Source organism: Biomphalaria glabrata, chromosome 6, assembly GCF_947242115.1.
Source record: "Biomphalaria glabrata chromosome 6, xgBioGlab47.1, whole genome shotgun sequence".
In the NCBI taxonomy this organism is placed as follows: domain Eukaryota; kingdom Metazoa; phylum Mollusca; class Gastropoda; family Planorbidae; genus Biomphalaria; species Biomphalaria glabrata.
The window spans coordinates 21,169,237-21,241,325 of record NC_074716.1 but is presented as its reverse complement, the minus strand read 5'-3'; the positions used below and the strand labels follow the sequence as shown (position 1 = coordinate 21,241,325).

Genomic DNA, 72,089 nt, shown 5'->3' with positions numbered 1-72,089 from the left:
GTAAGTACACACACACACATATACATACACATATATATATATATATATATATATATATATATATATATATATATGCGGCCCCCCATTCCAAAAATTTTGGTAATGCGGCCCTCGATACAAAAAGGTTGCCCACCCTTGATTTACACGATCGGAAATATTTACGGGCCCTAAATATGAGAGCGTGTATGTGTCGGTGGCGGCTCCCCGACAAAATAGCGGGAGCAAAATAGCGCCGCCAAAAAAATGGCGTGAAAAAAATCTCTTAAATTTAACATATGCACAAATTATGCAATAATTATAATAAGCTGCTGATTTTTTGTGATGGAAAATAAATGTTAAAGTACTCTCTTTCTCTGCAAATATGGCATACTTTTAGAACTACTAATGCTGAAGAAGATAGAGACCACAACAAAAATGCTATTCAGGACCTTCACTTAAATAAGTCCGGTACTTTTATACACATTATATATAGCCTAAGTATGCCCTACTTTGTCGGGAAATTATAATTAAAAAGTGCAAAGTAAATTATGCGACTTGCTCAATCGGACCTGGACGTAAGGGAAATTACCAAAGGCCTGGAAAGTGGCCACGATAGTCCACGATAGGAAAGGCGGCCGACCGACCTGACAGCTATAGACCAATATCCCTAACATCGTTTGTAGGGAAAATAGCTGCAAGAGTGATAAACAGAAGACTCATGTGGTACTTGGAAGAAAGCAAAATCATCGCACCTGAACAGGGCGGGTTCAGGCAACATAAAAGTGCAAATGATCAAGCGATGGTGTTTATGCAGTCAGTAGCTGACGGTTTCCCGAGAGGTACGGTAAGACGCAAGGGCGAATTGACACTGTCAGTATTTTTAGATCTTAAGCCTATGACAGAGTTTGGAGACAAGGATTATTACTAAAATGAATGAACCTCGGAGTATGCTCAAATTTGTATCGGTGACTAAAAAACTTCCTAACAGACAGGACAGTCCAGTCGCGCTACGTACGGATCTAGCGTGTCTCGCAAAAGAATACTTGAGCAAGGTTTACCGCAGGGCTCATCATTATCATGTACGCTTTTCTTAGTCTATATAAACGATTTGATAGAACGATTGAAATGTTGATCTCTGCTCTTCGCTGATGACCTGCTCATCTGGCAGACCTGGATATCCGCTGCAGCTCTCAAGGCGGAAATCCAACGTGACCTCGTCACGATTTCGTTCTTTACCCGTATGTGGAAAATGGAAATAAATTGTACTAAAAAAAACCAGTTCAGACCCTATTCACATTGGGAAAAGACATCCACCAAGCAGCCATAAATCTAAAAATTGATGGGACCACGCTTGAATCGGACCCACGGCCCTGGATCCTAAGCTGGTTATGTCTGATCATTTGTAAGAAGTACGACAAAAAGCCTTAGAAAGATTGAAGGTCATAAAGCTAATGGCGCGGTAAGGTCGCTAATCAAGTTAACGCCTCGCAAACGTCTCTAGTGGGCTAAGACTTTAAAAAAAAAGGATGTCTTCGCCCCACCCCACCCCACCGGCTAACAGGGGAACGACATAATATAAAGATCGGTGTTTTAATTTTAATTATATAGATATTTAATTGATTCTGTTACCAAGCTGTGATTTCTACAAATAAATTAGAACGCCCCCCCCCCAGATCGAAAGTTTATGCCATCGCCAACTCCCCATCCCACCAGATAGGCCAACATACTAAATGGGGGGGGGGGGGGGGGGGCGAAATAATCTAGAAGCAGGTTGAAAAATAATTAATTAGTATATATTATTAACATAACTAATAAATTCGTACACAGATTGTGAGATTTCTTTACTAAAATTCGTTCCCGAAGGGGTGGGGGAGCTGAGGGGGGGGGGGGGGGGGGGGCGATTGCTCCTACCTCCCCCCCTGGATCCGCCAATGAATTGGGGCCATTGTGTTTAGCCCCTTCAGGCCCCTTAAAGTTTGTCCCTTACTGGCCTCCACTAGGGCTTTATCTTTGCCCCCTGATTGTGCCCAGAATCGCTCTTTAAGGGCCCCCATTTGAGCGACGATCAACCCCCGAAATAGGGCCCATGTCTTTAGCCCTTTCAGGCCCCTCAATGTTTTCCCCTGTTAATGGCCCCATGTCTGTTTATCAGGAATTCATCTGGGCCAACTTACTGAGCCCAGGCTTACCTCTAAAGGCACCCTTTCGGGCCAACATTAATCCCTAAATGGGTCACATGTGTTTAGCCCTTTCAGACCCCTCAATGTTCGCCCCTCTTACTGTCCCCACGTCAGTTTTGTCAGGACTTCAATGTTTGCCCCTCTTACAGGCCCCTCATGGGTTTTAACCGGAATTTATCTGGGCCCCCTAACTGAGCTACTAAGCCCAGACTCACCATTTAGGACCCCTGTTGTTTGGGTCAATTTTCACCCCCCAAATGCAGCCCATGAGTTGTAGCCTTTTCAGGCTTCTCAATATTTGCCCCATTACTGGCCCTATGAGGGTTTCATCTGGGTCCCCCGACCCCAAGTTCACCCCTAATGGCACCCTTTTGGACCAATATTAATCCCTAAATGGGTCACATGTGTTTAGCCCTTTCAGACCCCTCAATGTTCGCCCCTCTTACTGTCCCCACCGGTTTTATCAGGCCTTCATTGGGCCCCCTAACTGAGCACAGACTCACCATTTAGGACCCCTGTTTTTTGGGCCAATTTTCATCCCCCAAATGGAGCCCATGAGTTATAGCACTTTTAGGCTTCTCAATGTTTGCCCCCTTACTGTCCCTAAAAGGGTTTCATCTGGGCCCCCTGAGCCCAAGCTCACTCCTAAGGGCCTGCTTGGGTCAACGTATGCCTTCGATTAGGGCCATTGTGTTTAGCCCTTTGAGGCCCCTTGAAGTTTGCTCCTTACTGGCCTCCACTAGGGCTCCATCTGGGCCCCATGATAGTGCCCACAATCGCCCTTTAAGGACCCCCATTTGAACAATGATGATCCAAAATGGGGGCCATGTTTTTAGCCCTCGCAGGCCCCTCAATGTTCGACGCTCTTACTTGGTTTTATCCGAAATTCATCCGACCCCCCTATCTGAGCCAAGGCTCACCTTTCAGGGCACCCTTTTAATCTAACATTAATCGCTAAATGGGTCCCATGTGTTTAACCCTCAATGTTCGCCCCTCTTACTGGCCCCGCATGACTTTTATCCTGAATTCATCTGGGACCCTATCTGAGCCCAAACTCACCCTTAAGGACCCCTATTGTTTGGGCCAATTTTCATCCCCCAAATAGAGCCCATGAGTTACAGCTCTTTCAGCTTTCTCAATCTGTGCCACTATCTGAGCCCAAGCTCAACCCTAAGGGCACCTGTTTTGGGTCAATGTTTGTTCCCCAGATGGTGCCCATAAATTAAGCACTTTCAGGCCCCTCAATGATCACCCCTCTTACTGGCCCCACATGGGTTTCATCAGTGCCCCTTTATTGAGCCCATGCTAACCCCTAACAGCAGAATGGGGCACATGTGTTTAGCCATGTCAGACATCTCCAAGTTTGCCCCTTACATACAGTAGTGGGCATAGATCAATAAAAAAAATGTATAGATCTATCATACTAGGTTTAGATTTGTGTGTGTGTGTGTGTTTGTGTGAAAGAAAAAAACCAATTTAAATACCATCTAGATCTATATATGGACTAATGATTACATTTTAAATAGATCTATTTAGTAATATTTTGATTACGATTTAAATTAAATAAAGTTGAAATCTAAATTGGCCTACTAGCCTATAAGTCTTATCTACATCTATCTGAAACTATTGAGTGTTGTCAGTAACTGTTGACGCAAGTCTTCTATACTGTACTCTTGTAAAGAAAAAAAAAAATAAATCCAATTTTAATAATAAACATACCAGTACCAGTGTACCATACACACGTTCACGTGCTAATGAAATAATGCATCAACATATAACAGAAATAAAAAAAAAAAAAAACAACACAAAGACAGATCCTTAACATTTTATTAAGACATATTAATTCTTAAGAGTAAAAAAAAAAAAATCATTACAAAAAAAAATTAGATCTAGAAATAATCTACATTTGCTCTATAATTTGCACTAGATCTAGTAAATGTATGGGTTGTTTAAATAAAATAGATCTACATTTTCAAACGCTATCGAACTTTTTCAGAACTATATTTTATAGTTGGCAACAAAAGAGAACTCATTTTATTTTATTTTTTGGTTTGAGTGGTATATATCTAATTTATCGGTAACCAACCAAGCCAATCTGGCAACAGTTGCAGTTTGTAAATATTGACGCTCATTGCGGAAATTGCCAAAAATGAAAGGTCTCCTAAATTCATTTTTTGGAGATTTTAGGAGTGCTGTGAATCTTGTTCTTTGTAGTAGTAGTGACAGAACGACTTTTATATTTTTAAATATAACACATACAAATACAAGTTTCAATGAAGACTTCACAAGGTACAAAATGGAGAGGCGGAAACTCCAATCCATTGTCATTTAGATACTAAATGAGTTTTAGTTTTAGACAAGTGGTCACAAGTTCAACAAAAAAGTAACAAGTAACAAGTTGAATTTGATAAAATCATGTTGTTTTTTTTTATTTATAAGTTAATCTAAATTATTTCACATTATTGATTTTTTAGATTTCTACTAGATCTAGACTTAATACTTAATTTTACTTTTACAAAAGTGTCAAAGAAAAGACTGCAATCAGTGATAAGCAAAAGTGACCTGTATTAACTGTATAGCTTACCGAAAATCTGCAAGAGTAAACAGAAATGCCTGAAGATGTGCCGACTGCCAACAATTGGCAAGACCATTCGAAAGGTGAGAATTCTATACACACAACGGTGTCTGGAATGGGTATTGTATAAGTGGCACCAGACTCATTTTTCATTTTCTTATGTAGATCTAATGCTAGTAAAAAAAATTGATCCTACACTAGATCTAATCTAGTCGTCTGTATTTAGACTAGACCTGGATAATCCTTTTAAAATTAGTGCGGTAAGTGTGATGTAAACATTGACTAGATATCGAGAGATGTTTAAGTAAAAGCACTTCCGGAATCTTATGTTATTTTTTTTATTTATTTATGATTTCAAGCTAGGCCTAGTCTAATTACCAAAAGCAATTGCTCTAAAAATCTTTTGCACACAAACACTCGACGCACACATTTTATAATAATAATAATTTACACACGTTCCTTCAAAAAATAATATCAGATCTATATCTAAAATTCTAGATCTATATCTAGAATTTAGATCTACGTACTTCATGACTCCGCGTTAAGGTCTAAAGATTATAGAACATATTCTAGACTAGATCATTGGGTTGGTTTTCCTGGCTGATTAGACAATCTGCCCAATGCTCCAATTAGATCTAGATCTATGTCCAATAGTCAATAGCACATTGTAAATAAAGAGCGCTTAAATTTTGAGTGATCAAGTTCACATCTAACAAAATGAAACATTTTATAACTCAATTTTTTGTGTGATTGACATGTGAAATGCGTAAGGCGCTATAAGATCTATTTCTCTTTTGATGTAACGTCTGCAATCTATAAGATAAGATTAGTTGAAATAGATTTATTTTTTTTATCATAGACTATAGGGTGGAAGCATAGCTTTTCATTTTGTTGTTGCTTTATTGACTCACGTTAATTACACCATTTCCTGTTTACGTTTCTATGGACCAAGCAAAATGGCTGTCAGAAAATATAACATTGCTCTTTATGGTCTTATCAATGAAGTTAATTTTATTAAAGCAAAGTCATGTGCAGAAGTAAGAAAAGTCGCATAAAGCAAAATTAAAGATTTAAAAGATATTCTTATTAGAGCCTGGTGTAGATTTCAATGAATATTGGTTCGATTATTATAGATCTAGAATCTAGATAATAATAAATTAATTAAATTAATATTTATATTATTATATTAAAATAATACTAATTAAAAGTAATTAAGTTAAACATGGCGGCCGCCAGCTAAAACATGATCATACCTAATATTATCTATATAAGTATATTAACTATATTTTATATATAATTATCTTCTTCCCTCAAGAGTTTGTTGAGTAGTAAGAAATATTTCTGTCCACGAGAAAACAAGAGTAGTATTCACACTACGGATGACTGGCTGCGCGCTTGATTGTCGTTTAAATGTATCAAACCCTGCCCGCTCCCATCCCCCTTTGTCCTGCGGGAGGTTTGGACTAGGAACTAATCTAAATAATCTACTATATGTAAATAGCAGGGCCGGACTTAACCATTGTGGGACCCTATGCGAAATGGATTTCACGGGGCCAAGTTTGGGTAGGGAAGCGGATAATAAGTAAAATTTAAGAGTTTGTATTAGAAAATAAATTGGTCTTTGCATTTTATTCATTTTTTACTACGTAAAGAATTACTTTACGAGCCTTGAAGTCATACAGTATATCATAATAATTCTGTTTCCTATATAGATCATGCTCAATTGCAAGAATTACCAAATGTTTCAATCTATCTTTGAGAATTGTTGACCTCAAGTAATTCTTCATTAGTTTGAGGCGCAAGAAGCTTCTTTCACCAGATTACAAAATTACGGCTGATGCATAATGTTGTGCATAAGATTGGCGTTTTCCATATTGAATGACACCCAAAATGACAATTTTCGTGTATATATTTCTGTTTATTTTAAGAAATTTTTAGTATATTTTGCGATTTCTGGAGATTTCGAGGAGCTCCTGGTAAATTGCCAGGAGGGCGCGAGAAATCTGTTTTGAGTTTTAAAATGGTTTAATTAATTAATTTATGCACCTTGAATTAGCACGGGTCCTATGAAAGCGCGGGTCCTATGAAAGTGCTCCTGGTAAATCAACAGGAGGGCATGGGAAATCTCTTTTAATTTATAAAATGGTTTAATTTAATAATTTCTACACCAGTCGCATAGGCTGCAGGCGCCTAAGGCGGCCCTGCAAAATAGCGGCGTATGCTACGCCGCCGGTCGACTAGTTCAATATATAATTAAATAGATCTAAAAAACTATTAACTTAATTTGACTTAATTTAACTAATTCTAGATCCAGTAAAACTAAAAGTAATGGATTGATTTTAAAAATAATAATTGATATTCAATAATCTGACTGAGTGACTGGATATAATTAAATTATTATTTATTTATTAGTATCTATAGTAATAAATAATAATACTGTATCAATACTATTACTAATACTACTAATACTAATATTTAGTAAATAGATCTAACTAATGTAAATCTGGTATTCTAGTAAGTAAAAGTTTGTAATAGGCCTACTTGCATTATTTAAATATATACTTTCACTGTCAGCATTAGTTAGTATTTTATTTACCAGTTCAGTCAGAACTTTCACTTTTGGCTTTAAATTGTCATAGTTTGTGTAATGTTTTCCTAAGCCTATAAGGAGAATTGTATACTATATAAGTTATAACTAAGGATACTACATTTTTATGTTGTCACCATATAAATTCTAACTTTATAACTAAGAAAAGAATTATTTTAGAAATGTATGTTTGACATATTCATATGCACATTATAATCATTACACTGAAAAGGAAATGGCCCTCCAGCTTAAACTTAAGCACTCACTGAAGTATGTTAAAGACTACCACCGATTCAGTTGTTGTTTTTTAATTTGTTTCTTAAAAATTGAAGATTATTAGATCTACATTCTAGCCCATTAAACCATCAACAAGACTTCAATGGGATGGCAGCGAGCATTGTTCCTGGGCCCATTGAGACAATAGTCCAGAGCACATATCACATGATCAGGCTTCCACCCAGTTTTCTTTTAATGGAATGTTAGAAAGCAACTGCAGTCCAAAAGAATGCTGCACATTTGTTTAAGGTCAAATGATCAAAAAGCTAACTTCTTAAAAAGGCAAGATGATGAAATATGCTCATACACAATGCATACAATAGCTACACCTATCAGATATGTAGGTCACAAATGGGTATTTAAAGATTTTTTTCCCATATTATTTTAGATCTAATTATTATAATTTACTAGATTTTTAATAAAATTGTATAACATACTAACAGAAAACATATTGTAATGATATTAAAACACTTTTTTATTACATTCAAACTACAAAGGATCTACACAGAAAACAACCAGACTTATTTCCTACTCCTGTCATACTTGGAATGCTACAATGTGACTGGGACATTTTCATTGAGAACAAACGAAAGGTATTGATAAAAAATTTTATTTACATCTATAACTTAGGTATAAGTAGCAGTTTTAACTAATTTAATGAGAATCAACTAAAGAATTATTCTAATAACACTGCGTTGGTAATTAAGCTTTTTGTACATTGTGTATTTGGGTGCCAATAATAAATTAAATCCCTTGATTAGTTAGTAATCAAAATTAAGACACCACTGGCATCATAAACTAAATTTGTCCCCGACATGTTTTAGTTTTTGACTTATTTAATAATAATTCAAGGTTTGAGTTCAAATTAAAAATGCAAATGGAAGAATTATAATTCAAATTCTGTTAAGGTACATTACTTAGAGTCTTTTAAGATTGAATAAAATACTATTGGTAGAACCTATAAATGACTGGGCTAGTGATTCCAGATCATTTAGCCTCTTTGGTGGAAACTTTTTTTAGTGGAAGCAGACAGGTGAAAATTAGAAGTGAAACTGGTACGTCCTCACCAGGTTATTCTGGGAGCCTGGAAATCAATGCATTCAATGGAATGGTATCCAAGTCATGGTATGGGAATTAAACAAAGATCTGGTAGCCTAGTAGTTTAAACAAACTGCCACAGCATTCCATGAGGAAAGCTGTCAGGGACTGCAGCTTACATGCATTGGCATTTCTCCCAACTGGTGGTAACATAATAGGAATAAAGTTCCCAGGGGTATCAGCCTCCACAATATTTTACACAAATTAAAGAAATTTAAAAAGTATTGTTCAGTTAGTGAATTTGAGTCAAAGAATTCATGCATATTCTTTGTAGTAATAGCATCATATCTATGTGTGACACTGAAAAAAAATGTGTTCCTGTGTATAGATTGTAATAATAATCTAAAACTATTTAAATAGTAAATAGTATTTACACTTACTAAAGATTTTTAAAGAGCAAACTTAGCAAGCACCTTAAATTGATTAGGATATGTGCTAAAATTTTATCATCATTTTATGTTAAACCTAAACTTGTATTCCAAATTAGGAACTGCGTGGTGAAGCCTGGGGATTCAGTGACAAAGCTATTGCTTTTGTTAATGATGCATTAATTGGTGGTCCAGATGACTTTATCACATGGGCAGAAGACAATCATAACTACGAAGAATTCCGCCCAGAGCCATTATACTTCACCTTGACAGAAGAAGCCTATAAAAAAAAGTTAAATTGTCAGGGTCATGATCATGTGTTTATGGATATTGCTATCAATGATGAATTCATTGGGGGTTTAGTGATTGAGGTAAATGAGATATAATTTCATTTTATAGTTTTTCATAAATTGGTAAAATTAAATTTTTTGTCAGAATTACTTACTTACATAATCTTAATCAAAGGGCCATAACACACCCCTCAACCAAACTTGGTTCTAAGTGGCTTTCTTGATATGCTCTCATGTCATTCCAGTATCCTCAGCTATGCTGATAACTGACCAACTCTAGATTTTATTAACCCTTCCTACTTTCTCTGTGGATTGCTCTAAAGTACTTGCTTTGCAATATTAGCTAGGTGTATTCTATCCAGCTCCATTTTCGCTTTCTAATGTCTTTGGGTATGGGTTTCTGCTTGGTTCTCTCCCAAAAGTTGACAGATTTTTTTTTTCAGCATTTTCTTTATGACAGATGTCATCAGTGAAATTCAAGTATTTCAGGTGTTGAGTTAGGGTCCACTGTAAACTGTTTTTTTAATCTTTCTCATGACCATCAAAATATTAAGGGTGACAGCAAGCATAATTTTCTTGTCCCTTCTTGTTTGTACTGGAAATGAATAAGTAAGCTTTCTGTTTTGTACCACTTGGAACAATGTTCTACCATTTGATGGTGTTGGTGAACTTCAGTGAATGCCCCTAATATTTCATCAACTTCCAAATTACAGCTCTGTCAATGCTGTACAAAGGGAACTGCTATTCAATGGATTGCTTTGTGATGATACATAATGTATCATTATGGTCAATAAATGATTTGTCTTGATGTAAACCAGCCTTTTTGGTCTTAATTTTCTATTACTCTAGTTAAAACCATATTGAGAGTGGGCAGCAAGGTATTATACTTGTTCACAAATATTTCCCAGTAGCAGATGTAACAGTTCAGCTGATGTTTTGGGATTCTGATTTAAGTGCCTTTGCCAGTATACCCTCTGGGCCTTTCCACTCTTTGCCATTTTGATGGCCTTGATAATTTCTACTTTCTGGGGTGGGGAATGGGACATTATATCAACTTTCATTAATTCTACTGCTAAGGTATGCCTGGGGGTTGTTGGTTGAACCCATCTTTCTGTCAGTCCAACATCATTGGTGATGACCTTTCCTTGTTTATCTTTTGCTGGATGGCTTGTCAGTGTTGGTATTTCTTCCTGATAAGGTTCTAGTTCTTTCATACAACCTCTTCATGTCATTTTGTTTTTATTGCATTTCATGAAAGAAGCATTTTTTGACTTTTCTTGCATTCTTTGTTAAAGACTTGTTTGCTTCCCCATACTTATTTCTTAGATTTGCTTTCTTCTCTTTCAGCTTGTCCTTGTTCCATATGTTAGGACAAATTTGTACAAATGCTCCTTCTTTCCTAATGCAATTAGAGCATGGAATGGGTCACCTGAGTCAGCCAGGAAAACCAATGACTTGGCAGAATTTAAGCCATTAATTACCATGCATGACTAGATTGATATGAGGACTCGTGTAGGACCTAATCATCTTCTTTTTTTTGAAGCAAAGTCTATATTTCATAAGATAAGATCTTTCCATTCTTTGGTCCATGTCTCTTGAAAATTATGATTAAATTAAAAAAAAAAAATTGAATTTAAAAAAAATTAAATTTAATATTTTTCAGTTATATTCTGACATAGCTCCAAAAACATGTGCCAATTTCTTACTGTTATGTTCTGGTGAAAAAGAAGAATCAATAGAGACTGGATATAAATTATGCTATGAAAATTCAATATTTCACAGAATAGTTAAGAATGGCTGGATTCAAGGAGGAGGTTTTGTATTCCTTTATTATTTCTAAGTTAATAACTTGTATTTAGCAAGATGTATTTTTTTGACTTGTAAGTTTTAGAGATTCTTTAGAAATGAAGATTATAACATCCAAGCCAATCAAGATAACAGTCCATAGAGCAGTCCACACAACCTGACAGCCATTTTGTTTTATGAAAAATAAGTTGTTATATATACAGTGGCATCACTAGGGGGGTGCGGTCCACACTGGGTGACACCGGTTAGGCGGGTGACACCCTCCTGAAAAAATGCAATTCGAAATAACTAACAATTTTTAAAAACATAAGTGTTAGTGGCTAAATATTTGAACATGTTATTCACAATTAATAATTATATCTATGTACATTTTGTTTTAAGTTTAGGCTAACATATTTTTAAAAAATTAAATAATATCAAAATGTCCAAAATATTATATCATAATTTTTATCACAAATAAAACATGAAAGCTTACTTTCAGCTCATAGTTACATAGTAATGGGGTTGCTTGTAAGAGTACCGATATTACATATAAAGGGGGATTGATTCTAAAAGAGCACCCCACTCAATATAATAAAAGTTTTATCAATTAATTTACCTATTAGCAGGTATAGCTAAAAATATTGAATTAGAATTATAGCTAGATTTAGGTATTTAGATCAAAAGGTCAGTGTTAAAAGTGTGCTTGCACATTCGTCCAGAGGTGTACTGGTCCCTTCTTGTACTGCCTAGGTTATTAGGTATAACCTTCAGGTATACAATTCAACTAATGTATGCAACAAAAGACTTTACAAAGTCGCAGGTAAACATATTGTTACGAATCTCTCTATGCAGGCTCTCTGCAAACTGCACCTTGCACCACCAACTGAAAGAACTTGATAACTCAGGGTTCTAAATAACGTAAAAGTTTAATGTCAATAAAATAACAGCCAATACTGTACAATTGGCAGCACGTAACACCAGACTGTACAAATATCTCTCAAGTTAATAGCCGTGCCGCCGTATCAACTCTGGCACTGGTCTCTGTCTCGTCTCGAACTTGTACTGAGCCGTAGTAACGAACTGTAGATCGGGAAGTTGTAACTGACTTGTCTCTGATACCTTCGCTCTTTATATAGGGTCCCTGCTGGCCTTCTAGAACCGGGCAGAACGTCGCTCTACCATTCTGGGTGGTCATATGACTACATCCCTCGTGACGCTCCTGAGCTCTGTTCACGACACCGATCCTACTCGAACCTTCACGTTGACACTCGTCTCGGTTGACCGTCGTAGCTCGTCACGGTTGACCGCTCATCAACCTTTGGCCTGGGGCGATTTGCGTCAGCTGACTACACACACACCACTACCCCCATCTGTGCCACCACCAGGTTTATAACAATATGTACAAAGTTTATTTACATGAGTAAAATAAATGTGTAAATACATGGCCATCAACTCACAGGCTGACACAACAAAAAGTAAACAAAAGATACTCAAAAATAGTATGGCACACAGCCCTAGTCATTCTGATTATCAAAAATAAAGGTCACAGGCCTCAGGTCAACACATGACCACTTTTGACCATTCTGGGGTTACAAGCTTCAGGCTGACACTAGCCACTTTTAGCAAAAAAAAAACAACAAAAGGGTCATGATGAACTATAGGCTTCAGGGAAACCTATGAGCCTACAAGCTTCATAGAATCCCACCTAAAGACATCCGTTTGGTAAAGCCCATCTGATGATTCAATACAGGTTGAATCCCTCAGAGACAAGGCTATAAAAATATGTAAAGTCCATCTGATGATTCATTTCAGGTTGAATCCCTCAGAGAAAGGTTACAAAAATATGTCACGTTTGGGAGTACCCCAGGATGCAGAACATCAGGGTAAACATTTACTGCCTGGAAATCATTTGAGGCTATATCTACAAATAAATACATTATATAAAATACAATAATACTAAAGATATACTTAGCCCAAAGATCTCCAGAGCAGGGCACACTTCTCCGAGTACCCCAGGACTGTAGTTCCACTGTTAAAATAGTATTTTAAAAAAAATAAACTAAAGTTAAGAAATACTTAAGATCGATTTTAACTTTAATTGATAATTGACTTATTGAAGTGTTCAAGTTTGAAATTGTGAAAAGAAAATCATTGTAATTTAATTAATGCCGCATTGTTTCACAATCGAACTATAATAAAAAACTGAATTATAAAGCAGAATGGACATTCCTTTTATAGTTATTTAACAATTAATTAATGTTGGTAATTATAAAGTATATGTAATATGGCTGAACCAAAACAAAAAAATGCTAATTGGCGGGAGGAGTAGTGACACCCTGAGCTGACCGCACCAGGTGACACCCACTCTAGTGACGCCACTATATATATATATATTTATATCATATATATTAATTAGCAAGTCTATACTTTTTTTTTTTTTTTTAAGCCCCCACTTTATGAGTATTGTGACTCTCGCCTCACCATGGAAAATATCCTCATTGACTGCCCCAGATACCAGGATGCCAGGGAGAAATATTTTAGAGCCACTAACTTAAAAACACTATTCGACAATGTCGACCCTGGGAAGGTACTGGGCTTTATCTGGGAAGTGGGGTTGTCTACGAAGATCTGATTTATGAATTTGTGAACATGTACTATTTACATTAGATTTTTACCAAATTTTAAAATTTTTACTACCTTTACTATTTTAACTGTGAATAGACCTTGATTTTAATGATTTAACTATATAGAATTTAGCCCTTGTTATGTAGAGAGATAGTAGTCCTTAAGGGACTGCAGGTACGACATGGCCTAAATTGTGCCGATGTACCTAAAATCAAAATCAAATCAAATCACTTTTTTTTAATCAGATCTAATGAGAGTTTGTACATCACAGCTGTGAGAAGTTAAGGTTGCCATTCATTATGCCAGCCATACGACAATCTCTTATGCTGTTGGTTACATATATAGATTTTAAAAATCTTAACCAGTAGATTACATATGCTTTCCTATCTTTTAATTTACAGACAAAAGGTAGCTTCAAAAAAAGATTATTACCTTTTGTGTAAATGATAATCAAGTTGCATGTTAATTGAATACATGCATTAATTTTTTTTGGCTAAATATTAATCATTTTATTGTTAAATAGCTCATGAAAAGAAAAAGTTTTTTAAAGACATTTTAAAAAGAAATCTATTATTTGGGACCAAATGTTCAAATATAAAAATTGTTATAGAAAGGTTGCCATCTTTTGTTTGTTATCTTCAAATCACTCTTCAGTTTCTCTCATACACATTTTATTTTTTATTTCAATAGTTTGTTTCATTTCAGTTCTATCTAGATTTTTTATTCTTTTTCAAATGCTCATTGTACATTTATTTCTCAATTAATATAGTTTATAAGCATTACTAGTTCTTTTTTTCATTTGAACACTGCATGTTAGAACATCCTGTTTGTAAAATGTTTGCATTATTCGCTATGCAAGTAACTAGGACCTAATAATCACATCCCAATGTGGTATTAATTAACATTAAAGAAAATTAAGTTTGCATTAATGACTATCTTATTTTCTTATCTTATAAATTACAGACATTCCTTCAAAATAGGAGATAATTACATCCTACATAATAAATACTTTACAATTGCATTCTACAGACACTTAAATGGTTTAAATTGTCAATTTATTCCAGACATTTATCATGGCAGAGGCAATGGTGGAGAATCTGTATTTGGACCAGTATTTGAAGGTATATGTTGATGTTTTATTGTAAAGAGTACTTGATAGACTGACTTGTTAAAAAAATGAAAGCTTAACTAAAAATGAAGTATGGTTTTGCAATTCATCAGCAATAATCAATGCACCTTACAATGTACATCTTAATGGTTTGAACAAGTCTGACCCTTATAAATTTCCATGATGTTGTATATTCTGAAATCTTGTAAAGTGCAATAGGGGAGATAAATTAGAACTTTTAGACTTAATTAGTGGCAAAAAGCTTACAATTTAATAATTGTTTGTTACCTATGTATTTTTTTTTTTGCATATGCTATATATTTGGATTGTAAAATGCTTTGAAATGTGTTGTGGGCTAATCTAATCTGACTTCGACTATGTATCAATAATTACTTAACATTAGCCACAGAACATTACAAAATAGATATACTTGATAACAACATTCAGTTCTATAAAATGAGACTCTATTAACCACTGGGAAATCCGTCCAGTCTTTCTAAAACGTCGCTATATCTAACTGCTATTCAACTACTATTCAAAACACAGCCTACTTCTAACATAACGCCATGTTGGTCTCTTGTTCGCCTAAGTCTACTACGTCATTAGTCTGTCTTTTTACTACGTCATTACTTTTACCGTCGCTAAAACTATACACAATATATCATGGGCGTAGCCAGGGGGGGGGGGTTGGGGTTCAAACCCCCCCCACCACCCGAAATGAAATCGAGTCGAAATTTAATGACTGATTTTTTGCTTTGATTTTGTTTATTTTAGGTGAGTTTTTAATACTAAACCATCACTTGCCCCAGCACAACCAAAGGGGTTCTGAGTTTAAAACCCCCTACCAGGGGGGTTCGAGTTTAAAAACCCCTACCAGGGGGTTCGAGTTTATAACCCCTACCAGAGGGGTTCGAGTTAAAAAACCCCTACCAGGGGTTTTGAGTTTAAAACCCCCTACCAGGGGTTTTGACTTTTAAAACCCTCTACCTGGGATTTTTACAGTTAACTCCCCCTCTTCTATAAAACAAAACAAAAAAAAATGCAAACGAAAATCCACTAATTCCAAGAGCACATTGCAGTTAAGGAAGATTTTGATTTTAAAACCCCCTCTAAAATTTACGATAAACCCCCTCTTCAATATAAAATAAAAGCTAATTACACACTCAAAATGTTATGAGCGTAGCTAAATGGTTTTTGACTCAGATTTGAGTTTAAACCCCACTTCAGCGGGGTTTGAAGGTAAAAAATACCTCTTTAATAATAAAAACAAAGCAAATTATGCGTTCAAAATGTTATGAGTGTAGTCAAAAGGGTTTTGAGTTTAAACTCCCCTCCAGTGGAGTTTGAAGCTAAAAAGTACCTCTTCAATATAAATAAAAGCAAATTACTCACTCTAAAATCTACGAGCGTAGCCAAAGGGGTTTTGAGTTTAAACCCCCCGCTAGGGGGGTTTGATGATAAAAAATACATCTTCAGTGTAAGAAAAAAAGCAAATTACGGACTCAAAATGCTATGAGCGTTGCCAAAAGGGGTTTTGAGTTTAAACCCCCATTCAGAGGGGTTTGATGCTAAAAATAACTCTTCAATATAAAAAAAAAAAAAATTACACACTAAAATTATTTGAGCGTAGCCAATCCAATCGGGGGTTTTGTGTTTAAACCCCTCTTCTACAGATGGCTTTTTTTTTTAAGTTTAAAACCCCTTCAGATGGTTTTGAGTTTAAGATCCCCCTACAGAGCATTTTGAGGTGGAAAACCCCTACAGATGATTTTGACGATAAAACTTCTCTTTTCGATATAAAATCTAAAGCAAACTACAGTCAATTAATTCCAAGAGCGTATTCAAGAGAGGTTACACATTTTTACCAGTGGCAGGGCTCCATTAATAAACTGCAGTGAATAGTCATCTGCCGAAATTGAAAAACACAAAATGTGGCTCAACAAAGATGGCTAAGACAGATTTTAGGAGTCAGTTATAGAGATCGGGTCTAAATCAAGGAAATCCTATGCCGAACTGGGAGTCGACCCCATAGTAAGATTGTGAGAGAGCGATGCATGAGGTTTGCTGGACATGTTCTCCGACAAAATAAATTATGCATAAGAAGAGTTGCAATGATATCCTAGTACAACTTGACGCCACTCATTCATGGAGGTCCTCATGGCAGGTGGGAAGAGGCTTCAGACATTACCAGTGACAGATTTTTATGGAAACAGCTTGACGTCAAATGCTCCGAGCGGCGCAGTAAGAATAGCACATTAGGTTTTTGAAATAAAACTTTTTAATAGCAGGAAAATGCAGTGTAGATACCTCAGAATATGCATTTTGTTGGCTTTCAATACCAGAAATAGAGCTTGGCGGCGGGGCTTCGCCCCGCGCTGGGGGAGCTCCTAGCGCTCCCCCCAGGCCCCTTGCTATTAATGGCGGGGAATCTACAATTTTATGTAAACAGCTTAACAGCAAATGCGCCGAACGGCGCGGGAGGATCTAAGTCAGTAAGAATATCACTTTAGGTTTTTGAAATAAAACTTTTTAATAGCAGGAAAATGCACTGTAGATACCTCAGAATATGCATTTTGTTAGTTTTCAATATCAGAAATAGTGCTTGGCGGCGGGGCTTCGCCCCGCGCTGGGGGAGTTCCTAGCGCTCCCCCAGACCCCATTGCTAGTAATGGCGGGGAATCTACAATTTTTCCACTAACTCATTGAAGAACCTATTCTAGGTCACAATAAACGTCTTTCGAAAGAATGAAGGGTCAGAATGTAATAAAAATAATGTACACACACACATAAATACATATAATTTTTTTTTTGGCGGGGGGGGGGGGGGGGGGGGGATTGGGAAAAAAAAATCCTGGCTACGCCCATGCAATATATTTAACTAACAAAACTAACCTACTCTCTAAACTAGTACATTACAATGTATTCATCTCTCGTAATTTATATTTGCAAAAGTACTTAATAAATAATTGCTCAGTAGCATATAAATATAGGCCTATCTTTGAAGTGTTTCAAAGGTTGTCATGGCCAGGGGTGTCAATGGGGTTAAGCTCCCATTGTCTATAAAATACTCCTAATGGCATGCGTCTCAAATAGCCTCTGACAACCAAGTCCAGCACCTGGCCTGCTCGTGTGGCTTAGATATTAAGCCCGGCGAAACTGCTCTTACTAACAGGTGAAGGGGTGAAGGCGGATACCTGGCGCCACAATGGAGATGGAGCTCGTCAGCCTAGTAAGGCAGTTCATCTAGGAGAGGGGTACTCTGACTTCAAACCCCCGCTGCCTTGCGGTACTGAGGCTTCAGGAGACAACCTCGAGGAGAAATCAGGAGTGAAGCCCCTTAGGCGTTGGGAGTATCAGCTGCGAAATTCCCTCCGGCAGCTTCTGCAACTGAGTTGGTGCCAAATGTAATGCGATGCGTTCCTTTGGATCACATCAGCAAGGTCGAGAGAGGGATCATGACGTATGGGCCACCCATGACCCCTTTATCCAAGGCCCAGGAATGCGCCCCGGAGAGGAAACTCTGGTGCTGCTGCAAAGCGGCTAAAACAACACGGGAGACAACAGTTACGGGTTATAAGTCCAACTTGATTGGCGTAATGTATGGACGCCACGGTTTGTCTCTGACGGTGGGAGAGGTCTTCGCGCCTCACTGATCAGCTACCGCCCGCCTCAACCTGGGCAGCCCCCAGTCAGTTAGGTGCTGATCCGCCACAGCCTGCCTGCTCTAATGGGTGCTTAGAGCTTAGTTTAAAACGACAAGTAGGCTGGAAACTTGCACCAAGCAACAAAAGAAAAATTAAACTGAAAAAGAAAATCCCTGTCATGCGACTGGCCACTTGGAATGTCAGGACAATGTGTCCTGGTCTCACTGATGATCTAAGGCAGATCGACGATGCAAGGAAGACGGCAGTGATAAACAACGAGCTAAAAAGGCTACATATTGACATTGCAGCCCTGCAAGAAACCCGACTGGCCGAAAACGGCATGCTCCGCGAGACTGACTACACTTTCTTTTGGAAAGGGAAAGCACAGGATGAGACTCGAATACATGGTGTGGGCTTTGCTGTCAAGAACAGTCTTCTTCCCATGATAGTCCCTCCAGTTGGTGGCTCGGAACGGCTACTAAGCATAAGTATGATGACAGCATCTGTAAAAGTCACTCTAATTAGTGCCTATGCCCCCACACTAAGCTCGCTTCAGGAGGACAAAGACAAGTTCTATGAAGACCTCAAAGAAGCCATTGCAAACATTCCTCAAAAAGAACATATGATCCTTCTAGGTGACTTCAATGCCAGAGTAGGATCAGATCACACTACCTGGCCAGACTGTCTTGGGCTTTTTGGAATGGGAAAGATGAATGAGAACGGACAAAGACTGCTTGAATTCTGCACATACCATAAGCTCTGCATTACCAACACATACTTCAGAACAAAACCACAGCACTGTGTCTCATGGAGGCACCCTAGGTCTGGGCACTGGCACCAGCTGAATATGATACTGACACGAAAAAAGGACATTGGAAATATACTGCTGACACGTAGCTACCAAAGCGCGGATTGTGATACTGATCATACTTTAGTGTCCTGCTGGACAAGACTGCTGCCAACTAAGATCCACACATCACAGGGAAAAAGAAAATCACGCCTGAATACTACTAGCACAAAAAATCCTGATCTTTGCACCGAATTTGAGAACAAATTAGAGGAAGCTTTTAAAAACTTCTCTGTGACTGAGGTAGAAAAAAGCTGGACGTTTATGCGTGATACAATCTACCAAACATCATCACTGGTCTTTGGAAACAAAACCAAGAATAAGCGAAGACTGGTTTGAAGCTAGTCTACCAGAAATGGAAACTGCCACTACGAACAAGAGTGCAGCCATGCTAATCTACAAGAAGGATCCCACCCCAAGCAACTTAAAAAGGCTCAGAGCTGCACGTAACAATGCCCAAAGAGTAGCGAGACAATGTGCTAACAAATACTGGCAGGAGCTATGCGAAGATATTCAATCTTGTGCCGACTGTGGTAACATAAGAGGACTATATGAGGGCATGAGAAAAGCCTTTGGACCTCACACCAGCAAGTGTGCTCCGCTCAAGTCAAAAGATGGCTCAATCATCAGCGATCGTGCGCTGCAAATGGAACGATGGGTTGAACACTATGCAGAACTCTACCAGATTGAAAACGCCATCTCACCAAATGCTGTTTCCAACTTCCCATCACTTCCAGTTTTGACGGAATTAGACGAAACGCCCTCAGTAAAGGAGCTGAGCATTGCCATTGACATGCTTGCACATGGGAAAACACCCGGAGGAGATGGCATTCCTGCTGAAGTAATTCAGGCTGGAAAAAATGCCCTAATCAAACCACTCCATGAACTGCTAAGCTTGTGCTGGGAACAAGGAATGGTCCCCCAGGAATTGAAAGACTCCAACATTGTTACAATTTATACAAATAAAGGCGACCGCTTTGATTGTAACAATTACAGAGGCATCTCACTGCTTAGCATAGTCGGAAAGGCTTTTGTTAGAGTATTACTAAAGCGATTACAGATCCTGGCAGATCGTGTTTATCCAGAGTCGCAGTGTGGCTTTAGGGCAGGTAGATCTACAACAGATATGATTTTCTCTCTTCGGCAGCTACAGGAGAAGAGCAGAGAACAAAAGCAGCCCCTCTTCATAGCATTTATTGATTTGACCAAGGCCTTTGACCTTGTTAGCAGAAGCGGTCTGTTTGCTGTACTAGAGAGAATCGGCTGCCCAAATAAGTTAAGAAAACTAGTGTCAGCTTTTCACGAAAATATGCAGGGCACCGTTCAGTTTGAAAGTTCTTCCTCCAGGCCATTCTCCATTAAGAGCGGTGTAAAACAAGGATGTGTACTGGCCCCTACACTATTTGGCATCTTCTTCTCAGTCGTACTATCCAGTGCTTTTAAATCCCTGGAAGACGGAATATACATCCATATCAGATCCGATGGAAGGCTCTTTAACCTGGCACGTCTTAAAGCCAAAACGAAAAGGCGTCGTATCTTGATAAGGGAGCTGCTGTTTGCCGATGACGCGGCACTCGTATCTCACTCACAAGGAGATCTACAGAAGCTAGTGAACGCCTTAGCAGCTGCTTGTCAAGAGTTTAGCCTTACTATAAGTCTCTCCAAGACCGAAATCCTGGCACAAGACGTCGCAGAAATACCTATAATACAAATTGGGAACCACACCCTTTCAGTGGTGCAGGAATTTACCTACTTGGGTTCAACAATTGTCAGTAACCTAGACTTAGACATCGAGCTGACAAAAAGGATAGGAAAAGCTACCACAGCATTGGCAAAACTCTCCAAGCGCGTCTGGGAAAATGGTAAATTGACCACAGCGACCAAAATCCTAGTCTAAAACGCCTGTGTTGTGAGCACTCTCCTTTATGGCAGTGAAAGCTGGTCAACATACATGTACCAAGAGCACAGATTGAATAGTTTCCACTTGCGCTGCCTGAGACGCATAATGGGCATCTCTTGGAGGGACCATGTCTCCAATCAGGAAGTTTTAAGATTGGCCAATATGAACAGCATGTATGCTCTCCTGACACAAAGAAGATTACGCTGGCTCGGACATGTCACCCGCATGCCAGATGGCAGAATCCCGAAAGATATCTTATATGCTGAGCTTGTGGAAGGAGTCAGACCCAAGGGCCGCCCAAGACTAACATATAGAGATGTCTGCAAGCGAGACATGAGAGCCTCAGGCATCAGCGAAAGTATGTGGGAAAACATAGCCAAAGACCGGAGTGCATGGAGACAGACTGTGCGTGCTGGGACAACCCTTGCTGAGAACAAAAGAATTGAAGCGGCTTTAATCAAGAGGGATAAAAAGAAAGCTGCCCTGTCTGCTAGCCCTAAATCAGAGGCATACACATGTACGAATTGTGGCAAAGTCTGCCGTTCTAGAATTGGCTTGATTAGCCACACCAGATTCTGCCCCGTCTCAAGATTAAGCCAAAACCAGTGACTCATTTGGGCGCATCCATTGCCTTTCGAGACAAAAGGAGCCATATACATATATATATCTTTGAAATAAATAATTTACTAATAGATTTTTCTTTTCATAGATGAAAATTTTATAATTAAGCACAATGAGCGTGGAATAGTAGGAATGGCCAACAAAGGAAGACATACAAATGGATCTCAGTTCTATATTACACTTCAACCATGTCCATGGATGGACACCAAATATGTAGCATTTGGGTTAGTATACTTTTAATATTTGTAAGGAGTTGTAAGTAAAAAAAATTAAAGGGGTTCACTCCAGGAGCATAAAAATTTTTCTAAAATTGCAAGTAGCCTTACTAGTTTGTTTTTCTTTTAGTTTGACTCTACATTTATTAGCAGTGGCTGAGTGGTAAAGCGCTTGGCTTCCGAACCAGGGACTGGGGTTTGAATCCTGGTGAAGACTGGGATTTTTAATTTCGGGATCTTTGGTCGCCTCTGAGTCCACCCAGTTCTAATGGGTACCTGACATTAGTTAGGGAAAAGTAAATGCGGTTGGTCGTTGTGCTGGCTACATGACACCCTCGTAAACCGTAGGCCACAGAAACAGATGACCTTTACATCATCTGCCCTATAGACCACAAGGTCTGAAAGGGGAACTTTACTTTACTTTACTACATATATATATTTTTTTTTTTTAGTAAGAAAACTGTACAAAAATAATCAACATTTTTGTTTGTTGTCAGGGTTTAATTAAATATGGATGTATGAAGAAAGAGAGCTGTAGAGGATGTTTCAGAGAAAAATGGGAGTGGCTTAGATGAGAAAAAATTATAGTAGCAGAGTGGTGAGAAATAGATGGACATAATTTAAGTACAGAGAGAAACAATCAGTTATGGGAAAGATTACTGAAAATCCCTTTTTTGAGCAATTTTTTGGTCATATTATATCTGCTGCACATATGCTGAGTCTAGTTGTATATGATTCAAAGAAAAATATCTGATGTGGAAAGGTAATTGTCGGACTGTCACTGGGTTTGTGCTATGAAATGTTCACAATGTCATATTAAGTATGAAGAATACTGCAAGGCTTCAAAGTTATGATTTTGTAATTGTAAAAAATAAAAGTATAAATTATTTGATTGTGCAAAATTTTTTTGCCTTTTTTAATTTCAGAAAAGTTATTGAAGGAACAGAAGTTCTCAAAAAAATGGAAGAGCAAGAGACTATGAATGAACGACCAAATGCAGAAATTAAAATAATAAAATGTGGAGTTATTCATTATGAATTTTAATGTATATATTTTAAAGACAGATATCATGTAAATACATCATCTTTTTAGATCAATCCTGTGATCATCCTAAAAAGATGCCAACTGAACTTTTCCAAAACACTTTGTACAAAGTAAATAAATTGAAATAATACTTTTCAGCTAACCATACTTTAAATTAATGAATACGATTTTAAAATATCTTTTTTTTTTTTTTTTTACTTCAATTAAAAAAGGGATTGGGGAGGAAGTAATTTAAGTTATTTGCAAATTAAAAATGGAAAATGTCATGATGCCAACAGAATTTTATGCTTAAAATATTTTTAAATTTAAGTAATGTTTGAAATTTCAAAAATCTGCAACTTACCACGTAATTTTTTTTGTTTTAAAAATAAAAACTGTGGTTAAAAATGTATTACCAGTTTTGTTTTTATATAGCATAATAATATATATTGCATAATAAAATCATTCTGTTCTCTTAAAACGTGTATAGTTATAATTTACAATTTTAACTTTATTGTGTGTGCAATTATTGAATTTGAAATATTCAAAAATAATAAATTCATTACTTTAAAGTCAAATACCGATAGCAAAGGTAATATTTCGTCTGAGCCCTCTGTCCAAAGGGTTAACAGTTAACTGATTTCAGCTTGGTGATATTATGACTATGATTTACTCTTGTTATTGTCAGTAGGCTGCATGTCACAACCCATCTATTTTGTGGATGGAGATGCTTACCATATTACCATTTTTTATTTTCTGTAAGGCAACTTGTCAGAATAAATCAATTTTGTAGGTTAATGAATTTTGGGAAGGCTGTGTTGCCTTCATTGTCAATTAAATCTGATAGACTTTTCAAATTTTTTTTTCTGTTCAATATTGTCAATTTATTTATATCTTATTTATTCATGTACCCGGTATGTACAAGGATGAATTATATTATATTTATAAAATACCACTGACTGACTGATTCATGTATGTATCAACAGATCTTGTCATCTGTCATACGGATTCACATAAAATTTCGTACATAGTTTCGTACACAGCTTTTACCTGTTAGAGACGGTTTTGACAGATTCACAACATTACCACTGCAATTCATGCAAAAACCACAAGCTTTCTAACCTTTGTATTTTATTATTGGTATTTCCCGCTGTTTATATATAAAGCATAAAAAAAGAAATAGCCCACTATTCTGTATTTTAAAGCAAATTCCTACTTTTTCCTTTAAGTCAACTTCTTTTTAATATGCCTTAAATCTTTGTAATAAAAAAGGGCTGAAAGTGTGAAAGCAGGGTGCGTGTATGCAGGGGGTGGGGTGTTCCGGTAGAAAAGCAGAGGGTATATTAAAAAGTAACTTTTTTTGTAAGCAGAAGGGAGGAGTGGAAAGTGAAAGTGATAGCCTAGTAGAATTCATGCGGGCCAAAATCATGTGTATGTGTCATGGGTGGGGCTTTACGAAGCAGCTTGTTCCAATTCAAGTAAAATTCTGTCAGAGAACATTATGATGCCCAGGATGAAAAAAAGAGGTTCCAGAGAAAGAGAGAGAGAAGGAAAGAAAAAAAGAGCAGGCTTTTTCATTTCATTATAACAGATACAATAATTGACTGGCTTAAAAGTAAGTTAAGGGGATTGTTATAAATGTGGCCAGTTAATTGAAACTTAAAGAAAAGGAGCACGGGATGTTCCAGCCAAATAAACCATATAAAGCCTGAGAACAAATTAACACAAGTGCGAGCTGGTGTGTAATACTGGTATAGTATAGCTGAAATGGTTGGAAATGTAAAAAAAACACTATATATACCGGTACATTGGTAGATCATCATAATTTCTTCTGAGTGTTTTTCCCTTTTTTAGTAGGCAAAATTAGCTTATTTATGATTTTATAAGTTACTTTAAAAGGAAAAGCACTGAGATTAAGACCCCTTCTTGTGTACTGCTTCATTTCATTTGTCTAAGTATTTGAACATGAACTTTTTTTTTCCTCTATATATTTTACTTAGTTCTGCTGTTCTGTTTCTGCTTTCTTTCAAAGTTTCTGACCCTTGTTTCTCTCTTTTAAAATTTGCCTTCATTTATTGTCATACCATTTCGTTATAATTTTTCTAATTTTTTTTTCTGCTGCTAGATGTTGTAGAGTTATGTTTTTTTCCGCCCCCCCCCCCCCCGGCGAACTATAAATATTTATATGTATGTATGTGTGTGTACATAATCTTTATTACATTCTGACCCTTCATTCTTTCGGAAGACATTTATTGTGCCCTAGAAAAGGTTCTTCCTGGAGTTGGTGGGAAAAATTGTAGACTCCCCGACATAGTCAGCAAGGGGGCAGCTCCCCCAGCGCAGGGCGGAGCTCTACTTCTGTATTCTGGTATTAAAAGCCAACAAAATGCATATTCTGAGGTATCTACAGTGCATTTTTTTGCTATAAAAAGTTTTATTTCAAAAACCTAATGTGCTATTCTTACTGACTTAGACCCTTCCGCGCCGTTCGGCGCATTTGCCGTCAAAAATCTGTCACTGGTAATGTCTGAAGCTCTGTCCAACTTTGCCTTCTCACGCTTCTTTATAAGTGTTTTTCTTAGAGGGGGAGGGCACTGGCAGATTTTTAAAAAGAAACAAGGTTACAAAAGACAGTTTGTGTGGAAACACAAACTCAAAATCGGCCCCCGAAGTGGTCCACCCAGGCAGGCTTCAATATTTTCAGAAAGAACATCCGAATGAAATTATATCAAAGACAAATGAGAGATAAGAATGGAGAAAGAAGGTTAACAGATCTTGTGTAGTGCCCCAACGGTCCCGCAGATCAAAGGATAGGTGAAAGTGAATGTAAAGTTAGATGTGAACCTGGCCTAACTAGTTCCCCTTTCAGACCTTGTGGTCTATAGGGCAGATGATGTAAAGTTCATCTGTTTTTGTGGCCTACGGTTATGGAGGGTGTCATGTAGCCAGCACAATGACCAACCGCCGTTACTCTTCCCCAACTAATGTCAGGTACCCTTTAGAGCTGAGTGGACTCAGAGGCGCCCAAAGATTCGAAAGTTGAAAATCCCAGTCTTCACCAGGATTCGAACCCGGGACCCCCTGTTTGGAAGCCAAGCGCTTTACCGCTCAGCCACCATGCCTCCCCTGGCCTAACTGATGTCTTATAATTGATCTAATTGTTTTGAAAAGGCTCAATCTCTTATTCGAATCCTCAAAAAAAAAAAAATCTGCAATAAAAAAAATGTTCACAAAGATGAAGTTTACAAGATTACTATTCTTTTTAAATTATGTCTAACTTGTAATGCATACTAATTAGCTTTTTCTTATAAAAAAACTGCTTGCATAACTGATTTTAAAAATTAGATTTTTTGCTTTCAGAAAAAAAAAAAGAAGCCGTTGCATCAGAACTTTTAATGGTCTAAAATATTGTGATGTCCGATTTTCAATATCTTTTCTAGTTTACGAGATCTAAATGGGACAGACGGACAGACATTTCGCACAAAACTAATAGGGTCTTTTCCCCTTTCGGGGGCCGCTAAAAATACGAAAAGGGGGCGGTAGGCCAAAAAGTTTGAAGCCCACTGGTCTATATAGAGTAGAGTCACTATTGCGGAACAGTTTGCAGCTACTTTTAGTTTTCAATTTTTTGCTCCGTAATGGTTAGACCTATGGGAAAAACTAAAAGTATCTAGGCATTGCCCATCCATTTTCCGATAAAAATAGACGCATTGTGTAGTTTTTCAACAGATATTTAAATTTTACATTCAAATCGACTGAGATATGGTCAGTCACAATTACGGAACAGGATTTTTTAAGAAGTCACAATTGCGGAACACTGTAAAAATGTCGGAACAACGCTTATATAAAGCATATATATTTATTAGTCTTATATAATACTTTAACTCCTTATCCTTTACATTAATTTTATTTTATTAAAGCTTAGGACAACACATTGCCACTTTTTGATTATTTACCTCTTTAATTTAATTGACGTCACACTACCCTGATTTTCCTTTTAAGATTTTATTCTCCACTGTTCTTTAATTCTTTTTTGTTATATTAATATTATATAGAGGCCTAGATCTATATGACATTATTTGATATTATGATTTGTCCTCTTTTTGCTGGACGTCTGGTAATGATAAATTATATATTATATGTCATTTTATTCTCTAAATGTTTTTAAATTATGTATACTAATACAAACTCATATTTAAATTCCGATAATCTAAATCACTATGTAACTATTAAGCTAAATGACAGTGAATGCGCAGGTCAAATAATATAACATCTAGAGGAGGCTCTTATAGTTTGAACACCCCATCGAATTCTCCTTTCTAAACGGGTCGCTTTTTTTTGTTTGTAATTCATTTGTTTTTATGTTTGGAGCTAAAATCGACGATTCGGGACTGCGCATGTCCAATTTGGTAATTTTGTTCCGTTTTTCCAAAGCAGATGGCAGTTATTTAGATTCTCGGTAACCATGTATGTTAAGCTGTTGTTTTAACCTCCCCCGGCAATTCATACCCATATAAGGGATGAAGGCTATATCATGAGCCTGTTTGATCGTAGGCTGATGGGCATATCAAAATAAGCTTCCAAACATCTTTAGAAAGACATTCCAATCACATTTATACCGTTAGCTGTTAAATAAAATTAAAAAAGGGGGTGTCCAAACAAATAATAATGAATTCAGCTCATTCTCCTTTTTGAACACAGCAAAATCGTATTAAGAAATATTATTGGGATTAATAAATCTATGATTTTTTCAATGAATAAACATGACCTAGATAGAGATATCTAGAATATATAACTTATGAATGAAAGAAAAAGTGTGGGCTGCTAATTTGAAGCCAGAGACCATGCCCACTGCATGTGATCACGCAAGATAAGCTGGCGGTAAGGAGAGGTATACACTCAGCGAGTAGTGTCACAAACTATTCAACAGGCCGTGGAGGGAAGGGGGAGAGAGTCATGAAAAGAATTATAAGCATCTATGGGAGGGAGGGGATGTTAAGGTGTCACAAAACGAACATCCTAATTATGAAAACAAGAAGAGGGTCCTTGGATGGGAATTAAAAGAAAGACAGAGAGAAAATACAAGTAGCCTATATAGTAGAAAATATCGCATGTTTATTAAATTAAAATAATTAATTTATAGCTCTATAATCTATATAAATTTATTTCTGTCTGTTTCTACACATAGATTATATAGGTATTTAAATAAATAAACTATACACGATATATATATATATATATAAAGAGAGAAAGAGAGAGTGTTGATATGGTGCGCAAAGGTGCACGCGTTCAATATAATAAAGTATCATTCTCCGCCATGACACTAATGGTTGTTGTTTGTTTATTGCTGACTGTGAACCTAGATCATAATTAACATGGTGGCAGCGGTGTATTAATGATCAGAGGTAATCATTAATCCGTATATAAAGGTTTATTGTTTGCAATAATAAATAGGCAACAATTCAAGGCTACGCCGTGCAATGGCAGCTAGAAATTTCCTTCCTGTACCCGAGCCGCTCGAGGTAGAAGGAAACATGGCCGCTAATTGGCAAAAGTTTCACCGGAGCTGGCGAAACTATGAGTTAGCCATTAAATTGTCGGAAGAATCAGAGGAGGTCAGAGTGGCCACCTTTCTAACAATTATAGGAACAAAAGCGATGGACATATATGAAGGTCTTGAAATTGAGAAGGGAAAAGAAAGAAAGATGGAAGAAATAGTGAACAAATTTGAAAGTTTTTGCATTGGAAAAACGAATGAAACTTATGAGCGCTATGTGTTCAATACGCGTGAACAGCAAGAAGGCGAGGACATTGAAAAGTACATAACAAATCTGAGAAGACTAGCAAAAACGTGTTGTTTTGAAGGCCTGGAAAATAGCTTGATTAGAGACAGAGTAGTTTTTGGTATTAGACATGAATGCCTCAAAATGAAATTGCTACAAGATAGTAGTCTCACATTGGAAAGGTGCAGAGATATTTGCAGAGCATACGAGACCGCCAACAAACAGTTGAGACAAATACAAGCCGACCCTCCAATCATTGAGAAAGTATCAACACCTTCAAGAACAAACATTCAGAAAGGTAAATGCAGGTATTGTGGAAGGATTCACGAATACATTAAAGAAAAGTGCCCTGCATGGGGTAAAATGTGCCTAGCATGCAAGGGGAGACATCATTTTGCTGTGATGTGCAAAAAGAAAATTCAGCAGGTGTCAGATGATATGTCTAACGATGAAAGACAGCTACAGTCGGACACAAGAGATGATGTCATGATGGTAAAAAATGAATGGGTGATGTCTTTGGAGAACCACAAAACGAAAAGGATGACAGCAGTTATGACAGTAAATGGTCACCGTGTAAGGTTTCAAATGGATAGTGGAGCTGATGTAAATACCATCCAGGAAAAATACGTAAATAAGAATCAGATAGAAAAGGCAACGCAAAGATTACTAATGTGGAATAAGACTGAAATGATACCCATAGGGAAAGCCACTCTAACGACGAGAAATGAGAGAACTAACGAAACATTTGAGGTGGAATATATAGTTGTACCAAATAATCTAGCATGCCTTCTAGGTCATGAAACTTAATTTAACAAGAATGAAGTTAATCAAAGTCAATAAAGATAGGTTCATAGCATCAGTAGTGAATAACCAAGAAGAAGACTGTAGTCCAAAGTTTACTGGTGATTTGGGTGACTTAGGAGAAGTGTCTTTAAAGATTGATAGCAGCATTAAGCCCAAGGTTCTGCCGTGTAGAAAGATCCCTATTGCTTTACAAGAAAGAGTTAAGGAGGAGTTAAAGACCCTAGTGCAGAGAGGAATCATAGAACCAGTGATAGAGCCTACAGAGTGGGTGAGTCAGATGGCAATTGTGGAAAAAGCTAATGGAAAAATTAGGATCTGCATAGATCCACAAGCCCTGAATAAAGTTTTACTAAGGGAATTCTATAATCTTGCTACTTTAGATGACATATTGGCAGATTTGAACGATGCCAAAATATTCAGCAAATTGGATGTGCAAGAAGCTTTCTGGCATGTCAGACTAGACACAGCGTCATCTAATTTGACAGCAATGATAACCCCTTTTGGTAGATACAAATGGAAACGATTACCATTTGGACTGAAAGTGAGTTCAGAAATTTTTCAGAGACGATTAAATCTAGCACTAGAAGGACTGAAAGGCTGTTTCAATTACGTTGATGATATTATAGTGGTAGGAAGAGGAAGAACGAAAGAAGAAGCACTCAGAAATCATGATATTAACCTAAGAGAGCTGATGAAGAGATGTCAAGAAAAGAAGATTAAACTGAACCACGAAAAGTCTGTTTTTAGAACAGATGAGATTAATTTTTTGGGTCATATTATTACAGAAGCAGGAATAAAACCAGACCCGAACAAAGTATCTGCGATTTTGAGTTTGAATGCTCCAAAAGATATTTCATCAGTCCGAAGATTCTGTGGCATGGTTCAATATCTTGCAAGATTTGTTCCAGACTTGTCGACAGATTTACAGCCCATAACAGAGTTGATCAGAAAGAACACACCATTTGTTTGGTCTGATCAATGCACACGAGCTTTCAACAAGATAAAACAGAAAATATCGACTCGTGGCACATTGATATATTTTGACCCTAACAAAGAGCTTACATTACAAGCAGATAGTAGCCAAAATGGGTTAGGAGCAGCGTTATTACAAGATGGCAGTCCAATAGCATATGCTTCTAGATCATTAACTGATACTCAGAAAAGATGGGCACAGATTGAAAAAGAATTGTTAGCAGTGGTTGTTGGTTTGGAACGTTTTGACCAGTATACGTATGGCAGGACAGTTATAGTACAGAATGACCATAAACCACTGGAAAACATCCTTCAAAAACCACTCAGTTCTGCTCCGAGAAGGCTATAAAGTCTAATGATGCGTCTTTATCGTTACGATATCCAGTTTCAATATGTCAAAGGCAAAAATTTGTTCATAGCTGATACTTTGAGTAGAGACCCATCAGAGGAAAAGAGTGATATCCCTGATGTTTGTGTCAATACAGTGGGACTGGCAATACCAGATGCAGTGCTGGAGAAAGTCAGAATCGAGACAGAGAAAGATAGAACAATGCAAACACTTATTAAGTATATCCTAAATGGATGGCCAGACAAACATAATAGTTTACCTGAACTCAAACAATATTTTTCACTAAGAGACATGTTAACATACGAAGACGGACTCCTGTTGAAAGGAGAACAAATAATCATACCGATATCACTTCGCAAGGAAATAGAAGAAAAACTCCATGCAGCACATCTGGGAGTAGACTCAATGAAAAGAAGAGCAAAAGAAACAGTTTTCTGGCCTGGATTATCAGCTCGAATACAGGAAATAGCCAACTCATGCTACATTTGTCAGAAAAATAAACCAGCAAATCAGAGAGAAGAATTAATACATCACGAAATAGGTTCTAATCCGTGGGACAAGATTGGAATTGATTTATTTCAAATGTGTGACCAACAATATCTAGCCATAGTGGACTATTATTCAAATTTCATAGAGGTAGAAAACATGCAGTTGACAACAACACACGCAATTATAAAGAAACTGAAAGTTTTATTTGCAAGATATGGGGTGCCCAAAGTTTGTATATCTGATAGCGGACCTCAGTTCACATCGGAATATTTTTCCAAATTTATGATGGAATGGGGAGTGACTCATTTGAAATCTTCTCCAGGACACCATCAATCCAATGGAAAGGCTGAGTCAGCAGTTAAAATTTTGAAGAACATAATGAAGAAATCTAGAGAATCAAAGTCAGATGCTTATGAAGCTCATCTGGAATTTAGAAATACTCCAAGGCAAGACACAAATCTAATCCCAGTTCAGATGTTTTTTGGTCGGATGACTCGAACACTGATACCAAACAAAAGGAGTAACATTAAGATTTCTACATGTCAAGAGAACATTATGAGAAGGAAAGAAAAACGTCAGATGAGTGTAAAAACATCTTATGATAAGAGGTCAAGAAATTTAAGTCAGCTGAAAACTGGACAGATGGTCTATTTCCAATCTCCTAATGACCCTACATGGAGACGTGGAAGAATCCAGTCTCAAGTCAATCAGAGAGCTTACGTATACATTATTCGAGGTGATAATGGTACAGTGTACCAAAGAAACAGAGTGCATATTAACCCGAACAGAGAAACAGAAGAAGATATATTTCCCGATACTGATAACAACATACAGGACAATAGAACTCAGGATCAACACGTTCGCCACTCATCAACTCATCATTCCCTGCGACCAAGGGATCAGTTGAAGAAACCGACAAGATTCAATGACTATGTGTCTTAATGAACTATTGAATGTTGATTTTTAAATGTGATATGTTTCATATTGATTGAAGCGTATACATGTATGTTATGTTTAGTTGTTTATGTTGTGGTTTTGTTTTATTTTTTTTCTATGATACTCCCCGAAATGTTTTATTTTTATTTTTTTTAAAGAAAAGGGGATGTTGATATGGTGCGCAAAGGTGCACGCGTTCAATATAATAAAGTATCTTTCTCCGCCATGACACGCTAATGGTTGTTGTTTGTTTATTGCTGACTGTGAACCTAGATCATAATTAACAGAGAGAGTATATGAGGAAATAGACTATAAATACATATTGCAAAATTGAATCTACTTCTTTTACTACAATCTAAATAATTTTTAAGTAACACCGATATAATTTATTAGCAATTACATAGTGGTGTTCAACACCGGTGCTCACTGTTCAACTAAAGGAGAAAGCCCAAAAACTGTGTTCAAAATAGGAGCATGAAGTGACCTAATTTATTTTAAAATAAAATCTTGACTATGGGTGGTAATACAAAGGAACACAGCTATTTTTATAGTCATTTAGTTGCAGAATAAGAATCTGCTTTCAGTTTTTTTGTAAGTTAAACCTTCACCAAATAAAAAAATAAAAAATTGACCTAGTTCCCGAAAGTCGGTGTTCAGTTATAAGAATCTACCATATAGTGTTCCACAATTGTGACTATCTTTAAAAAGGTAAAAACAGGATAAACACCTACTAATTTTTTAAAAATTGAATTCCTGGTAGATAGCTATGAAATGAAGTTTTTTCTCATCCATTTATAAACCGAAAAATATGTGTATCATGCAGGTGATGTGTCATTATCATTTTTAAAAAGCCTTAAGCCATGGCCTATGCGGTTCTCCTGGTACGTGAAAAATAATGGACGATTCCACACCTGTCAACTTTAACCTGGAGTCAAAATTAATTTTCTGCTGTGAAAGGAAAACCCTTATATTGGAAATGTAGAGAAATGGACCATGCGCAGTACCGTTACAGTAGTTTAGCAGAACATTTCAAAATAAAGTAGATTTTAACTAATTTCGACGAGCTGTTCCGCAAACATGCCTGCTCCGCAATAGTGACTCTACTATATATGCTAGATCTAGAATCTATATTTAGAGTTATGAATCAATATTAATGTTAAATGAATCACTCAATTTAGCAGTCTACATGGACGATATCGGATATGGCGGCATTTGTTCAAAAACCTTAGTCTTAGTCACTTAGTGGATTTATATTCTACTAAATCTAGATCTATATTAGTATATATTATTAGTCATTTACTAAGATCTAAATGATTTAGTGCGACCAAAGTAAAAGTTTAGTCTTCTAGTTTAACTCTCTGACGTGTCCAGACTGTGTATAATTATATACTCAAGACAAGAGTTATCAGTTAGGCGAGGGTTAGCTTAGAGTACTCAGAGCGTAAGTTTGCACCATAAGTGACCATACCCGTACCGCCATACCATGTTAGATCTAGATCTAGTTAATCTAGTTAGTTATTAGATCTACTTTAGTTAAGATATTTTTTTATATACTATACGATAGTATAGGTTCACAGTCAGCAATAAGCAAACAACTGCCATTAACATTATCATTAGCATCAAGGCAGAAAACAACTTTATTATCTTGAATGCATGTACTTTTTGCGCACCATATCAACAGATTCTAAGTGACAAGTCTAGTCTAAAGACTAAACTGTAAACAGCTTGGGCGTTGGGCTGGATACTCCCGATACTGGGCAGTAGGCACTGTGGACACTGCCGCGGCACTGGGCAATATACTATCATTTACTATGGGCATTGACAGCTAGGTGGGGGGCTCTGGTGTGGTCGACATTGCTTGGAGATCTGACAGATGTTGGCAACTGCAGGTCTACGTTGATAAGGAGTTATCAACAACCAGGTCGTTTGTCCATAAGAAACCCTCACAAGTTAAACTCTCCGCCAGAGGAGACTGAATTTTAGCCGGCATATTAAATTGTTTTTTGGGTCTATCTTTGTATAGATAGGTTTGAGTTATATATAATTAAACTTTTTGTTGGGCAGGTGAGCTAGAAAGTTAAGAGACATTCCCACGTATCTACATACTGGAGATGTCAGCTGTCAAATCTTATTTATTGTTTGTATTCTTTGTCTTCCGTATAAATAGGGACCTAAAAGAATATAAATGTCTCTGTCCAGTTTGTGCGACTCTATTCTTAAAGTCGTGTATATCCGACGTGGGGAGAGGGGTAGGTGTGAATAGTTATGCTGCTGTGTTTAGGGCTAGTGCAGTTTCTATTGTAAGTGCTATTGGTCACCCGTCTGAGCAGCAAATAATTAAAACTTAACCATAGAGAAGCTAGTAGAGTTACATCCCGTGAGAGCCAGTACTTTTGTCTTGACAAGGGGAGATAAATCATATAAGAATTAGTTTCTGGGTGGACAAGAAAATAATTGATAAATTTAAAAATAAATGTTTCTCATGATATGCTGGGAAAACTGAAATGACTTTTTGTTTGTAAGCTCCATATCGTCATAGTACTAATAAAATGCACGTATGTCTGTAGTATGCTGAATCATTGAGATTGGACATAGTGCACTGAGCATGCTATAAGCATAAAAGAAGGGCTATTAGATGCAAAAGCAATTTTTTTTTAAAGTGTGTACAGTACATTTAATATTTTTTATGCTTTGCTCAAATTATCAGGAATCTGGCATAAAATATAACTTCCAATCAACCTTTTTTCTTCAATAAGGAAAATGAAGGGAGAAAACTAAAGAGGATTTGAACTTTGAAGCAGAACTTAGATTTGTGTAGTAGTTTTTTATAAGTTGCTAAATATGCACATATAATAATTTTTTTGCTTAGTAAACTTTGAATAAATCTTTCCTGTGATTCTTCATAAGATTCCTTCAATACTTCTAGTTACATGGATCTTGCCCATTCTATGCAAAACTGGTTACAAAATTTCTACAGTATTAAAGTCTCCTCTGAATGGTTAGCTGCTTGCTTGGAATGGATTGAACAAGAAAATAAGGTATGACTTTGGATCATTTTGCTCATAAATACACTTGTAGTTCTATTTAATCTAATTAAAGATTGTAGGAACAAGTTTTGGTCTACTCAATTTGAATGATATTGTGTAATTTTGAATATCTTTATGCTGGTGTGTAATGTGTGACATTTATGTATATGACATTTAGATGTCTACTATGCAGAAATTCAAGATGTTCTCATTCACTTGAATACTGTTTGTCAGAGGTTCCAATTATATGCTTGGTTCTTGTTCTTGTGTTTCTTAACTTGGCTCACTAAGGGTTTCACTTATACAAACGAATATTACTTGATTCTTAAATTCTTCAATTCTTAAATATTACAACTAAGAACAATTATATTTCAATACACATCAACTCGAACTCCAGATCTCCAAGAATATAACAATGATATTTTAATATCCAATGTAGCTCAAACAATGCACAATAAATATTAATAAACAAACACCAGTCCAGGAAGTAAACGTCCAACCTTCCTGGATCGGGAGCAAGACCTTACTAACACACTCTCTCACATTCAACGAAGACTAAATCATTCAGTTCATAACACATGCAACACTTCGCATTCATAACAAGGGGATATAACAATCATACCAAAATATCAAAGTAACATTAATTCTCGTCATACCTCCCCCTGACATCCCCCCTCTCACGATATGACTCTGTTATTAGATAACAGTCATTCAAATATACATACATACACACACTGTGTCATACACATACTTATATACATATGTATATATATATACATATATATCTACACACAAATGTATATAATGTACAATAAAGTGAAATAGCCCCTAGCCCCTATTAACCTAACAAAAGAAATATATCCAGCTAAGGCTATCACTTATATGACACTATTTACAACAACGGGAAAGAGAGAAAAGAATAAATGAGAAAAAAAAAATAGTGGCATGGAGAGTTAAATTACAAATTGAAATCGGCATAGTCCTTTCCACGTTAATATTTAATATGTAAAACAGCAAAAATACAAGAAAAGATCAACTCCTATGTATAGCAATAATATACAACAAGATACAATCTCTAATAGTTGAAACCGCGTTTCACATTGTATTGGGAAAAAAAAAAGATGAATTCTAACAATTACAACTAATGTAACTATGCTAAGTTGCTAGATTAGTCTTGACAGTGTATCAGCTAGTAGACAATGGTCTGTGGTCAAACTGGATTGTGAATCCTCCTGGGTATCAGAGGTATCTGTCTAGGCATTAGACACTCTCGCTACTGATGACGTAATGCCACTCTATGTATCAGCTCTCTGCACTTTACCGGAAGGAAGCCATCTACTTGGTGCATCACACAGCAAGCTATTTCGGGTGTACTGTTTAGATAATACAATAACTATTAAGATTTGGTTAAAAAAAAAATTAAAATACATGAAGACAGACAATGCTGAATTTTCTCTATTGCCAAGTCACACTCGGGAACTCAGGTGACCCTCGTGGACATCCCCTTCTCAGCAACAGGGAGAGGGGAAATACTACTTCAAGATTTCTTTTTTCTTTTTCTTGGAAGTTTTAGGTACAAAAACATTTGTAGTCTATTGGGGTCTAGTTTAACTTTACCCTCACCAACAACTTGATAAACTCCTTTTGTTAGGTTTAATCTCTGTAATGGTTTGTGTACTCTATGAAATGATCTCAGAACTTGAATAATAGTATTGTCAATAAACTGACAATCAATAAGTTCCTTAGTAGTTAAGACATTTTCAATTACTTCTCCAATTTTTATCTCACTGATATCATAAACAGTATAATTACAATCATTTAGTTCCTTACTTGTTAAGATATTTTCAATTTCTTCATTATCTTCTATCCTACTGATTTTATTAACAATATCCTGACAGTTATTTTGTTCCTCGTTAGTTAATAGGTCATTTTCAATTTCTATTTTATAGGGCACATCTCCCTGTAATGACAGTTTTACTTCCAGTTCCATTTTCAACTTTACCACTTCTATTGCCTTTCTTTCCAATTCTAGAGTTAATCTCTCTAGATCTAGTTTTTGTTGGCTTAAAACAAACTCTCGTAATTTCTCACCCTCAATTTCAAACATGTATGCCTGTTCTATTATTAACTCAATCGACCTAGGTTTAAACTCGTCCATGGTAATCACAATATAATAAGAAATATTACTGAATAAGCTTAAATTAATTTATAAAAGTTAAGTTAACAAGTAACATTGTTCAATTTACATAAGACAATAAATTATAAAAAGGATCAACACAAAAAAAAAATTTCACCCTTTAATTCCATTACTGACAAGGCAATGTACACTCGACCCTGAATGCCTGATACAACAGACAAAAGAAAACTCAACTTATCTGTGTCTGATGCCAGGAAAGAGATGACAACTCTTTCCACACGACGGTGTTACTTTGAGAATGTAGAATCTTCTGGAGTGTCTGGTTGCTGTTCAGCCTCCTTGTAAACGCTTTGTTACTCATCAGATATAGAGAATGAAACAAATACAAAACAAAATTATTTGAACATTGATATGATACTAATAGTAATAATAATGGGTGCATACAAAAAAAAAAAGATTATCTAGTCAGGTGGTACAATAATAATCCAAAAAGATACCAGATATACAAATAATCAAATCAGTCCAATAGGTTTATATTGGCACTTGCTATTTCCTTTACGTTCAACGATGACCAAGAGGGCGTCGATGCGCAAAAGTTCAGTATAATCCAACATCAATGTAACAAAGGTAGATAATTCACGATTACTTGAGTAATTGCATTCATGTAGAATAATCCAATAGTAAGTGAATAGTGGTAGTTGTAGTGTCTCTTTAACTGGTGATGTCTCTTTAAATGGTGTTGTGGGTTGTTTAGTAGAACAGATTACAGATGTCTGAGATGTAGATTTAAGTCTAGATGGAGTTCGTTCAACCAACAACATATAACAACTTGTAGAATATACTTAAGGAAAAACGATAGATACTTAACAAAATGTTTTAATCCAGAAAATGAAGGGGCACAGTCCAAATGTCGACAGTTACTACAAAAAAAGGTCTCGCCATTAACTAAGAGGAGTGAGTCGTTGTTGTTATTCTACTAATGTCTGCTACCGTTAAAATCTATCCCATAATTCCTTATTTAGTTAATTCCCATAATTCCTATGTCCGTCTAAAATAGTCTAATTATAATCTCGTCAAATTCCCAGTAAAGTCTATAACATATTTCCTCAAAAATATAGTCAATATACTTTAAACACTTTGGACACTTTAGTGGACTTACAAAACAATAATCAGCCACAATACCTTGGATTTATCTTCAAATAACTTTACTATGTCAATATCTCACTTTCAATAAATAATACCTCGGTGGACTTACAACTGGCCACTCAATCACTTTGATATCTCAAATAAAATAATACCTCGGTGGACTTACAACTGGCCACTCAATCACTTTGATATCTCAAATAAAATAATACCTCTGTGGACTTACAACTGGCCACTCAATCACTTTGATATCTCAAATAAAATAATACCTCGGTGGACTTACAACTGGCCACTCAATCACTTTGATATCTCAAATAAAATAATACCTCGGTGGACTTACAACTGGCCACTCAATCACTTTGATATCTCAAATAAAATAATACCTCTGTGGACTTACAACTGGCCACTCAATCACTTTGATATCTCAAATAAAATAATACCTCGGTGGACTTACAACTGGCCACTAAATCTTTTTGATATCTCAAATAAAATAATACCTCTGTGGACTTACAACTGGCCACTCAATCACTTTGATATCTCAAATAAAATAATACCTCTGTGGACTTACAACTGGCCACTCAATCACTTTGATACCTCAGATAAAATTACTAGATCTAGGATTCCACTAGTCTAGACTTGAGCCAAAATTCAGATTACTACTAATCCAAGTAGATACAATATAGATCTATAATACTTTATGGAATCTACCTTATGTCAGTCACAATCCAGTGATACTGACAAACAATACTGACTCTTTTAGACTGTGTTAAATCAAACACATCTAAATAATAATGTCAACCAATTAACATCGGGACAAATGAGATCTATTAAAATTTAAATATACTGTAGACCCTGTTGTCTACAAAATAGATCTAGATACTCTCATGAGCTAAATGTAGCTCGACACCAATCTAGAATTTACTAGATTAAACATAACTTACCCGATCTACTTAAAGATGAAAATTATTTAATAATAAAGAGTAAATAAATAAATAATATGATAAAATAAACACAAAAAAAATAAATCTAAACTATAATGATATGAGACTTTTTTAAGAAGAAGAAGACCAGAAAGATACAATGAAAATAACGTCACGTTACTCAAAAAAAAAATTAAAATTTAACTAGATACGAACAAAACAAGACAATCTAAACATATATTGAGACTTTATTAATAATCATACCAACTTTGTTATGCCCTCTTTAGCGCCCTCAACAGGCAATATGATATTAATAAAGATCTACTGTCCCTATAGACTTAAATTAAAATACAGAGAGAGGTATACCGGTACTCATCTTTTTTCGAAATCCCCGTTCAGTTATGGAGTATACTGGTCAGTCTTCTACACACAAGACAACTTAAGTGTGTTCAGGCTCAACAAAACACATGCTCAGATAAGGTAACTTCTGGTACTGGTACGGTTCTTCAAAAAGGTCCTCTGGTTAGGTCTGTCTCAAGATTCCAGTGATGATGTCTTGATCCTGGCTTCTGACTTCACGGCTGCTTCACTGGTAAACTGGTACTGCTGAGACAAGCTAGTGGTGCTGTCTCAAGAGAGAACAAAACTAAGTCCAACTCTCTCAAGTTGAAAAATTATGTATAATAAAATTATACAATCACGCAGTGTAGTAGTAGGGTATACTACACTCGTGTGTTGATGGTCAGGAAACACTTGAAAAAAAAAATATGTTCAGGAACACAGGAACAAAGTTTTATATGACTCCAACGGTCAACAATGTAGATCTAGTATGTAGAGCTATATAAATAAGTCAAGAGGTAACCTTCCGTACTTGATATAATGAGGTATATAACTTAACTGCGACGGACTTCCCACTCACTACGAGACAATATAAACAACAGGAACAACTTAAATAGCAGGAACAATGTAAATAACAGGACGTCCAGAACTATTGGATCACACAACGATGAAGTTGAAGTTCACTGGATAAACTTTCTAAGTAGATCTAGATCTAGTAAAATCATGTTCCAGCTGCAGTCTAAAATGTAATCTAGAATAATCCAGATATATACCTTGACTAGAGCCAGCGAAGAATAGAATAGATATTGAAATCCAATAATCTTTCAGCATATGATGTTATAGATTTAAGTCCTACAAAGTTACAAAGTTCCGCTGGGCTGACCCACTCTAACTCCTAGCCTCGTTGGGAGGGTTGCCAGATATGTTGTGGGTTGTTTAGTAGAACAGATTACAGATGTCTGAGATGTAGATTTAAGTCTAGATGGAGTTCGTTCAACCAACAACATATAACAACTTGTAGAATATACTTAAGTTAAGGAAAAACGATAGATACTTAACAAAATGTTTAATCCAGAAAATGAAGGGGCACAGTCCAAATGTCGACAGTTACTACAAAAAAAGGTCTCGCTATTAACTAAGAGGAGTGAGTCGTTGTTGTTATCCTACTAATGTCTGCTACTGTTAAAATCTATCCCATAATTCCTTATTTAGTTAATTCCCATAATTCCTATGTCCATCTAAAATAGTCTAATTATAATCTCGTCAAATTCCCAGTAAAGTCTATAACAATGGTGATGTCCCTTTAAATGGTGATGTCTCTAAATGGTGATGTCACGCCGTGCTGAATTTTCAGAAGTCAACGAAAAAAAAAATGGGGAGTGACGCATTGACCTCGGTAGAATGTAGAATAATCCAATAGTAAGTGAATAGTAGTAGTAGTAGTGTCTCTTTAAATGGTGATGCCATGAAGTGCTGAATCTCAAGACTTCAACAAAAAAATGGGGAGTGACGCATTGACTTTGGTATACAAGAAGTAGCTGCAAGTCCAAATTAGTCAATGACATATGACAAATTAGGTTAAACAAATACAGTTCTAGTAGAAATGTCAACTTGTTTCTTTGAATGGTATGTCATTTTATATAGAGTTGATTAAACATAATGATATATACACATCTCTAGGCGCTGTCTACGTTGACGTAAACGATGTTAAAGCACAAAGTTTTATTGAGATTCTTTCTTGAATATATTACTGACTTGATAGCAAAATTACTTCCGTGTGTAACAGTCGCAATCGTGTGTAGAGGTGAACCAGTGAACAAAAAAATTGCAGGCTCTGGCTAGTTCAATGACTTCTTCAAGGTGATGAAAAAAATAGGTACAACAGACATGGTACCTGCCCGGACTGGCCCTCAGATGTCAGGAGGTCACTTTATATACTTGGCTTTTATCTTGTTTCTTGACTTTGTCTTGGTTCGCTAGGGGGTTCTTCAATACTTAATTACAATTACTTAATACTTGCTTAGTTACTCACAAAAGAACAATTACTACTAGATACACTGAAACTCCAGCTATAGATATCCATTGAAATACTAATAATACTTTAATATTCAATAAGCACATAATGAAATCAACTTCAATAAATATTTAATACACAAAACACCAGTCCAGGAAGTAAATGTCCAACCTTCCTGGACCGGGAGCAAGACCTTACTAACTAACACACTCTCTTGCACATTCAACGAAGATTAAATCATTCAGTTCATAACATGTGCAACACTTTGCATTCATAACAAGGGGATATAACAATCATACCAAAATATCAAAGTAACATTCATTCTCGCCATACCTCCCCCTGACACTGTTGTAATACTTGTTGTCGCATATGGTTACTAAATGAGTTCTGCATCTATAATAGATAGCACAACAAACATGGAGATTCAGAAATGGATGCTTGAATAGCAGATGACATTTATTTGACATAAAATATAAACATACTGGCAAATCCAGCCATCAATAAATACAAGAAATTCTCCAATAATAATACAATAAAATATTAAGCACAATAAGCATACATCTGTTTGTACTTCTTACATTAAATCTTTTATGAGTCCTCTCATTTCAAAATCATTTCACTACTTATTACAACTAACTGTATTACTCATCCATAAGATTCAAGAACATGGCGGCTACTGACTGCTAATCATGTGTTCAACTCCCCAAAACGAGATTTCTTGCCCACAATTCAACTGTGGACGCATACTTCCCACATGAAACATCCTAAGCACCAATATAAAGTGTATTTTGTGCTTCACAACTAATACATGTCACTGGCCATCAAACAATGTTGTGACATGGTGTGATTTAATTTAATAAATTAAATTAAGAGATTAGGCCAATATTAGAATATATATCTTTCATTTGGTATTCCTCCACTGAAGAAAACTTTAAGAAACTAGAACAAATACTGAATAGAACAGTGAGATTTATAACAAATTAATATTCACATTTGTTCACATATGTTATGTTTTGAATAAGATGTTAATCTCATTGTTATAAAAGTAAAGGTAGTAAAGTACCTCTTTCAAACCTTGCCATCTATAAAGCAGATATTGTAAAGGTCATCTGTTTCTATGACCAATGGTTAACAAGCATGTCATGTGGCCAGTATGACAACCAACCTCCTATACTTCGGGTACTCATCAGAGTTGGGTGGACTTGGAGCATCCTAAAATTCTTAAAGTTCAAAACCCCAGTGTACTGCAATATGATTTCTATTTTATCACAATTTGTCTTTGTAGTAGAGTTGGGAAACAAACTGAATGAACTGCCCTTACCATAACCGAACTGATCAAAATGTGCAATATTGATATTTTGCAATTTGTATATATCCTTAAAATACATATCATATCACATTAACAATTATTACATTACCTAGATTTTCTTCTTGAACTATAAAGAGTGAAATTTTGGAATTTGTTACTGAATAATGGATGTAATATGAAGTTCTCATATCGCAACAATGTTCCTGTGAAAGTCATAATCTGAACTTAGCTGTTGAAAAATATCTAAAATTTCATGGTGCTGATTTATTTCATGATATGATTAAGGCTTCAAAAGAAGTGGCGGAATACTTGAAGCTCAATGGAAAAATCAGGAACTAGAACACCCCCTTAAACAGAATGTTCCCACTTGGAATGGTCATTTATTTCTTTTGCAATTATTGTCATTAACAGACAAACCTTTGTGACATCATTACATTTTGGCATCCATTTCACAAGGCTACTATGCAACTGTCACATGACATAATATGTCGATATCCACTGATTAAATGCTATTTCATCTTAGGTCAATCTGTAAGATCAATGGTTCAGTCAGTGACAGTATGCATGATTTAAAGGCAGTTTTACTGTACAGCTTGGATGAAAAAAATATTATTAATCCTTTTTACTTTCAAAACTTATTGAGCCTTGTTTAAATATTTATCTTTTGTGGTCACAAATGTGTTTATTGAGATGCCTAATATGGTAGACAAAATTAAGTCTTCTTCAATACACCAGCTGGTATCAAAACACTCAGATGATGCAGATAAAGTGTTGGTGAATTCAGTCATTCAGTTCAACAGCCTTTTTCCAGAAAGGGTCAAGTTGACCCTAAAATATATGATTTACTAGCAGCTGTGACCCATTTGTCTAATGCTGATAGTAATGACATGAGTCATGAACTTAAAAATACTTGTCACTGCTTTACTGACTGTGCAGCCTTTCAAATTTGGATGAAGAAAGATTTTTGAACATTTTGATGTTGAAATCAATTGCTAAAACATTGTTGACTATTTCCTGCCATAAGTTCTGCCAGTGAAAGGGTATTTTCAGTGTGTTGAGTGACAAAGAGCAATGATGGGGTTAGGCTAAACCCAGAAACATCTGAAATACTGACATTTCTTAAATACAACATGCAGCCCTAATTTTTAAAGGGACTGCAGGCTACTTAAATAACCATGATCTTTGTTTTAGGCCTTAAATTTACTTCGATCTTTGTTTTAGGCATTAAATTTACTGCTTCAATGTTTTATGTACTTTGCATCAATTTGTAATTTTAATGCTTGAAGTTTCTTCAAACTCAAAACCCTTTATGCTATTGATATAAATGTGAAATTAATAACATTGTTTCTCCTCTATTTACAGAACACTGGTAATGTACAGTCAGTAGAGAACCTACAATGTCTAATCTTTGAACAGTGGTTAATGTCTGACCTGTCTGAAATAGGAGAAAGTTTATTGCCTACAAGTATAGCTTCAACAGACAATGTAGAGTTGACACAGAATTATCCACTCCAGGTTATTGTATAGAAAATGATATTGAAAAATCTTTTATGAATAAATAGTAAAATTCACACAATTAGAATCTGCTTCTGAAAGTATCTTACAGTTGTATAGGTCTTAAAGCATTGGTCAACACTGTAGAGAATTACATATTTTGTGTTGTGTAAGCTTTTCTTTTTCTTCAATTAACAATATAATCCTTATGGATTATCTAACAGCAGAAGATTCCAAGCAGGATAACCCCATTATTCCCCTTTTCTCTTCATCTATCACTTGTAACTTGTAGCCTAATTTATTATGCAGATAATTTCTTGTATAGATGTGGGCAGCTCATTATTTAGTCAACTACAAAAGTTTGAAGGTCAAAAGGCGGAGTACGATGAATTATCAGACAATAAAAAACCATGGACGGTAACAATATATTTTACTTGCATTATTTTTTAACTGAATAAGTACAAAATTATTTATCAACAAAATTTTATCTGTAACCTTTTTGTTTACATTGGTCAAGTCAAATGTCATTTTTCTTCTTGATTTTGTCTTATAAATAACATCTATTCAAGTTCTTTTATGTTTTTATCTAACACACACAAAACACATTTACCTTAAGTAACCTTTCTTAAAAAACTCATTGGATATACAGTTACAAGCAATTCCAAATATTATTCATTGCAACAAGAAGATAATTTTCTTTTCTTCAACTTGTAGGCAAAACCATCACGCATGTTGATGTTAAGCTTGACAGATGGACATACCCAAATTAAGGCAATGGAATATCAACCAATACAAATTTTAAATGACCCATTACCTTATGGACTTAAGGTGATTTTTTCCAGACTTTAAAAATTATATAAAAGAAAAATAGATTATGTTTGCTATCCATTATTTAAAACCTAGTTTAATTTGTTTTTTTACTATACATTTTTATAGCTCCGTTTATGGTATTGCATTGTTACAGGTCTTGTTGCATGGACCATTGAAATGTAGAAGAGGAATTATTTTATTGACTCCTCAAAACATACACATTTTAGGAGGAGAGGTAGAGACTACAGAAGAAGATCACAAACCTCAAGTAGTTATACAGAAATCTATGTAGGTGCCCTAGGATTTGTATACAAAAAATAAAACAAAGAAAATAGTTTTGTAGTCTTTGAACTCCCTAAATATATAAGAAGATAGAAGACAATATATATATATTTATTTGAAGCTATATTTATTTATAACTTTCATTAATTTATTTATAACATGAAGTACAGTACGTCTCTTAGATAAATACACTGAACATTGAACTTTTCCCAGTGTTTAATTTAATTGCTTTTTTTTTAAATTTGTCGATTGAAATCCTTAGGTTAAACAACAGAGAAAATGGAGACAACAGTGCCAGGTGTGAGTTTTCTGGCACGTTTCTGGTTCAAAATAAAAAACCTCAGTCAGACAATAGCATTAGTAAGGAGAAAATGTCAAAAAGTTGTTCAAATACTAGCTCATTTAGTAAAAAAACAGCTACTGCTCTAAGTAGTCTAATGAAAAGAGAGAACCCACTTGAACATTCAAATTCTAACATTAAAGTGGAGAGCAAGGAAACAAAACCACTCATTAGAAATGATGATGAAGTAAGTGAATTATATTAGTACTGTACTTTTTTTCTTAACTACTTATAATGTGACAGGGCAGACTTGCCGAAAAAGATGAATGTAAACAAATATTTGAATCTAAGTATTTAAACATAAAAATGCTGATCTATACTGATTATTGTGTTAACAAAAATCTTTATAGCTTACAATGATTTTCCAAAAAGTCAAGTATTTATGCTTATTACTGCTGTTTGCTTTAGAAAGATGCATGTTGTGGTAATACAAAAGTACTTGTGTGTTTTTAATTTAGTTACTAAGATAAAAAAGGTGGATTTGTAAGTTGAATGTTATTAAGAAACTATTCAACACCCAATGTCTATTAAGCTTTTCATATGTTGCTTATTTCTTACTTTAGTGGCACGATGACACAGACTATTCTCTACTGTTAGAAGATGAGTTCAACTACAATGAAACTGAAGAAATAAAAGAAGAAAAAGATGTGATATACATAGGTCAGACCTCCACTACTAGTTCAGGTGTATTAAAGGAAACACAGAGTCAAAACTCTAATCTAGCAAAAGGCATTTCTGGTAGTCAAACTATTCAGTTTCAAGCCAAGATGAACAGTTATTTCAATAGTGTGGGCAGAGAAAGTCAAGGGATACATAATAAACAAGGCCAATTGACTTCAAATTTAAAAAGATCTCATAAGTCTCTTACACATAAAAGCTCCTTAAGTCAAAGTAAACTTAAGCTAGTAGATAATTCAAAAAGTAGATACAGTACATCACCAGGGTCAACACATTTGTTAAATAATAGAAGCCCAATGCAATCTTCTGCATCAACCAAAACAATTTCCAACTCAGTAGAAAGTTTATCTTCACACCATGCTGCCAATGAGAAGAGGTTGAAGTTGGCAGTTCAAGAGCCTGTTTTCAAGTCTGTACATGAAGAGAAATATATACCACAAGCTGTTGTTCGACCAATAGATCTCCAAGCACAGCAGCATAAAGGTATTATCTTTTTAAGATCACCAAAATTTTAAATAGTAAAAATCTGAATGGAAGACCCTAACATATACTTGAAACTATAATGATTAATGTTTCCCACTGTTCTCCATAGATCTTGTTCAGTTACCATACCAATATCTTTCAACTATCAACACTTTGATGCCTCCTACAACTCTCACTGTAAAGGTAAGTCAAACTGTAAATATTTTGAGCATAACTATCATTTTTTTATTGTTTTTTTTTATAATTTTGATTAGAGTAATGAATTTTATGTTTTCTCCCTCTTCAACTATTTAGGCTTATATCAGTACTTTAACAGAAAAATTAAGCTGTGGTAATGGAGATCGTTGGACTCTAGCCTGTAGAATCAATGATGGCACAGCTAGCATAGATGTTGACTTGGATGATAAGGTAAATACCAGAAGAATTGTATTTTCCACTGCCTTTCCTCTACTATTGAGCTCATCTGAACACTACCAAAATTTCTTGGTTTTGTAAATGCAGTCTTTTCCAGTACTCTGTCAACCAAGCCTTTCCAAACACAATCTGCCCTCCCCTTCCTAACCTCCAGATGTTCATTGGCAATGAAGATGACCAATGCTAAAGAATTATTATGTTTGTCATGTTGATAGTAAAATATTGTGTTTGAATAATTCAGGTACTAACTGAATTGATAGGATTTTCTGCTCATACAAGTGTACAGATGAAACAAGAAATGAAAACTCATCCCAAGATTAAAGAAGACTTAATGCAAGTAGGTGTTACTTGTGATAGAGTCTTAGCCATGTTAATTGTTCTCACTAGCTTGCATCACACTTTTTATGCTTGTATGTGTTCATAAAACCTAAATATAGCAATAGTACTGACTCTCCAATTTTGCCCAGGACACTCTAGTCAATTTGCATACATTTCTACAGCTTTTGCAACTTAGCATATGTCCAGGACAATATCTTTCTTTTTTTTTTTTATTACGGGAATTGTCTTCCTTGACTCACTTTTTTTTCTTTCTTTTTCCCTGAAAGGGTCTCAACATCGTGCTTTTGATTCTCCAGAGCTAAGATTGCTCTTAAAAGTTTAATTCAGGATCTAGACATAAAATCTTTCCCTCTCTCAATTGAAGTTTTATCTTGTTGTTTTTTCTATTTGTGACCCACAAGGAGAATAGCCGCTATTAGTTAAGTGTGGTCTGTCTGTCCGTCCATCCCTTCCGTTTAAATGTTATCAACTAGAACAGAAAATATGATATCAAAATTTTAGATCTTTCAAAGTTTAGATGCAACAGCTACTTTTTTGTTTTTTTAATGCGAAAAATTTGATTTTTAAAATCAATTTTGCAAGTATATTTTGTTCATATAAATATACCATTTTTACAACTATTTGTAGTAAAAAACATGGGAGACTGTTTAGTAAGGGAGATGATAATTTAGCAAATTTTTAACACATTTATGCCAAGTTTTACCTTTTTTTTTGGTCGAAACAATGTTTTGTATTACTAATTTAGGTATTTTCTGTCATACTAGCTACTTACAATTTAAACAAAATTAAACAAAAAAAAAAACCTATTTAGTATGCATATAAGTAAAACAACAAATTATAAGTAGTGTTTCATACTATACACTTGAAGTGCAGGATCTGTATATCAATACAGCACAATGAAGAGACAAGTTTCTTTGTTGAGGCTTTGAATAAGAGATTTGCCCTTAGTATCGACAGAGATAGGGTTGTAGTTATTGATAGTTTGTAATTCTTAGTTTCTGATGTTCTTTCTGAAAATATTGAAACCTGCGTGTGCTGACCACTTCAGGGCCGATTTTGAGTTTGTGTTTCTACACAAACTGTCTTTGTAACATTGTTTTTTTTTTTTTTTTGTTTTTTTTTAGTTGCATGTCAAAATAAAGTAATATAACATTTTTAGAATTTTATACTTTGCACAAATTTATTTTATTTTATGTTTTATCTTTTATGATACAGACGTTACTTCAACGTCCTACGCATCATCCATTTAGTCATGCATGTTAACCAATGATCTAAATTCTGCCAAGTCACTGGTTTTCCTGGCTAGCTCAGGCAACCCATTCCATGCTCATAGAATATACAAATATATTTTTCAATAATAGATAGGTACTAAATTTTTGTTTCAAATAATTTTGTTTCAGGGTTTATCCCAATGTCAACAGAAACTTATCAACATGTCTTGTCTGATGGAGTTAAAAATATTTAGCTTTTACAGTAAACCTGTAGTGACAAAACTTCTGATACCTTCTTCTGAACATATTTATGAACTATTAAAAAAATTATCAAAACATTTATAATGTTTATTATATTTTAAAAGGATAATTTTTGGATTGTATAGTATTGTTATTATTATGTACCGTATGTTTAAAAAACATTAAAAAGAATTATCTATTTCAAAATGCTTTTTTTTCTACAGAAAATGACTAACATCTATTACATGATTTTTTTGCACATCTAACACTATTTCAACATTAAATAAACATTTCATTTAATAATAAATGGATCTTATATTGATGATACTTTGCATTGACCACAGGAACTGATAATATTTACCCTGCTTCACCTATTTAGGTTTCTGAAGGGGATTAAACTTGGACAAAATATATTTCATTTTCTGGTCAGACTCTGTAACTAAGATAATGTCAACATTTGTAACACAAAGGAAACACTGGTAACTCCTGTGTTGATAGTACAGAGCTAATAGATCCCTTGGGAGCTCATTTTCATCATGGCAGTGTGCTTGATACAGAAATTATTGAAACAACTCTTTTAATTATACCGGTACTTCACTTGTTACTGTCCAGCTTTGGTGAATTTCAATTACAAGACAATATTAGTCAAAATGTATATTTGCTGTGTGCATTGTTAGAGTGCCAACACTATGCACACTGACTTGAAGCTTTGTTTAAAATTTGCCAAGACTCCTTGAATGAGTAATTTATATTAATGAACTTGCTAACCATTTGTTAAAGTAATCCTTTCAGATCTTGCAATCTATCTTGCAGATTATGTAAAGATCACCTATTTCTATGGTTGATGGTTAACCAGGGTGTCATGTGACCATACAAAGACCAACTTCTTTACTTTCCCCCAACTAATGACAGGTACCCATTAGAGTTGGGTGGACTCGAGGTACCCTTAAAATTCTGAAATGAAAAATCCAAGTCTTCACTTAGATTTGAACCTGGGAATCTTTGGTTTGGAAACTAGGTGCTTTACCACTGGGAAAAAAAATTAAAGTTGCATATATTGCAATATAAACTATCCTATTCTCTCTCTATATATATGTGGCTCTTTCTGTCTCTTAGAACAATGTATAAACCCAGAATAATTACTGGTGATGATTTTTTCTCTCAGCTGTGTGACTAAAACTGCAAACTTTGCCACTTTATGTACATCAATGACTATTTGAAATTGTCGTGTAGAGTTGTGCATTGCACTTTAAACACTAAAACCAGCGAAGGCGAACAAGAGCTTCCTTTCTCCGACCTGAATGAACAGTGTACACCTCGTATACACCATTCTGTCTGGCGGGGGTGTGGGGTCAGACTCGGGGTTAAACTCGCGATTAATTTGACGTTCACTTCCAGCGACACAGACACTCTTGACTCGCAAACTAGAAATGTGGCCATAGGCGCTCCGCCGGGGCCCCCGCCATTTTCCTTTAATCTCCCAGGCTGACCATGTAGGGTGCACAATTTATACAATGAGGGACAACACCTAGACGTTGACAAAGGTTATGGGAGCTCTTTGACATCCCCGCACAGTGCATTAAGGATGCTCTCTTGGGCACTCCCACTGGATCTTTGTTTTGCTACCCTTTGGCATGATCGTCCCCTCTTTCGATCGTTTCCAGCCGGATACCACGATGAGGCAGAGTAGCCTGTAGGCCTACCTAAATTGTGAAGACGTGCCAAAAACCCAAATATCATACATTTTAACAATTGTAGTTGTTTTTTTTTTAAATATACTTTTGAAAGTCTTTGCTATTAAATTATTATCAATGCTTTTATAAAAAATGACTTTGGAAATCTAAAATCTTAAAAAACAAATGCCTACTTAACTGTTTCCTAAGGAGTGTGCGTGTGTTTCTATATGGTGATGGTGGGAGTTAAGAGATTAGCGATTGGTTGTAAAAGATGCAACTTAGGTGGCAGTGTCGTCACTGGGTCTTAGGGGAAGACAACTCCAGAACGTACAACTCAAAGGTTGTGTCATTGTAGTGAGTTCGATTCTGTTAAGAACTATCATTACTAAAGTCGCTAGTACATTTATTGTATATCAACTTGATTTTTGTCTATATTATAAAGAAAGTTATATTTTTAGTATTTTTGACAAGAAAGTTATTCAAAGTTGTATTAGTTCAGATCTATTACAGCGGTTTAGTTGTCTACTAGCAGTTTGGTGCAAATGCATTCTAATTAGCTCTGATATGCTCTTCATGATCTCAACAAGTTGTACACTATTCTACATTGCAACTCCTTTCTCTGATATGCTCTTCATGATCTCAACAAGTTGTACACTATTCTACATTGCAACTCCTTTCTCTGATATGCTCTTCATGATCTCAACAAGTTGTACACTATTCTACATTGCAACTCCTTTCTCTGATATGCTCTTCATGATCTCAACAAGTTGTACACTATTCTACATTGCAATTCCTTTCTCTGATATGCTCTTCATGATCTCAACAAGTTGTACACTATTCTACATTGCAATTCCTTTCTCTGATATGCTCTTCATGATCTCAACAAGTTGTACACTATTCTACATTGCAACTCCTTGCTCTGATATGCTCTTCATGATCTCAACAAGTTGTACACTATTCTACATTGCAACTCCTTGCTCTGATATGCTCTTCATGATCTCAACAAGTTGTACACTATTCTACATTGCAATTCCTTTCTCTGATATGCTCTTCATGATCTCAACAAGTTGTACACTATTCTACATTGCAATTCCTTTCTCTGATAATAGTTGTACGACTTTCACAAATAATTTGCTGTGCTATAAATGTATAATTCAATTACTAGGTTTAGAATCTAGTCGTCTGCGATTTAAAAAAAATAAATATATACGAGCATATAATCCTATCTTCTTATCTTATATAATACAGGCTTAGGTCCTCCCGAGCCGTTAGGCGCGTTGGGCGGCAAGCTGTCTCCATAAAGATCTGTCATTGGCAATGTCTGAAGCCTCCTCCCACTTGATGTCCACTGTTCTGAGGTCCTCCATAAAGGTGTGACGCCAAGTTATACGAGGACGTCCCTGTTTGCGCTTTCCTCGTATTGGCCTCCATGTCATCGCAACTTTTAGTATGCGTAGTTCATTTTGTCGTAGAACATGTCCCGCAAACCTCATGCGACGCACTGTCACAACCTCACTAAGTGTTCGACTCCCAGTTCGGCATAGGATTTCCTTTATTGAGACGTGATCTGTGTAACTGACTCACAAAATCCGTCTAAGCCATTTTTGTTGTGCCACATTTAGTCTCTTCTCAATTTTGACAGATGACTTCCATGTCTATATGCATATGTTGCAGTTGGTATGACGATTGTGTTGAGAAGGTGTATTTTTATCTCGAGTCCAATGGCTTGGCTTGTCCAAATAGGCTGCAACCTTTGGAAAATGCTCCCTGCCTTCATTCGGCACGCTACATCAAAGTAGGCATCCCCATCATTTGTTATGATGCTGCCAAGATAAGTGAACTTGTCTAACTCTTCACGCTTTGACTCGCCAAGTCTGACGGGGGCATCCTTTCCCTTATATCCCACTCGCAAAATTTTAGTCTTAGCCTATCCAAGTGTATGCGGAGGCCAATTTTGGCTATCTAGGCTCTCCGTCATTTCTTGTATGCATTTATTTGTAGCCCCGAATAGTGCAACGTCATCGGCGAAGTCCAACTCCGTCATTCGGTTTTGTTCACGCCATGGAATACCAAAGGCAGTCTGGTTCATTGCTCTCCTCATTATGTAGTCGATGGTTAGGAGGAAAAGGAAGGGAGATAAGATGCACACCTGTCTCGATTGTAAAAAACTCTGTTGTTCCCTCTTCTGTTTTAATGCAGCAACTAGACTGACTGTATAGGTGTCGTAGGATCTGGACGAATTTCTCTGGGATGCCGTATTCTCTAGCTATTTTCCATAGTGATTCTCGGTGGACACTATCAAACGCTTTCTTAAAGTCTACGAAACTGATCGTTAGCCGTTGTTGGTACTCAAGACTTTGTTCTATGATATTTCGTAGAACGAAGATCTGCTCTGTACATGATCTGCCTCTTCGGAAGCCTGCTTGTTCTTCTCTGAGCCTCTCATCTACAGGCTGTTGAAGCCGTCTCAACAAAACAGTGCTGAAAACTTTGCCCGGGACAGAGAGGAGAGTAATGCCCCTCCAGTTGTTGCAGTCTGCCAAGTTGCCCTTTTTTTGGAAGCTTTACAATGACTCCTTTTTGCCAGTCCTCATGGACTTTTGAAGTTCGCCAACAGAGATTTAAGAGATCAGTCATTCTATTAATAATGTACTGTCCCCCATGTTTTAGCATTTCTGCTGACACCATATCTTGCCCTGGTGCTTTGTTGTTCTTTAGCACTGCAATGGCCATGGTAACCTCATCTGGAGTTATTGGGTCTGTCTTGACCTTGAGATCATTGTCCGGAGAGGGGTCCTTGAATGTGTAAGTCAGGTCTGGCGACGGTTGGTTAAGGGTCTTTAAAGTGCTCTACCCATCTTGCATCCTGTTCTTCTTTCGTTAACAAAGTTTTGCCTTGCTTTTCTTTTATCGGTGCTCCATGTCCACTCTTTGCTCCAGTGAGATCTCGGACAATACGATGGAGAGTTTTTGTGTCATTTCTGCTTGCAGCTGCTTGTGCCTCTTTACGCTTCTGTTCAATCCAGTCCCGTTTATCTCGGCGACAGCTTCTCTTTACTTTCAGATCCGCTTCCCTATTGGCTTCTTCCGCTAAGCTGCGATCCTGTGTTTCATTTTTCTGATCACGTCTACATTTGGCCTCTTTCCTCTCATCGCCATCTGCCGGTCCCAATCCCGGGTGAGAAAGGAGGAGGGTTTGGCGTATGGCTAGCGATCCCACCCTGTAGCTACAGAAACGACAAACTTGACACAAAGAAAACTATACATGCGGTGAGGGAGGCCAACTCCCGATGACGGTGTTGGATCAAACCCAACTGGACGTCCAATGCTCGATACATGGCAAGCCCTTTAACGCCAAGAAACCGACTCTTATAGGCACATGTAATGTAAAAAACCTAAACCAATGCGGTAAACTGGCCCAACTTTTAAGAGTTTGACTTTTACCGGCTGGACATCCTTGGGATCTGCGAGTGCGGTGGACATCAAGTGGACCATAATCTATTCAGGACACGATAAGGAACACATTTGTGGTGTAGGAATCATCATGTCTAAATAGCAGCTTCAGCGCTAATTGCTTGGAAGCCAGTCAGCGACCGCAGCATTACAGCTTCACACAAAACAAATCAAAATCACTACCATTCAAGTATATGCCCCTACAGAGGATGCAGAAGATACCATCAAAGATAATTTCTACAATCAACTTGAAGCCACATTTGATGAAACACCCACTCATGAACTAATTCTACTGATGGGAGACTAACGCCAAAATCAATCCCAAACGAACTGGCTTTGAATACATAATGGGACCATATGGCTCTGCAGAAAACGTCAGTGATAATGGCAAGCGCTTGATTTCTCTCTGCGCATCCAACAACCTTTCAATTGGAAACACATATTTTAAGCACAAACAAATACACAAAAAAAAAACATGGGATCACCAAATGGAGAGAATTTCAATGAGATAGATTATATTTGCATCTCCAAACGATGGAGGTCATCTCTATTACACGTGCGGACCCTCAGAGGAGCGGATATTAGCTAAGACCCCTACCTTAAATTGTCAGTGGCAAATTTAAGCTCCGACTGAAACGCCAACCAAAACGAGCCACACGACCCCGCTCATTTAATGTAGACAAGCTTAAAGACTGCAATATTGCAGCACTGCTCCAATTGAGACTGTTGAACCGCTTCGAGGCTCTTGCAGATATACTGACCCTTGAAGAAGAGTGGGCCAACTTCAGAGATACCACTATTGAGTGCGCGGAAGGAGGCGAGGTTCATACAAGGAACGGTGGATACAAGACAGAGCATGGAAATATAATGCAGACGTTACTTCAAAAAAGATGATTACGTCCTACAACACGTCATGCATTTAGTCATGCATATTAACCAATGACCTAAATTCTGCCAAGTCACTGGTTTTCCTGGCTAGCTAAGGCAACCCATTCCATGCTCTAATATCTAATAGCACTAGGGAAGAAGGAGCATTTGCACAAATTTGTCCTAGCATATGGAACGAGGAGTGTGCCCTTATCCTTGTGTCTTTCTGAGTATTTTATTAGATTTTGTTTTTGTATTTGAAGATTATGGTTCAGTGTTTTATGTATAATTTCTACTATACTTTTCGAGTCTTCTATCCCGAGGGCTTTCTAAATTTAGTGCTAAAGGTAAAGGGAGAAGTTGGCAACATTTTGGAGTGTTTGTTTACTTCCTGTAAAAATATAAATAGCCAGTAGCCATTGCACACGAAACTTAGTCATCTGTACCAAAATAGATCAGGAGATTCGACTATGTCAGAGAAAATATTAGATCAATAAGTTTTTGCTTTTTTTTTTAATTGGAACTTAACTCTGTGAAAGATGGATAGTATCCTTTTAATAGATCTAGATGTATTTTATCATTTCGTATGTAAATCTAGATTCAAGTATATATAAAATAGGTAATTTCCGCTTTTAGCTGGCGTATTTACGTCTCTAGGCAGCACCTGGCAACCACTGGCCAGATTTTTGCGATGTCCCAGCGTTGAATCGATGCTAAAAAAATTATTTTCAGGGGGAGATAACCTAGTTGATTTTTAATATCGCCAGCTGAAACCATACTCGAAGAGAGAGGAAATAAAAACATATAGAAATAATAGAATTAATAGCGCTGTAGAGCCGACTCACAGACCTATATAAATATCGCCAGCTTATAGCGGATTGCAAGAGAGAGAAAATAAAACAAATAGAAATAATAGGAATATTTACTATTGTAGTAGAAGTAGTACTTTAAAAAAAAGGAATATGGGGGGGGGGGGGGGGAGTAAAATATTATTTAAAATTGGAATGACATTAATAAAGCGTAAATTTAGGTACCTTTTTTTTTTCATAGAAATTTAATTTAAATAGATTTAGGCCTATATTGCCCTATATATGATGGGATTATTGTATAGATCTATGAAGTATTTGATGAAGATTTAAGGTGCTGACAGCTTGTAACATTTTTCAATAAAGCTGAAATGAATGTTGAATTTAAATAGATCGATGATCTAAGCCTAAATCTAGTGGACTAGTCTAGTGTAATGTTGTGTGTTATGAGACTTGTTGCATTGTATCTAGAATGTGCTTGAGGATACATGCAATAAACAACTGATGTCCTTATAGAAAAGAATTTCATATATAAATATTTATTCATTTAATAGAAATATCCCAGGTAAAATGACTGTCTTCTCTAATCTAGCCTCAAGAGTCAAGGAATGTGGCTAGGTAACCAAGGTCACTGAAACTGACTGACTGGCTCAAGAAATTGTTGAAACTTTGGGAACGGGCTGGGAGTGGTCAGGGGTGGGGTTAAACAGCGGGAGCGGACTGGGAGGGTGGTCAGGGGGTGGGGTGAAAATGCGGGAGCGGGCAGGGAGGGGTGAATTTGCCGCATGGGGCTGGTAGGGGAGGGGTGGGTGTGTATAGCTTTGATCGGGAAACAACAGATTGACCAGAGAATGATGAAGTCCAGGTCTTACTGTAATAGGGCGTGTCGAAGGTGCCGAATAGGGCCAGATGCATTGCGCAATCCTGTCACTGTAGGCCAATGAAAGTAACTATCAGTGCTTGCTTACAGGGAACTTCTACTGTCAAAAACAGTCTTTAGATCTCTATCGGCATTTTCTCTTGTGACCAATCTATCTCCACTTCCTCTCTAAGATCTACACCTCTGCCTCTATATTTTTCTGCCCACTCATCTCCCACAGTTTGGTGTTTTCTACTTTGTCGTACCAGTGTATTTTTAGGATATTTCTCAGGCATCTGTTGATGAAGGTCTGTACTATTTTTGTTGTCGCTTCAGTTGTTCTCCATGTTTCCGAATCATTCAATAGGACAGCCTTGACAATAGAGTTAAAGATTCTTAGTTTAGTCTTGTTTGAGATGTGAAAAGATTTACAGTCAGGTTGGTTTTAGCTGTGTAAATCAGTAAATGTCTGACGCGCTAGATTTATACGACGTTTAATGTCTTCAGGGTTAGGGTTAGGGTTAGTAATTTTTTTGTTAGATTTATCTGAATTTGACAAATTTATCATTCTGTTCTGCCTTCCCTTCCACAAGCACATCTTAAAGGTTAAGGTAGTTGGGGATAAGGCGATTATATTTATCGTCATCACACCCGATCCGACTCTGTATCTATCATCGGAATCTTTTGCTTTATCGTTTAAAAGGGGGGGGGGGGCTGAAATGGTAAAATTCAATACTCTACCCTCAAACTTGACTTTGCATTTACTACTGACTTATGAGTGGCTGAATTTTACATTAGAGAGAGGTAGCGACATAATATATATTTAAAAAAAATAATATGAACAATTAATCTAACGGGTTGGTGGTGGATGTGAAGCATTAAGCGGGGAATCATCTCTACCTCCCCTCCACAGAATCCTTTGATGTGCAGGCCTAAATTATATAATGTGATTTTCCCCCGTATTCTTGTGATTGTACTTTTTTTTCCGTTTGTCAGCTTTTCTTTTGATTCATGAACATTCTGTTGAAAATTAGTTATTGTTGGTATTTTCGGAATAAAACATGCGCTAAAAAAATCAATTATCTTCTAAATTAAGTCTCTATTGAAGAGTGCCTAATTTTCTGCCTTGTCAAAAAGTGCCCGATTTCCCGGTCCCGGGTGCTTAAATTACTGGGAGCTTAAATATTTCCAGACACCAGTCGATTGTGAGTCAGAAAGAATAAAATGATATGTTAATAGCAGAGCTGAGTTTGTCACCCAGTCCATCTACTGTACATACACACACACCGTTTTCCATTCATTGGACCAAGGCAGACTCAGCTTCGGGTCACAGAGGTCGTTTAGCTTCCCTCCCCTTATCACTGTTAAAGCAAAGAGGGACACCCATGAGCCGCTAGCCGAAAACGCCATCGTCTGGATGTTATGTCATCCTGGATGTCTTGCTAACTTCTGTCCCCCCCCCCCCCCCGTAAGACTTAGTTTTCTTTCGCCACTTTCTCTTCCCTCCCCTCTTCTTGACATTCTTTCATTTTCCATATATGACTCCCCTCCCCTCCTGTGAATGGTAATTGGTGTGCGTGTGAGGCGTATTGTATGAGTGTGACTTATATAACGCACCTGTGGTGTATTGCTCCAGTGGTCAAATATGGGACGTTTAGTAGTGAGGTATGTCTTTGATGGTTGTGAGATATGAACAATATGGGTATTTGGCGCAGTAAAAGTGGGCGCTGTTTTCTTTTGAACTTCCAGACCGCCGAGCAGCAACTTTAGAACAGAATTAGAATACGACTAATTTCGTATTTATCACCAACTACCAGTATCCACTTGTTCAGGTATTACGATGTGTTGTAATTATCTTTGACTCAACTCTTTTGACACACAAAATAATCAGCTCTGCAAAGGTTTATAGTGCTTTGTTAACAGCGCTTAATAAATTTAATTATTATTTTGTAGTTATTTGCAGGAGCTTGCATACCTAGATAAACCTAACTCTATCCTAACCCTAACATTAACGGTACCTAAACAGTAGGCCTATATCTAGAGGGAAAATGTCGATTTTTGCACATTAACGTAACCTGTAGCTAATCAGTTAATGAGCAGATTAGCTAGCTTAAATATATGGCTCCTCCTTCGTAGCTGAAGATGAGATTATTTCCCATTTTCTATGAATTTGAAGATGGCTTTGGAGTCCATTTTTTCTTTTAAAAAGCCGACCACATAGATGGCATGGGTTGCTGCAGATATGCCTGCTTCATTTCTCATCTTCCTTTTTTTTAAATCTTAGATCTACGTTCTTTGTTGATTACCAAGCTCCTTGCGTTATATCATGAAACACGACACTCACGGCCGCAACGGCCGCAGTCAATAAGAAAGGACCCAGAGCTATAGCGTTTCCCTCACACTCCTTGAGAGAACTCTTAAGGGTGTCTTTGTAACGTTTGTGTTGACCGTCCTACGCAATTGTTGCTGTGGCATGGATACTGTTTATCCGTAACAACGTGTGTTATATGGTCAAGCCAATAAACCAAATGGATTATTCTTTAATGCAACTCTAATGTCCAACCCAAACCAAAGACTAGCTAAGTAATGTGCACATTGACGGATTTTAAGCTTTAGCGGTACTGTGTCAGCGTGCACTTGTCTCCTCTACCGCCTTAAAATCGTTTTCTAAACTAAAATGTACTAAAATGATGGTACTGATAAATCTACCTTAGTCTAGTCCCCTGCCTAGAATGAGAAAGGAGGGGATGGTGGAATTAATATGTCTCATTAATTGTTTTACCATTAATAAGATACTTGATAAGCTAAGTATTTTTTAACTCTCAATAATTTCATATAAAACACACGCGCAAGTACGTACGCACACACATGCACATATATACACGCATATGTACATACACACGCGCAAGTACGTACGCACACACATGCACATATATACACGCATATGTACATACACACACATAATGAAATAAAGCATCATCAAATTAAAAAAAAAAAAGAACATCTATGTGTAAAAACAAAAAATACCGATTTTTTTTTTTTTTTTTTTTTTCAGATTCAATAGAACACAAAAACATGTATTCTTAACAAACTCAATCTACACCAACACATACAAAATAAAATATTGAGAAATAATATAGATTCACTAGTAAAATGTACATCTATTTCCTGTTTAAATAAATAGGTCTACATTCCCTCTTATCTAAATGTATTCAGATTTTATTCATGTAATAGTTGGCAGCACACTATAACTCATTTTATTTATTTAACCAACAAAATCCATCTGGCAACAATTGGTTGCCTAGGAGCTGTTGCTATCATCATTTTAATATGGCGGCCGCCAGCTAAAACATGATCATACCATAAAATATATTATTATTTATATTATTAATAATTATTATTATATTAGTTACTTATTATTAGTAGTAATTATTAGTATATTATAAGTAAATTTATAAGTAAAAGTATATTTAATATTGACATAAAAATAATTATAATTACTAAACTAGATCTAGATCTATAAATATAATATTTATTTAACTAGGTCGTCTAGGTAGACTCTATAATTACTATAATAAGTTTTTTTCAGACCTCACCTACTCAGACTCAGCCTAACTTATTATTAGATCTAGATTCTAGATTAGTACTGCTACTCTGCTAGGACCTTGTCTAGTCTAGCTAGATCTAGTCTAGAAGACACTGTTTTACTCTTAATACTCAGACTCAAGACTCTAGCACTCTAGAGTCTAGAGTAGAGATCATACTAATTTTACTAATTGTAGATCTAGATTTTAATCTAGAATCTAGATTTAGATCTAGATCTAGTTGATAGAAATTAATTTAATTAATACATGCCTATTAGATTTATTTCTAAAAAAAATAATATAAATAAATAATATACTAATTTTAATCATCTTGTCTACTAAACTCCTAATAAATAACTAGATTTAGATCTAGACTAGAGTAATTTATTTATTCTCGTCTGGACAAAATTTTTTATTTAAACTTAAATCTGAACAACTTTATTTTGATATTTAAAATGAAACCAGCGCTCTGCATACTGCGAGTGTCCATTTTTCAATGATTCTGACCCAATTTCCTTCCATTTTGCTGTCTTTTTATTTAAGAAAAAAGAATTAAAAACTTGTTGGTCAGGGGTTTTTTTTTCCCTCTGTTACCCGGTTGACTTTACCTCTTCCTAGCCCCCCGTCCTAGGGTTGTGAGTTGTGAGACTAGATCTAGATATCTTTAACTGAAATTCTGAAGTTTTAGATCTAGAATCTAAATAGGTCTAAATTGCTCTAAATATAGGCAATCTCTAGAGCAGAATCTTATCTAGTTTTAGACTAAGTCTTAAGTCAGTATGTCTACTATAACAGTGTGAATCCTAACACCAACTGCCTATATTAACATAAATAATCTATTAGATAACTAAGCCTTGACGTCACTAAATGTCGCATTCAAAGTCTGTCAATTAATAATGCTAAGTGCCTCACACACTGTGGCAGGCCTTCCCCCTGTATTTGTTGATGGCTGTCTGCCTTGGACAGATTACTTTGGAGATGTCTGGCTTTCTTGTTCGGGTGTATTCCATGTACTAACAAGTGACAAGACCTACACATGGAACAAGTAGAAAGGACTAAGTCCAATACAAACTTAGATGACATTTAATACTGACAAGGCAACAGTCGAGTCTTTGTCCGTAATGTCAAGTTATCCCTCAGAAATCCTAACACCAACTGACAATATTAACATAAATAATCTATAACCCAACTAAGTTGTGACATCACTAAATGTCACATTCAAAGTCTGTCAACTATGGTGCATCTCTATATGGACTAATAATACCAAGTGTCTCACAGTATGTATGCCATCTCTATAATCATATATATAAAACACTGCAGATATTTTTCAGATAATGCAACCTTAGCTAATTTTATCTACAGTTACAGGATTGGCTGTACAATGAAATAAAAGCTTTGTGTTTAAATCAATTTTCATAATTTGGATCATCCAGATATTATTACAGTGCTTTTGGTATTTAGCTTGGTGTATCAATCCATATCATATTTGCAGACAACTGAGTGTAATGTCTGTTTTTATAGTTGTTTTTGTGTGTGTTTCATTTGTTCAAATGATGAAACTAGAAAAAAGTACACATTGTATTCAATTACACTTAGTTGCAATGTAACCAATAAAATAATCTTATTTGAACATTAATAAAAAAAAATCATATCTACCTGATAATAATACATTTCATTTTTAATTATTAGCTATATTTATTATTATATGATGAAATATTTTAAAAGTTGGAATTTTTAATTTAAACACTTTTTTTTTAATACTGATTGTATAATCAACATGTTTCTTTCCCTATTATTATACATATATATATATATGTCTCAGTTATTTTCTTGACCAAATTTAGAGCATCTGTTCAATTTAAAGTTTGCTGCTAAAGATCTTGAGAGACAAGCCAAAAGATCAGAAAAAGCAGAGAAGGATGAAAAACTGAAGCTTAAAAAGGTACAAGAAGAAAAAAAAGTTTTCAAAAAGTGTTTAAAAAAATATAATTTGTCATCATGTCTTACCATGATGTTGTATCATTAGTATGTACACTAAACATTGAACCTACTTTCTGTTACCTGTTTAGGCTATTCAAAAGGGTAACATAGAAGGTGCTAAGATTCATGCAGAAAACTCTATAAGACAAAAAAATCAGGCATTAAATTATCGTCGGATGAGTGCCAGAATAGATGCTGTATCTGCTAGAGTTCAAACAGCATTGACCACACGTCAGGTGACCAACTCAATGGCTGGTGTAGTCAAATCAATGGAGGCAGCTATGAAATCAATGAATCTTGAAAAGGTATTTTGTGTTTTAATGTCATGCAATGTAAGTTTTAAGAGCTATCTGTAATTTCCACCCAAGTCTGCATTACTGTAACAACTATTGACAAATAAAGAACACAAAAAAATATCATGAGAAATAAAACATTCCATGTATGGAATGTGTAGCTGAGTGGTATATACAGCTTGGCTACCTATCTAGCTGATTTGTGTTTGGTGAGCAGGATTAGTCTCTATAGACAGGCCAGTCATTTCCTTGATATTGTCCTCCCATCATTGTCTGCCTTTTTTTGTTCCCTGGTACTGTTCTCTTTTGTGAACCCTTAAGAATCTCATTTCATGATCATACCTCTCATCACATGTCCACAAAAGATATTGGGTCATAGTGCACTGAGCATGTTATAGCATCAAGTTGCACCTTATAAAAGCAATTAAAAAGCTATGAACAGCAAAGTATCAACAAAGAAATCATCATTTCATCTGATAGTGGAAATTAATTTTACCAGCTTTTTTTTCCCCATTGTTTTATCAGAAAATGTTCATTTTTGTGTGTTTGTTTGTTCAGGTATCTCAGCTAATGGACAGGTTTGAACAGCAATTTGAAAATTTAGATGTACAGTCACAGGTAATGGAAAATACAATGATGAATTCATCAACACTTACCACACCTCAGAATCAAGTGGATGCACTCATGCAGGAAGTTGCAGATGAGGCAGGGTATGTGTAACAGAAAAATAGTTATTGCCTCAGGGCTGAAAATGCTTAAACAAAAACTATTGGTACAAATATTTCTAATCATGCAGATTTATTATTGTTAGTATAGATTTATTACAATTTCAATCACATGACTGATCTAATCAAATTGATACAATTACATTTAGTATAACCTTTGTTATTTAAAAATAGTAATTTTATGTTTTTTGTTAGCTTTCGTTACAATTCACCTTGAATATGGCATCTTCTTTTAGAGCTATGACATTTATTAAGGCTCCAGTGTGCAACTCACACTTTCTAAAACTTAAATGCCAGCACTGCAGGAAACGAAAGCGTGAAATAAATAAATAATTTATAGGTATACCTTTTTTGAGAAGAGCAGTGACTTAAAGCTCACCCCAATCTGAGCTAGACCCCAAGCGCTGACAAAACAAAAGTAATCAAGATATATTTTAATTAATATTTTGCTGATTATTTTCACAAGTTCCTATCCTCCCCCTTCTCTTTAAGAGACCAACATTATTTATACATTATTTATACATTGATTGTCTTTACAATTGAAAAATAGGAAATGTTGATTATGAAATGAAAACATTAGATGCAACTAAAACTGCTCTGTTTTGACAGGTTGGAGTTAAATATGGATTTACCCTCAGCGCAAGGTTCAGCTATAGGAGCAACAGGATCAACACAAGCTTCAGCTGAACAGGTGAATATTTCTTTCTTTTAGTCTGACTTCAAAATATGTTTTCTTTACCATAGATTCCCTTAAATTAGTCATGATTATAAGTTCATGTTGCATACAATTAGAAACAATAATAATACAATTTTATAATGTTGGATAATTTGTCATTTTTCCTCAGGATGAATTATCTCAAAGACTGGCTAAGCTGCGTCAGATGTAAATCAAAGTATCACGTTTAGCATTTTCAATTCTATTCATCTCCAACAAAACTCATTTCAAAACTATAATTATACTTTTTTTTTCCTCCATCTATCTTTCTACAAATTCAGATCTTTAAGCTACATATAAGGCTCTAGATTCAGCTGTGGAGCTTGTGAAGTTAAGCTTTATTAGTCAACTTTAATCTTGCTTTACTAATACAGAAACTTTTGTGGACTAGAGTTAAGTTTTAATTCTACAAAGTTATATGTACTGTCTAGTTTAAACTTTCCATGTAGGTGTAGCTGGGTTGCATCCGTTTGTAATAGTCATAACATGTATTAGTAATAGCTCCAAGTATCATAGTTTTGGAGTATAGTAGTTTTTCCATCAAGATTAAGTGGAGTTGTTGTTTTTTTTATATAAATTTCAAAATGGGCAGAATTTCTAACAGTTTGACATTTCTTAAAATTACAATTAGTATGCAGTTTCCAACTGTCTCTAAATTGAATATATTAAGAATGTAAAACTCATTGTTTCTGGATTCTTCTAGCATGCAGACTATACCAAAAGATTTGTGCCTAATAGGCTTTTTTTAAACTATCCCTTCTTTTTTTTAACCCTGTATTGTGTTTTATCTACTTAGAATACTTGGGATCCACTGTTTTCAGACTCCATACACATCTGTATTGTTATTGTGTCAAAGAACATTTCTGTCTGGTCTCTGATCAGTTCCAATGAGCTTGTATATAGTTAGGGCATGCTTGTATGTTAATGTCGGAATGGCACATTTCTTTCCTAGCATATTTCATTTTGTAAATATTACCATGGAGAAATCAACATGAAAAAAGTATTGCAATTCTGGTATGTCAAGGGCAATTTCAATACTTGTCAAACATTTTCATACTAAGGCCTGAGTGAAACTATGTTGTAAAATAATTCCTTGCTGAAAGGAATATATAAAAAGTCTAGAAATGCTTAGGCCTGTAGTTGTCAGCAGTAAATGACAACACATAATTGAAGATATGAGTGTGGACCGTGACTGGTGTTTTTTGTCAATGCATTTTTTTAACAAAGAAAAAAAAACTTGATACAATAGAACTGTGTTTGTGTTCATTTTTTCCTTCTGAAATCGTCCTTATGATCTTAATTTATAGAAATAACTATCGGAATATATTGATTGAATAAATGCAAAGTTGATCACAAAGCAGATCTCTGTCTGTTTCCATTAGTCAAATGTTGTGCTGCCAGTCGGGGAAGAAAATACTAAAGCTTTATGAAATATGTAATAATGACTGTGATAATGCCATATGTAAATGGAAAGAAATAGATGATAATTAATGCTACTGAAATGTCGTCATCAATATTTATTTAAAAAAAAATGAAAAGGAATTAGCACACTATAGCGACTGTAGGTGATCATTCACACACACAATACATCAGCATCACGTCTTACAGAACCCCCTCCACCCCCCAAAAAAATTACTGCTAAGGGAGGAAGATTATTTTTTATGGGACAAAAACTCTTAGCACTGTACTGATAAATTCCTTTATGAATATAAAAGTAAAAACTTTACATGTATTACTTTTTCAGAAATTATTTTAACTAAAAAAACAAACATTTCATTTCTAAGTAGGACCCTTTAGAATGTAGGCTATACCTTTTGGTTGAGAGGTGTCTGTGACAAGATCCATTCACCTTTTTTTTTTTTCAAGAAGAAATTTCCATACATCTTTACTAATGGCATTCTTCTCGACTTTCTTATGTCAGAATTTCTAGATCATATAGGCTAGTGGTGGCCACATGCGGCCCGCCGAGGTGTTTTATGCGGCCCGCCGACACCTACAGAAATCAGGTGTGCTTACAGTAGGCTATATAGACATAAAAATGCAAATATTAAAAAAAAAAATATCTATACAAATTATTGAAACTGTTTCATTATAAAAAGTTTTAAGTAAACGAAGATTATGCTTATTGGCTATGCATCAATACACTCAATTCAAGACACAATGTCTGAGTGTCGGGTAGGCTTAGAACAAGATGGCAAGTGTTACAACTGATGGAGCTCGATCTTTGACTGAGAACCATAAACTTGACACAGGAAAGTTTGCACAAAGCTGCATATAATTTAAACATTAAAAGAAAGATATAACCTACTAAAGCTAGGGGAGTTAACCACGGGTAGTTTTGATTTAATAATAAATAATCCAATGTATCCGCTAGCTTAGCATGGGCAAGGCAAAGGAGAAGAATATAAAATCTCAAGGATGAAACTTGAAGGACATTGACTGTGACTTTGTTACAACACTTAGCCTATTAAGAGAAGCCGATTCAGCTCCAGAGAACATAAACAAAGAGAAGTTCCAGTCAGCACTACCACGAGAGCCTTATGGGTGCCAGAAGCTTCATTTCCACACCTAAAAAAAGCTTTGCTGCTGTTCACACTATTTGAGTACATATACAACAGTTCTTCTTCTTCGTTCTATTTTACATGTTGATGGGTGTCACAGATTACATTATAGAATTGTGTGAAAGAAATATAAGCCCTCGACATGAGTCTCGGGATTTACCCCTCAAATTTAGACACTTGACAGCACGTCAGGATTTACCCAAGGGACGTGATTAGTATGTTTGAATTCTATTGGTTGTTTTGAAATTAAACAGACATTTTTTAAAAGAGTTAGCGCCAGAGAATTGGCGGGTGTAAGAAAGTAACGCCAGTCGATAAAATAATGTCCTTGTAGACAGTCTCGTTTCTAAGAGCTCTATTTGAAAAGCCTTTGTAATATGTTTCATGCTCATTGATTTGTAATTTGTACATAGACTGTACTTACGTTGTATTTAAATAAAGTTCCAGAGTTTTGTCTTATCAAAGAATCGTCAATTGTGATTCTAGATCGTCATTTTTTGTTAATTATTGAATTCAAGTAAAATCCCCGGCATAACAACACATCATACCATCTAAATGTTGTTACATCTGGCACTCTCCGACGAACAAAAGTTCATGGACAACTTTTAACGAAATTTATTCAAGATCTGGGACCAATTTCTAAACTCTTCAAAGGAACTTCATTCTTATTTAACGGAGGACAGAATTTCTGTGTTTAACAGGTCAGTTGGTTATCGATAATTCTTTTATAAAGATTTTCCGTTAGAGTTACGTCTAACTCACGAAATCTTATTATATGTAATTGGCAAAAGGAATAAGACCAATATACATAATAACTGGCAATATAAAAGACCAGTAAAGCAAATAACTGGCAATATAAAAGACCAGTAAATCAAATAACCGGCATTATAAAAAAGACCAGTAAATCAAATAACTGGCATTATAAAGAAGACCAGTAAATAATCATTTGAGCAGCACAAAGTAAACAGAAGACCAGATTTAACCAACTGTTAAACCAGAAAAAAAAGTACTCGGCTCAATAGATCTATATATCAATCATACGACTCCAGTAACTACAAGTCTACTGTCAAGAATTTATTAGCAAATTGAGGCTTCAAGAACTTTGTCATTATATTATTATTATATCTGAGATAAAGCCAAAATCCAGATATCGAACATTTTGCTCCAATACAAGAAACTAACAAAACAATTAAATATGGCTTCCAGTTCTAGAACACAACGATTCTTCGAATTGATAGAATTAGCCAAAGAAAAGCAAATCCCAAAGCCAGACCAGTGGCAGTGGGCAGAGAAACAAGAAGAAAAAGAATACCAAGAGCAAGAATCTGAAAAACGCATGCAATTAGAAGAAAAAAAATTGCAAGACGCCGAAAAACAAAGGCAAGAAGCTGAAAAACGCATGCAATTAGAAGAAAAAAAAATGCAAGACGCCGAAAAACAAAGGGAAGACGCCGAAAAGCAAAGACAACATGAAAAAGAAAAAATGGAATTCGAAAGGCAAAATAAAGAAAGCATTCCAATTCAAGGTCACTCAAGTATGTTTGACAAATACAGATTAATGAACAAAATATCGGCTTTCAACGAAAACATTGACAATATGGACTCGTATCTCATAAGATTTGAAGAAATAGCTACAACATCCGGTCTACCTGAAGCACATTGGTCGAGCTCACTCCTCACCCTTTTGACTGGCAAAGCTGTCAACATTTGCTCACAACTGTCCATCAATGAACGCAGCACTTACTCTGATATCAAGGAAGCTCTACTGCGCCAATACGGAGCAACTTCAGCCAACTATAGAAAGAAATTCTATAATGAAAGGCCACAGCAAAATGATGATCCTCACATTTTTGTAGCTAATATGTCAATGTGGTTTGATAGATGGGTATCCATGGCAAAAATAGAAGAAAGTTACCAAGCTCTTCGTCAACATATTATTATCGACAACATCACCCATGCTCACTCAGAAGATATTCAATCCTACATTATAGAGAGAAATCCTACTGATATACAGACATTAACCAAGATCATCAGACAATATAGAGCAGCCTATCCAAACAAGTCAGTCAAACCATCTGTTGAAGAAAATTTTGTCTGCTTTGCTCAAGACAAAAATGCAAGATATAAGTCAGATGACAAAGTCAAATGCAACAAATGTCATAAACTAGGGCATTTCACATCTCAATGCCGCAGCAGAACCACAGAATGTTCGTATTGCCATAAAAAGGGTCACCAAACTCATGAATGTTGGAAAAAACAGGCAGTCTCCAGAAATCAAAATTTTGATAGACCCACATCACCAACTCAAAGATACAGCAATAGAGAGCAATACAATCTCAACAAAGCACCTGGAAACAATAAACCAGATAACAACAAACCTCGCTACAGAAGTCATTCACAGGACTCCAGACCACAATATATGCCAAACAGAAGCTCATATAACAGAAGCTATTACAATGAGCACTCAACTATGACAGTCATTGCAAAGTCCAATGGTCTCAAATTTTATCCAGGCTTTGTAGGAGACAAGAAGGTGGAAGTTCTTCGTGACACCGGAAGCACGTCCACATTAGTACATGAACGCTTCGTACACGCAAACCGTTTCACAGGCAACCACGTCCAAGCCACTGCATTCAACGGAACTGTCAGCAAGTTACCTGAAGCCATCATTTATGTTACTACACCATTCTTCAGTGGTCAAACAAAAGCATTAGTAACACCCAATCTACCAGTGGACCTAATCATTGGAAACATAGAAGGAGTTAAAGAATGCACTCCTCAAGAACTTACTGAATGGACAAATGCCATAGAGCAAGGTCAAAAATGTTTGGCAGTAATGACAAGATCCATGTCCAGACAACAAGAACATTTGGCACCTGAACAAGTTAGCCAAAATAATCACATGGCTACCTCAGTTACTCAAGTTATGCAGAATGCAACAAAACCAGTTACTAGTCCAGTAGCCAGCAACAATCAAGAACACTCAACATGGACACCCCCAGTTACATCAAGCCCATCCCTACCGGTCATAAGTCCACCTCCAATTCCCGAATGTCCATTGTTGAACTTTGAAGAACAAGACGACATGCCCAGAGTCTCTAGCAATGATACAAGAACTCTAACTGGTCAAACTGAAGTCCATCAAGACAAGTCATATTTCACACATGATGACTTCAAAGAAGAACAGAAGCGAGATCCAACATTGCAAATACTCTATCAGAAGGCTCAAGCAAACAAACAGCTGAATCTACCAAATAAACCATATTTTCAAGATGGCCTCCTGGTGAAAAATGCCATGCATAAAGACAATACCGTTCAGCAAATAATAGTGCCACAGAAATACAGGAAAGAAATACTGGCAACAGGACATAACATTCCACACGCCAGCCATATGGGTGTAGTCAAAACTAAAGCCAGAATCCTCAAAGAATTTTATTGGCCAAGTATCATTAAAGACGTCAAGAAATACGTGAAGTCATGTCATATTTGCCAAGTCAAAGGACCTAAGAACAACAAATCACAGGCACCTATTCAAGATATGGAATTGACAGACAAGCCATTCCAAAAAGTCTCAGTTGATTTGATTGGTCCTATGCCAGTAGCTTCAGCAAGAAACCATCGATATGTCCTGACATTGATTGACACATGTACAAGATGGACAGAAGCAGTACCTCTAGTCAACATTACAGCGCTTGACATCACCAGAGCTTTGTCAGAAATATTTTCCAGAATTGGTTTCCCAGAAGTTATCCTCTCTGACAGAGGCACACAGTTCACAGCTGACATTACTAAAGACTTCATGAACATGTACCACATCAAGATGAAGTTCACAACGCCCTACCATCCCCAAAGCAACGAGCTTTGCGAACGATTCAACGGTACTTTGAAGAGGTGCATTTCGAAAATAGCACACGACAATCCGCAGAATTGGGACTTATTGCTACCAGCAGCTCTGTTTGCATACAGAGAAAGTCCTCAAGAAACCACAGGATTCTCACCTTTCGAGATGGTTTATGGCGCCAACCCACGAGGACCGGTGGCAATCCTCAAAGAAGCTATTATTCGCCAAAACTCAATCTCATCAGAAACCAAGACAGCGTTTCAACATGTGCAAGATACCAGAAACATAGTCATATCTGCATGTGAAAAAGCAAATGAAGCCACAGCCATAGCAAACTCCAATACCAGAATGAGAGTCAATAGAAACAGAACACTGAAACAATTTGAACCAGGAGATCAAGTATGTCTGTTACTACCAGACAAAAGCAACAGACTATTCATCAAATGGCAAGGTCCATTCTCCATACTCAGAAAGATAACAGATGTTGACTATGAGATAGACATACACAACAAAAAGAAAATCTATCACGTCAACATGTTACAAAAATATAACACAATAACAGAAGGTACCACAAGCCCAGAACAAAATGAAAGAGCCATATCATGTCTTGCAGTCATACCAGAAGAAGATGAAAACGACACGTCCGAATTTGACGACATCAATATGCCACAAACAACTACCAAACAAACTGAATTTTGGCAAGACATCAAACTCAATTCAATAACACCGCAAAAGCAGAAAGAACTGACTACCATTCTCAAAGAAAATTCAGACATATTTACAGATGTTCCAGGCAAAACGTCAATTGCGGAACACAATATAATACTTACTGATTCCAAGCCTACAAAAGCAAGACCTTACCCATTACCAGTACACTACAGAGACTTTCTTAAACAAGAAATTAACCAACTATTAGAGCAAGGAATCATTGAACATTCCAACTCTCCATATGCTGCACCAATAGTTCTTGTCAAACGGAAGCAAACGACAACTCCAAGAATGTGTGTCGACTTCAGACAGTTGAATAAAATAACCCAACTCGACTCATATCCTATGCCAAATCCTGAAGATCTTATGACCAAATTTTCAGAGG

General features: G+C 36.0%; 4 protein-coding genes across 9 annotated transcripts in view; 3 read left to right on the top strand and 1 right to left on the bottom strand.

Annotated features, from left to right (window-relative positions):
- The window catches only part of LOC106066328 (nucleoporin Nup37-like), a 16,279-nt gene extending 11,222 nt beyond the window's left edge, over nucleotides 1–5,057 (bottom strand). Inside the window, exon 1 of the mRNA XM_013225318.2 lies at nucleotides 4,744–5,057. Coding sequence (XP_013080772.2) covers nucleotides 4,744–4,887 — 144 coding nt within the window. The 5' untranslated portion in view covers nucleotides 4,888–5,057. The remainder of the gene's footprint in view (nucleotides 1–4,743) is intronic.
- Nucleotides 5,058–5,643: 586 nt separating this feature from the next.
- On the top strand, nucleotides 5,644–23,605 carry LOC106066329 (probable inactive peptidyl-prolyl cis-trans isomerase-like 6). The gene is made up of 7 exons (XM_013225319.2): nucleotides 5,644–5,771; nucleotides 8,095–8,190; nucleotides 9,183–9,434; nucleotides 11,017–11,167; nucleotides 14,831–14,887; nucleotides 21,975–22,110; nucleotides 23,028–23,605. Exons 1-7 carry the CDS (start codon nucleotides 5,691–5,693, stop codon nucleotides 23,143–23,145), a joined length of 891 nt encoding a protein of 296 aa, XP_013080773.1. The 5' UTR covers nucleotides 5,644–5,690; the 3' UTR covers nucleotides 23,146–23,605.
- Nucleotides 23,606–33,024: 9,419 nt separating this feature from the next.
- On the top strand, nucleotides 33,025–50,391 carry LOC106066330 (recQ-mediated genome instability protein 1-like). 6 transcript variants are annotated; one of them, XM_056031441.1, is made up of 12 exons: nucleotides 33,025–33,165; nucleotides 35,384–35,495; nucleotides 44,708–44,860; nucleotides 45,149–45,256; nucleotides 45,554–45,667; nucleotides 45,804–45,937; nucleotides 46,194–46,458; nucleotides 46,835–47,432; nucleotides 47,542–47,615; nucleotides 47,727–47,840; nucleotides 48,088–48,183; nucleotides 49,586–50,389. In XM_056031441.1, exons 2-12 carry the CDS (start codon nucleotides 35,388–35,390, stop codon nucleotides 49,739–49,741), a joined length of 1,920 nt encoding a protein of 639 aa, XP_055887416.1. In that variant the 5' UTR covers nucleotides 33,025–33,165; nucleotides 35,384–35,387; the 3' UTR covers nucleotides 49,742–50,389. The 6 variants fall into 6 exon arrangements, with proteins under 6 accessions (XP_055887416.1, XP_055887413.1, XP_055887415.1 ...); XM_056031438.1 differs by lacking the exon at nucleotides 33,025–33,165 and adding an exon at nucleotides 33,175–33,551 and having other exon boundaries at nucleotides 49,586–50,390; XM_056031440.1 differs by lacking the exon at nucleotides 33,025–33,165 and adding an exon at nucleotides 33,589–33,898 and having other exon boundaries at nucleotides 35,365–35,495.
- Nucleotides 50,392–56,017: 5,626 nt separating this feature from the next.
- LOC106066331 (charged multivesicular body protein 1b-like) lies at nucleotides 56,018–65,845 on the top strand. The gene is made up of 6 exons (XM_013225322.2): nucleotides 56,018–56,178; nucleotides 62,726–62,823; nucleotides 62,951–63,166; nucleotides 63,713–63,864; nucleotides 64,489–64,570; nucleotides 64,725–65,845. Exons 1-6 carry the CDS (start codon nucleotides 56,172–56,174, stop codon nucleotides 64,764–64,766), a joined length of 597 nt encoding a protein of 198 aa, XP_013080776.1. The 5' UTR covers nucleotides 56,018–56,171; the 3' UTR covers nucleotides 64,767–65,845.
- The last annotated feature ends 6,244 nt before the right edge of the window (nucleotides 65,846–72,089 follow it).

Bases quoted from the DNA above. Each gene is read 5' to 3' on its own strand.
- LOC106066331 (XM_013225322.2), top strand. The intron at 62,824-62,950 runs GTACAAGAAGAA...TTACCTGTTTAG, and splicing joins AAAAACTGAAGCTTAAAAAG to GCTATTCAAAAGGGTAACAT. The intron at 63,865-64,488 runs GTATGTGTAACA...CTGTTTTGACAG, and splicing joins GAAGTTGCAGATGAGGCAGG to GTTGGAGTTAAATATGGATT.
- LOC106066330 (XM_056031437.1), top strand. From the start codon at position 33,644: ATGGACGATATCGGATATGGCGGCATTTGTTCAAAAACCTTAGTCTTA. The intron at 45,938-46,193 runs GTAGGTGCCCTA...TGAAATCCTTAG, and splicing joins GTAGTTATACAGAAATCTAT to GTTAAACAACAGAGAAAATG. The intron at 47,433-47,541 runs GTATTATCTTTT...TGTTCTCCATAG, and splicing joins CCAAGCACAGCAGCATAAAG to ATCTTGTTCAGTTACCATAC.
- LOC106066329 (XM_013225319.2), top strand. From the start codon at position 5,691: ATGGCTGTCAGAAAATATAACATTGCTCTTTATGGTCTTATCAATGAA. The intron at 8,191-9,182 runs GTATTGATAAAA...ATTCCAAATTAG, and splicing joins TCATTGAGAACAAACGAAAG to GAACTGCGTGGTGAAGCCTG. The intron at 14,888-21,974 runs GTATATGTTGAT...TTCTTTTCATAG, and splicing joins ATTTGGACCAGTATTTGAAG to ATGAAAATTTTATAATTAAG.